Source organism: Oreochromis niloticus, linkage group LG15 (assembly GCF_001858045.2).
Source record: "Oreochromis niloticus isolate F11D_XX linkage group LG15, O_niloticus_UMD_NMBU, whole genome shotgun sequence".
NCBI lineage: Eukaryota > Metazoa > Chordata > Actinopteri > Cichliformes > Cichlidae > Oreochromis > Oreochromis niloticus.
Genome location: NC_031980.2, coordinates 37,306,209 through 37,378,297, shown reverse-complemented (window position 1 = coordinate 37,378,297; position 72,089 = coordinate 37,306,209). Strand labels below are relative to the sequence as shown.

At 41.4% G+C, this 72,089-nt stretch overlaps 1 protein-coding gene and 4 long non-coding RNA genes across 6 annotated transcripts in view; 3 read left to right on the top strand and 2 right to left on the bottom strand.

Annotated features, from left to right (window-relative positions):
* LOC112842488 (uncharacterized) overlaps positions 1-2,782 on the bottom strand; it is a 7,871-nt gene extending 5,089 nt beyond the window's left edge. Inside the window, exon 1 of the long non-coding RNA XR_003214271.1 lies at positions 1,020-2,782. This is a non-coding gene — a long non-coding RNA (uncharacterized LOC112842488). The remainder of the gene's footprint in view (positions 1-1,019) is intronic.
* A 166-nt stretch (positions 2,783-2,948) lies between these two features.
* On the top strand, positions 2,949-4,619 carry LOC100705173 (growth arrest and DNA damage-inducible protein GADD45 beta). The gene is made up of 4 exons (XM_003452557.5): positions 2,949-3,194; positions 3,413-3,514; positions 3,630-3,852; positions 3,974-4,619. Exons 1-4 carry the CDS (start codon positions 3,151-3,153, stop codon positions 4,085-4,087), a joined length of 483 nt encoding a protein of 160 aa, XP_003452605.1. The 5' UTR covers positions 2,949-3,150; the 3' UTR covers positions 4,088-4,619.
* Positions 4,620-38,000: 33,381 nt separating this feature from the next.
* On the top strand, positions 38,001-40,320 carry LOC112842346 (uncharacterized). Its single transcript, XR_003214075.1, has 2 exons — positions 38,001-38,926; positions 39,681-40,320. It is a non-coding gene; the product is annotated as an uncharacterized LOC112842346 (long non-coding RNA).
* A 77-nt stretch (positions 40,321-40,397) lies between these two features.
* LOC112842345 (uncharacterized) lies at positions 40,398-42,288 on the bottom strand. The gene is made up of 2 exons (XR_003214073.1): positions 41,126-42,288; positions 40,398-41,037 (listed from the first exon to the last, which is right to left on the bottom strand). It is a non-coding gene; the product is annotated as an uncharacterized LOC112842345 (long non-coding RNA).
* Positions 42,289-48,236: 5,948 nt separating this feature from the next.
* On the top strand, positions 48,237-57,201 carry LOC109194728 (uncharacterized). Of its 2 annotated transcripts, none has more exons than XR_002056490.2 (4): positions 48,237-48,387; positions 51,784-51,960; positions 52,802-52,933; positions 55,348-57,201. It is a non-coding gene; the product is annotated as an uncharacterized LOC109194728 (long non-coding RNA). The 2 variants fall into 2 exon arrangements; XR_003214074.1 differs by lacking the exon at positions 48,237-48,387 and adding an exon at positions 51,464-51,607.
* Positions 57,202-72,089: the final 14,888 nt, after the last annotated feature.

The following is a 72,089-nucleotide window of genomic DNA, read 5'->3' as shown; positions in this document are numbered from 1 at the left end:
TAAACAAATATGTAAGACTGCTTTCTTCCATTTGCGCAACATCTCTAAAATTAGAAATATCCTGTCTCAGAGTGACGCTGAAAAACTAGTTCATGCATTTATTACTTCCAGGCTGGACTACTGTAATTCATTATTATCAGGATGTGCTAAAAACTCCCTGAAAAGCCTTCAGCTGATCCAAAATGCTGCAGCAAGGGTACTGACAGGGACTAGAAAGAGAGAGCATATTTCTCCTGTTTTGGCTTCCCTTCATTGGCTTCCTGTTAAATCCAGAATTCAAAATCCTGCTCCTCACATACAAGGTCTTAAATAATCAGGCCCCATCTTATCTTAATGACCTTGTAGTACCATATCACCCTATTAGAGCACTTCGCTCTCACACTGCAGGCCTACTTGTTGTTCCTAGAGTATTTAAAAGTAGAATGGGAGGCAGAGCCTTCAGTTTTCAGGCCCCTCTTCTGTGGAACCAGCTTCCAGTTTGGATTCGGGAGACAGACACTATCTCTACTTTCAAGATTAGGCTTCAAACTTTCCTTTTTGCTAAAGCATATAGTTAGGGCTGGACCAGGTGACCCTGAATCCTCCCTTAGTTATGCTGCAATAAACGTAGGCTGCTGGGGATTCCCATGATGCATTGAGTTTTTCCTTTCCAGTCACCTTTCTCACTCACTATGTGTTAACAGACCTCTCTGCATCGAATCATATCTGTTATTAATCTCTGTCTCTCTTCCACAGCATGTCTTTATCCTGTCTTCCTTCTCTCACCCCAACCGGTCGCAGCAGATGGCCCCGCCCCTCCCTGAGCCTGGTTCTGCTGGAGGTTTCTTCCTGTTAAAAGGGAGTTTTTCCTTCCCACTGTCGCCAAAGTGCTTGCTCATAGGGGGTCATATGATTGTTGGGTTTTTCTCTGTATCTATTATTGTACGATCTACGGTACAATATAAAGCACCTTGAGACCACTGTTGTTGTGATTTGGTGCTATATAAATAAAATTGAATTGAATTGAATAAAGTGCATACCTGTTATAAGGTTATTGGTGAGCCCTCATACAAATCATATGTTATGGCCTTCACGGTCACTGGATCTCAACTGAAGCTCAGAAAAAATGAAACAGAAAAAGAGATTTTATATTAAACTCACATTCTATAATTTGTTAGTTACTGCTTGTAAATCTATTTTATTGCTTTCTTTCATTTTATACTGTTTTCTTCCATGAATATCTAAATATAGCAATAAATATAATACTTTAATGTATTTAAGTTGTATCTATTTCTGTAAAAAAAAAATACTGTAAGAAAACACTATAAAATATAACAAAACCATGACATAATTATTTATACACGTAAAGTGTGAATCCTTAGATCGGACCACTAGGTGGCGCAGTAACACCAGAAAAATCTGTTCATACAGCAACTCCAACAGATTTTCTGCTATTTCAGTGGACAAGTGCTAAATCAGTTAAGTGCTTACAATGTAACCGACAATACACAATATTTCATTGTTTATTAGATAACCCTATATATTTGTGGATGTTCCTAATAAATAGATTTCAAACTGTTTAGCCGTGGCTGCCAAATTTCCCTTCTACCTATGCACACAACGTCTTTTATGTTTGCACAGATTACAGGCCGATTTTGATATATTTCTAATAAATTGCTGCACATGGTAAAGTGAAGCCTGTAAATAGTTTCATTTTCAATTTTATTTTCGTGGAAATTCAGAATCAGGAAGTCCCCGAAAAACAAAACAAAACATCAAACCCCCTAAAAATGTTTTTCACTAAACCTCCCCTTTAGGAATTCCCAATATTTTCCAAAGACCGGGACTCGCTCTTGCTCTGCACGTGACCAAACGGTTGTTGCAGGGTGCTGTTCCAACAAGCCTTCTCTGGGGCTTTCGCCGCTGACAGCAGATGCATTAGGGAGCCGCTGGAGGGAGTCTGAGACCTGGTTTTAATGGGCAGACAGTTCATATCAGGCTCGGTGAGGTGGACCTGATCACACAGGGCCACCGATCAGACGTGTGACAGCTCTGCGTGTGATGTTAAAAATGCATGTGACAGAAAAAGGGAACCTGCATTCATGAATGTGAAATATGAAGGTTATAATAATAGTTTTGAATGTTGTTGTAACATACTTCTGTTCTGCACGCTGCTGTTGCAGGCTTCAGCAGATAAACAGCTCTGCTCCTATATATAGGGATTATTTTTATCCCTGTTGGAGGTAGTGGTGCTGAGCTGAAGCTTCCAGAACAAAACGTGCTCTGCAGCTGCAATAGCGCCTCAAATGGTTTGCAAGAAAACAAAAAGATAAATTTATGTGTGATATAAAAGAGAAACATCACTGTCATCTGAGATTCTCGTGAATTTCGCCTCGTGCTTATCAGACAGGGCCTTTTCCCATTTCTTATAACCTTGCTCTTGCACAACGCCGTTACACAATGTCCGCCCAGCGCGTGCTCGCACACGGGGCTGGTCAGCTGGTCCAGCTTCCTTTTTATAACATAATTTGAAATACATTTGAATTTCATGTACGTCTCCGCGGGTGTGCAGGTGTATTTGGGGGGTTTGTGCACGAACACGATGCGAGAGCATTGCCACGGTGAAGCTTTCTTTTATTCGGCCAGCTTCTACCAGTGGGGACGAGGGAGGGGGGGGGACAGAGATCTGGAAATTCCTCCACTCAGAAAGAAAAGCTGCCGGTAAACAAACCGAGAGAGAGGGAGAGAGCGGCGCAAGAAGCGTAGGAAGAAAAGGAGGGAGAGAGCGGGGGATTCTCCGAAACCACCAACGTGGGATCACCAGCGTCTTCTGGGGCTCAGCAAATGGGCGCAGAGAACGGGGGATGTATTCATAGCGGCAAACCAATGAACGAACGAGAGACTGGGCGTGGCCACGCCTACGGTCGGGAAGGAGTAATATAACAGAGAGTTTCGGCTGACAGAGGCAGAGTTTCTTTCTACTCACGGACTCGCAGTAATCGGACTTGTTACTCAGTTTGACCGTTAACGGACTCTGAAAGGACCTTTGTACGATCTGGAATACCACTGTGTTTGGACGTTGTATCAGGAATTTCATAGTACAGCCGCATCTCCGCGCTGTGGATATTTCTTCTTATCCTGGATCTTGTGGATTATTTTACTGACTTCAACATGACTTTGGAAGAGGTCGTTGGATCAAACAGCACCGAAAAAAAGTAAGTTTCGGCTGTGTGTGATGCACAATTACGCACCGACACATTTGATCTGACATTACAGATCGCGTTCTAGTTGAGTTTATAATGCCGGCTTGTACTTTAAAGGTTGCATCTGCATGCTTAGTGTGTCGCCGGAGTTTATATGTAGACTTTAGAGTTGTTTGCCACAGTTTAGTCGTGTCGTTCGCACATTTCTAACCGCCTCCGCTTCTCTGCAGGATGGAGACGGTGAGTCAAGCTCTGGAGGAGCTACTGGTCGCTGCTCAGCAGCAGGATTGTCTCACGGTTGGAGTCTACGAGTCCGCCAAACTCATGAATGTGTAAGTATAAGTTTGATTTTGCTCACCTTAATTAACCACGCCAAAGCTTTTGATATCAGAAATATGTAATGACGCTGACATTAACCGGGTCTTTCACCTTCTGTCCCACATGCAGAGACCCAGACAGCGTTGTACTGTGCATCCTCGCAACTGATGAGGAGGATGAAGACGACATAGCGCTGCAGATCCATTTCACGCTGTTGCAGGCTTTCTGCTGCGACAACGACATCAACATCCTGCGGGTGTCAGGCATGAGGCGGCTGGCTCAGCTGCTAAAGGAGGACACCGAGGACAGCAACAGCAACGAACCCCGGGATCTGCACTGCATTCTGGTCACTGTAAGTGTGAACTTCCTTTGAGCTACTCGAGAAATGATACAAGTTCATGATATTATACTGTTGTAAGTTTAAAAAAAGTGTTTCCGAGAGTCTAACCGTCCGTCTCCACCGTGTTTTGCAGAACCCTCCAGTGCAGCCTCTGCAGTGCCAAGCCCTGCAAGACGTCGGCAGCTTCTGTGAGGAGAGCCGATGCAGCAATCAGTGGGTGCCCTGCCTGGAGCTGCAGGACCGTTGACTGGAACCGGGCCAAGCCAAACCGAATCAGACCGCCGGGGAGCGGTGAGAAAGAGTGAAAACAATCAAACCTGCGCAGAAGTAACGCGGTTTGAGTTGTTGTGCTGTGCCGGACCGACCCAAACCGGGAGCCCGATGGGGGAGGTCGTTGTGACCTCGTGGAGCACGTGAAACGTCGGTACTGGTAGTGGCTGTGGAAGCTGGACCAGACTGAGCAGGAAGTCTCAGTCATGGAGCTGCAGAGGGGGAAGTGAAGATGAAATACCAGGACTTGAGTGACGCAAATGGATGTCACATGAACGAACTGAAGAGCTGCACGTAAAGCTCTAGACTACCTGCGCTGCAGGTGTGGCAGGTGTTCTGCTTACCTGTTTGCTGCACAGGAACTTTTGTCATGATGTGATTTTACACACTGATGTATCTAAATACATTAAATATGAGTCTGCTTGATGTAATAGAATAGCCACAAGTGAGAAGTGAAGCCACATTGTGTCTTATTCTGTTTGGTCAATAAAGTTTTGATGGAAATATAATCGATTTTTGTGTGGTTCATCTAAGAGAAATGTGTATGTATGTGTGTGGTTTTTTTTTTTACTATCTCTAAGGGGTCTTGTGTTATTTCTAACGCATAGGAGGACAATCTGTCACAGAATCTAGAATTAGCTTCTAGGAAAACTATAGTAGCATGCAGTGTTGGGCCCATCAACAAATTCTGGCCCCATGAGTTCCACAGGAAACTTACCAAGTTCTGTTCAAGGTCCTATATTTGTAGAAAGACAAATCGTTCTGGGTCCAGTTTGATTCATATAATTTTTGTACTTGGGCTGCTGCATGGACCTCAAATTATGAGCTATCCCTGGCCCTGTGAAGGGGACTCTTTAAAGGACATTCCACTAATTTTGCACAAAGTTCAGTTCTCTATTCTGAGCCCGTCCTACTGTTCTAAAAAACATGCAGAGGACATCTATGGTATCATGATCTTGTCATCAGAGAACTGATTCAGCTATATTAAATGAAACTCAGTTTCATTTATTATATTTATACAGCACATCTGTGAAATGCTGACAGTGTTCCAGTGCAAACAGTGCAATCAATTACAAATAATCTAATCTTTTAATCTTTTATATTTAGCTGATGCAGCTCAATGGGAAAATGCTTCCTTGAAAACCTTCTTAGAAAACTGTTGCATCCACTTTTCAAACAAAAAAATGCGTTTGATGTGGAAATGTGGTGTCGTTCTGTAGTTAATCCAATTTAAGCTGTTTGCATGATACATGTAGATGGTTTATCTTGGCTGTGACTCTGCAGGATAAAAATGGATGAAAACACGGAGGAGTGTGTCGGTGGACATCTTCACACCATCTCGGTTTCCATGGTGATGCCTGGACTATGTATAGATTATTCCTGTCCTGTGGGTTTGTGGCTGCCTTGTTTGAAAAAGAAGAAGATAATATATAGACAATAACAGGGTTTTTTGATTGTTTGTTTAAGCTTTACTAATGCTGTTCTTTTACAGAATTTACAAAAAATTGCAGCATTAACTTTCCAAATCTGACCAGGGGAACAATGAAAAACAAAAACAATAAAAAATAAGAAGTCAGTAGTATAAAGCACTGACAAGACATTATAAAATGTTATACAAACGCCAGTCTATATGAGTGGGTTTTGAAGGTTTATGAATGGAGAACTTATTGAGTTGATCTAATAGAAGAACCTTTTCCACAGCATGGGTCTGAAACCCTGAAAGTACTGACCCTCTTTGTTTTAAACCTACACCGTAGTACTATATCAAATATCAGAGGTCTGGAGCATGTTAGCTCATGGGCTAACCTGATGCTGTTTTGATAACATTTGTAGTTTATTTCTGACATTATTTATATTTCAGGGCATCAAACATTATTTAAAATAGATGTGAACAGCCTGTTATTGCTTCCCTGGAGTTTTCTTGACTTCTTTATGTGTACTGAACTTTTTCTGTGAGACATTGTGTGTATGAAAAAGAACACTGAGTTCTTCCAGTTGTGTGCCTGTGTGAAACCGGAGCAGTAAACTAAAGCCGGGCTTGCAGCCAGTTCTGCCCATGATGTCACATCCTGATGTCACATCCTGCTGTTACTCCTCCCGCTTATGGATTTGATGGGGACTCCACCACTTTGCTGACGCCACAGGTTTGATTGTTTTGGCAGCCGACCCATCCCTGCTGGGGCCTGAAGGCCAGACACAGCCAGCACTCCCAAATTCTTCAGGTGATTGACAGCTCAGCTCAGCCAGTGTGCTGCAAGGATTCAGTCCTGAAATGATCAGCTGGTTGCTAAAGGCAATACATAGCACTGTACGAAATGAATTGTATGAAATGTACTGACGCACACAGTGTAATAATACAAAATGTACGGTTATAGTACAGTTAGCCTCTCTGCTTGCAGACATTATAAGACGGGGGTACGGCATTCTAAGAATCATGAATTGAAAAACCTCTAATTATAGCTAAACATGCTGTATGAAAATAACTGCCAAGATAAGAGAGGCATTTCAATGGGGATGCAAAAAGGGAAAACCTGCTTCTAAAAAAGGCTTTGTAACCTTTGTGCTATGCTAGCTTAGTTATTGCCTCTGTCCTGCTAGTTTACAGTCAGCTTCTCTGACTGGAAGCCAAGTTGCATTAGGCAAAACACACGAGGCATATAAACGCTTTCAAACTTACACAGTGTTTTGCTCACACCGTCATGGAGTGGTTGTGACGAAGCTTTTTTCACACCTCCTCTCTGATGGTGTCATCCTTGTTTCAATCTGAGCCGTGCAATGTAAAAGTATCGCTTTTGAAAGTTTTAGTTTCTCTTGACGTTACGCATCTGCTCTGTGCTGTCCGCTGTCACCCACACTCATTTGCAGACCTTTAATTGAAACTATGCTTCCAATAAATGTTGACCCTCTAATCTAATCATCTAATCTGAGAGAGTCAAAATGAGTCAATGCTCATAGACTACCATTATAAAATCTCCAAATCAACATCAGAAATAAACATGGATAGTTTCCCCCTTCATAAAACTTCTGTACAGGAGTGATTTGATTCAGGTGAGGCTGATAGATAGGTGTCTTGACACATGCAGTTAAAGCACCTACCTGTCTGCTCTCTGCTGAGTCACTGATCTTAACAACTGTGTTGTGGTGATCCAAACATGAATCACCAAGAAGAATATCCAAGACGTTTAATCAGTCAATTTTATTTTCAGCATCTATAATAATTTTCTGCAAGTGCAGCTTAATCTAGGAACATTTGGAGCAAGACTTTTTTCATGTTAAAAGTTAAGATGTTTGTATAAAGATGTTATAATTTGTTTTATTCATAATTATCTTTAGAGGTGCCTGCCATGCAACAAAGGATTGTCATCCTTGGTTATGAAAGCAACACTATGTAAACATTAACATTAGGCAAGTGCATTTGCAGTGGGTTACATATGAGGAGCTCACGCCCTGAAGCAGACAAACTGATCTGATCCAGAGACGTCAGTGGTGGCAGCACAGAGGTCACTGCGTCCCTGATGTGAATAAGAAATGTATCCGCCTGCATTAATCATTTTACACACCCACAACGATATCTCTGTGCGTGTGTGCAGTAAGTAAAAGAAACTAGGAGTGTAAATACCTCACAGCAAGGACACAATGAAATACTTTCAGTGCAGTAATCCAGTTTGACTGCAGTATCAACATGTTGAGACTTCCAACTCCTCCACAACTGTGCTTATCTGATGACACTACATCAAATCCAAATCTTTTAATCCAAGGCTATGCATATATGCATGGAGGAAGTCAGACTGGCAGAATACCAGGCATAAAGGCAGAAACCTAAAAACAAGCAAAATGGCATATCCTGAAATAATCGATACGTGATTATTTCAGGACATTTTCCAGTAATAAACAAATTGAAATGGCTTTTAAAAAAAAACTGTACATAGTTTTGAAAAAGTATTTCATATTGTTTCATATTTTTGTACCGGTGTTGTAACAAATGTGAGGTTTTTGTAAATGTAATAAATGCTTGAGTCTCTTACAACTCCAAGTGTGACTCCACAGGGAGTCTCACACATCACAACATCAGGTCAAAGAGGACACAATGGAAACGGGCCAACGTCAGCAAGTAGAACAGAATGAAGTGAAACAAGTTGAAGGACTAAAGAATAAAACAGGAAATGGTTTTTTTTTGTTTTCCATTACACAATATTTCTGTCAGTCTGTTATGACGATCACAGATTAAGCAACTACTGATAAAATCTTGCCTTTTTGTGTCAGACATATACCAGATTATATATTACTCTCCATCCAATAATGCAGGTGTGCTATCATAAGCAAAAGAATGTAAACACAAAACTGAAGTTGTCCCTGGTTTTTTACCTCGAATCTAGAAAATTCTGTTGCTTCCTATGAAAGCTTGATGTTCTATTTGTGCCATTTACGTTCAGCATTCCCACGTCCCCCATGTGCAACGTTTGATATGTGTGCTCCCTGATGGCGTTGGTGGCGTTGACCTGCTAATCAGATCACCGAAGCTCAAGAATAGTGGTGTTATTTTTAGAAGACTTAAAAAGAAGCTCAGTGTGTCACTCTAGCAGCTATTTCTGTTCACAAACGGTGAGGAAGCTCCCTACTCTCTACATCACGTCACCCTGGAAACAGATGGAGTGCGCTGATTGGACGCCTGGGCAGGCGGCGGTCTTTATATTAGATAAGGTGCCGAAGCTGTGCTGAATGGCACGTTGGTGCGTTACGTAGGGAGATCCTGCCACCACGTCACTGACCATGTAAGGTTGGTTCAGGAGCAGAGGAGCGCATCAGAGAGATGAGTCAGAGAGAGGAGGAGAGGGATGATGAGTGTATGAGAGACAGAGATCGCTCCAGCATCACAAAACACACAAACATCTAAGTAGTGAGAGAAAGACAGCAACAAAGCTGCAATCACTGGCTTTCTGACATTGACTTAAACACAAAAAATACATCTTAACATTATTAATTCAACTTTTTACTATAGTAAAGGATGCAAATTTGACTGAAGTCCAGGTTTGGATGTCTGTCATAGCCATCCAGCATGCAGCAGGACACAAAAACCTTTAAAAAGCGCAGACAGTCTGTTATTAAATTGACTTCTTGATCTCTGCCTTGAAATTCATTATTTAATATAAAGACACCAGTTCTATGTTCTGCAGGCCTTTTCAATAATATGTTACAGCCTCTTCTTTTTGTCGAGGTGTCCAACACTGCCGGATGTCAGATGCACAAGATGTCCCGTGTCATCGGCCCGTAATGGACCAGGTTTAAACTCTTTTCCCAAGTATGACATAAACTGCAATCAGCTGGCTGACGATTTATTATGTAGTCCATTACTAATAACCAGCAGTTATCTGAGAGAACAGCAGTAACTGATGACCTGGGATGAGAACATTTCTTATCTGTTGCACAGTTATTGGCTAATCAACAAGGATTTATTCTGTAACTTTTTTCGTTTTGTTGCACCTACTTACCCCCGTCCACTGAATTTGCTTGCTTCAGCTCTTAAAATCACTCTTTCTTCTTTTGGAACATACTTGTGGGACTTACACCAGCTCAAATATACTAGGATCAGCAGCCACAACATCCCCACTGAGACCTGCTATGGGAGGAGGCATCTGTGGTTGATCGTTCCACTCAGCTCTCATCAGCAGCTGTTTGGCCGATGAAGCATGCTGTACTGTGACAGAGAGCTCTGCTTGTGTTTGAGTGGTGAATCAGTGATTTCACCCATTTGCTCCTCAACTTTGTTTTCCTCCACATGAAAAACACCTCAGGATGACGGCACAAAGAAAATTCTTTATCGCTCTGTGGTTTGGAAATGGGTCAGCATGTTTGTTGCCTTTTGGATCCTGAACACAGACTTTTGTTTCTGTGTCACAGCCTTTGTGCCTGTCAGAAGCCACCTGTCATGAAGACGGGATGCAAATCATTTCATCTGTTGTCCCTGAGGTATTTCGGCTTTTCTCATCATAAGTCCCCATTTCACAGACAGGAATTCACAGCACTCTAACCACAAATCGTTAAGGAATGTCAGGAATGTAGCTTCGCATGTTTTTGTTTGATGGTTTACTTTGATCTTTTTTTTTATTCCTGCTGTATGTATGTATGCTTTCTGTTTGCATTAAAATCAAAGTTTGCTTTATTACATTCGTGGTTTTTTTATTCTTTTAATTAAGTAATTTGTTGAAAAGAAGCTACACAATCCATTGAATGTTTCATGAGGGACACCTAACACAAAACAGGAACAAATGGCTCGTATGTGCCGTACGAAAGCAGGTTTTTAAAAACAACGTATTTCTCCCTCAGCTAACCTTCACTTCTCACCCTTGACTCTCACCCTCATATGATGTCATCACGCCGCACGTGTAGTCTGAAGTGGCAGGATGCTGCAGACTAGCAGAGAGAGACCTCTCACCTCAGCAGTGCTGCAGGTCCTGAACTCGAGGTGCTGTGATGCTACGCCCAAACACACAAGCAGAATCTGAACTCAGGAACCTTCAATGAATTTGACTCAAAGGGGATTAAAGGGGATTTGGGCTTTGTTTAAAACTTGGAAATGATATTTATGTTGCACTTTTAATTACAGGTGAAGTCAGTGTGCTTCACATTAAACAGAACTAAGATTTATGTTAGGCAGACTATACAGAAAGGCCCCACCTGACCACTGGGTGTAAGTCAGCCTTCAGACATGACAAATGAAGCTAACACTTATGTGCTGTTACTTGCAGTTCCTCTTATGGCCACTTGAGGCTATCTTAAACATTCTAACCAATTCCCACAGACTTTAATGGTAAAATTAAACATATTCAACTAAAATAAAAATACATAAGAGTTCACTACCATATCGAATGTGATACAATCATCATCTGCTGGGGAAACATGTCTAATCCCAACATGGCAGTAGTGCCTGAAGGTTCCTGGTTCTTACTGAGTGAAAGTGCTTGCAAGGAAGGTGCTGTACTAAATCTCTCCTAACAATATCTATGTTTGCTAGCATGTTGTCACAATTGCCTTTATGCCTCATGCACATATTGAAAAAGTATGACTGCAAACTGGAAATGGTAGTAGTAGGTAGTAGGTAGTGCCTCAGCACTATCACTGTTTAAAAAAGTGCAACTTTTGCTTTGAGGCGCATGGTCTCTGTTACAGTTTGGAGAGTAGCTGTTTGTCGACTGTCACCTGTATCCAAACTACGACCATGGCAATAGGCTGGTGACCAAAGCAATCCCAAGGAGGTTTTTAACAACCAGCTTTCCCTCGTCTTCAAAATTTTTACACAGATGAACATTATTCTGAAGTTTTTCCTCAATTTGCAGGTGAACCTCGGCCCATCTTCATGTCTGAGAAACGTTACCTCTCTAAGATGGTCTTCCGCCATATTATTGACCTGTTGCAAATTAACTTGATTAGTTGAAAAATGTTCAGCCTGTTTCTTTTTATTGACACGTAGGTTTCCAGCCTTTTGTTGCTCCCATCCCACCTTTTAAAAAAATGTGTTGCTGACATCAAATTCAAGAACATCTGTACTCGAGCTTTCCTGTGGAATACTGAGCCATTATGACTGCTGGGCTTCTAAGATTTGCAGGTCATTGCTTTCTGCTGTTCTCTCTGTTTTAAACAGCATCTGAACTCTGTTGCTGTTGGACATGTAGTTTTAAAAAAATTGCAGAAGATGTTGACCCCCCCGGCCCCCGCCTCCTTTGCAGGTTACAGACTCTTGTGTCATTTTGTTTCCTGGGTAGTTGTAAATAAAGTTCCGGCCTGATTGTGTGAGTTAATGATTATATGGATGTTTGTGACCTACTGAGTTCATCACTCTGTGTTCTCAACAACACAAACCAGAAATGACACCACTTCCTGCATGCATGTGTGTATGTGTTAACTGCTATCTGTATGAGGACCAGTGTGTGTTTTAGACCTTGTAGGTCGTCACCATAGGAGCTTTGTATAGCTGTTTAAGAGGTAAGATTCATCTTTAAGGTTCAGGTTAGAATCAGGATAACAGTTATGAGAATTTGCATTATGCAAAGGAGGGTTCTCCCAAGAACAGACATACATGCATGTGTTCAGGGGGCGTGTGTGTCTGTGGGGGGATTTACTGGCAGCAAAACCAGAAGTTGACTTTCTTTATCACCCCTTACTGAAATCTTTCCTGTTTGTAACTTTTTATCAGTTTCCAGTTGTACTTGCAACTTTATCTTTTGGCTCTTAATTCCATTCAACCCACTCATGACACAGATGAATGCAGCTGAAAAACAGATGACTTCCAGTGAAATATTTTCATTCTGTGGTATTTAAAGTCAGGGTCAGGTTGATCTTTCAGAAACCACTGAATATATTAATGTAGATCAGATATTCATTTCAACTGTGGATGAACTGTGAGAATATATATCTGCAGCTTTAGACAGCTACTAATGTTTCAGCGTTGCTTGAAACTGAAGTGACAGAAGCAGCTAATCAGAAAGTAACCTTTGCTGGACTTTGTTACTTTTTATAGTGATATTCAGACTTGCAGAGCTGCAGGTATGTCAGCTCAGTTGTAGGTAATAAAAACAGGATCCTGCACTAGGACCGAGTAGCAACAAAATTAAGCTAAGACACAAACTGCAGGTGCTCTATCAGCCACTCTGCAGGCTGCAAAAGTAAGCTTATCCCCGCAGTCTCCCATGTTAACTTGCTTAACCTTACAGCAGACATAAACATGTTTACAGTCTGCACAAATACAATTTTAGTCTCTGTGGCTAATTTCATACAACAGCTCAGATAACTTTAAAAAACAAAACAAACAAACAAACAAACAAACCCAAAATGTTACCGCTAACCTGTTCAAACTGAATTTTGCATTAAGCATGCCAAATCACGTAGCTGCACCTTTTAGCTGTCTGTTAGGCTTCACCTCACGTTATTCAGCTCACTGAACTGCATCTGTAGACTGAGTGTGTGATGTCATTGCCTTTTTGAACATTTCATTGCAATTATGTGACAAATAATATAACTTGCTTTGTACTGTACTATAAAGCGCCTTGAGGCGACTCTTGTTGTGATTTGGTGCTATATAAATAACATTGAATTGAATACTGTGAAATTCTAGTAGCAAGTTATAAGGTGTATGTGTCTATGTGATGCACCCATGCAGTTTATGAATGCAGCTTGCTAACCAACTATCCTCAGCATTTCATCCCGTGGTCCAAATTTAATCTCTTTGAGCTCCAAAAACCATCAAGATGCCAAAGGGTGTGAGATAACACTGCATATTTACAATAAGCAACTTCAAATAAAGTGAATTTTGATGGGACTCAAAGAGTAAAATGCATTTTATATGCATTTAATAGGGGGAAGAAGGGAAAACACATTCAGCAAGCTCATTTACATTTATTAATACATCAATTTTACATTCTTGGATTTGAGCTTAGACACTTTTAGATGTGTGCTTCTATTTGACCCATTTCTTTTTCAGAGCTCCCTTTCAGCCTCACTCAGACTCTGTGACCTCAGCTCTCTGGTTTGGCATTTGACCACAGTGGAGAATTGAGAAGGAAAGGAAAAGGGAGGGGTTGGGGGTTATTCTGTGGTGGGACGGGTGGGGCGACGCCCGGCTCGGTAAATTTAGCCTCAGTTGGGATAAAAATAACTGCCGGTGTCCAGAGAATCTATTTATAGTTGATACATTTTGAGCTGCAGAGAGGAAAACCCTCCCTGAAAGGAGCCAACCTCACTTTCCACACAGATGAAAACAAACATCTGCAAAGGAGAATAATGCAAAAGGCCACAGCTTGTTTTGATCAACTCATTTATGTGTTTATATTTAGTGTCACCTTACTGTTCCATCTACAGCCCTCATTTGTATAACATACAAATCACATTCAAAAAATAGACTTTATGCTTTACATGGAGAGTTTGGTTCAGCTTGCTTGAGTTAAATCTTTCATACTGTCCTCTCCTTGCATTTACTATGTTTCTTCACAATGCTCTGAAAAGTTCTTATTTTTTAAATAAAGTTTTAGCATTTAACAAAAAGAAACTTCTTAGTATTCAATTAAAGGGAAGCTCAAAGTTTTTTCTCTTTCTTTAACCAGAGCTCATCAGTGGCTTCATGCAAACACAGCCTCATTTCTCTGAATTCACCAGCCCACAATTACAGGCCATGTGCTGAGGTAACTTCCATTTGTCCACCGCCACTCTAACCCCACCCACCCAAACCACACTTTGATCTCAAACCAAATGTTCCCTCCCTCCTGTGGCAACGCGTTTCTCCTCCAGACCACAAAGCGGAGGGATTCCGAGTGGAAACCTGCACTAACCCTCTGAATGACTGGAACCACGCAGAGTCCAGACCAGGGTCTGGAAAAGTCTAATGAAGCTGCTGCATGCAATGAACATGCACCTCTGAGTTTGAAGGGATATTACACACCAGCAAGTAAAATAATAAAAATCAAGAACACTTGTTTGCGTTTGTCTCAGAGAACTTTCAGTGAACAAAGTTGCTTTAGTTGTTGCCTTAGTGGCAATAGTTGTAGTGTGTCGTTCCACGCTGTTGTAGGTAAAGTGTTTGGTGTAGTTGCAGCATTTAGTTGCAAGTTGTTAATTTACTTGTTGGTCCAGCTGCTGTAATTGGAGCAACTGGTTTAGTTGCTCTAGTTGCTGTGTTTAACTACAAATTGCTGAATATTGAGTATGCAGAAGTTTCTGTTTAGTTGCAGGTGTTTCTGTAGTTTCATTAGTTGGAGTTGCAGTTGTGACTGCAGCTAAATGGTTAAGTTCACTAGCTGATTGAGTTTAATTTCTAGTGTTCCTGTAGTTTGTAGTTTATTTGCTCATTAGTGTATATTTTTTGAAGGAATTTATAAAGCAATAGTATTTATTAAGAATCATTTATAAAAAAAAGATGACCAATATCAAAAAGACAGGACAGGTACTTTCTGCAGAAGGTTTCAGATGCAATGAAACCGTCTAATTTCTAAACTCTTTGAAATGGACAGCAGCCTGTAATGACTGTAAATGTGTGCATGAATGACTATTTCCCAAAGCAGGTTCTTTGTCCATCAAGAGCTCACATCAGTTTATACCAACAGCATAAACATTCGTAGTATCAGTTTCTGTTTCACTATGCAAAACTCAGCTGAAGGGACAAAACCCTGAGAGCAGAAACAGTTTCCCTCCACGTCCAGCTTGAACCCTCCAGCTCTTTGTGAACAATATGCAAATGAGACTGATTCATGCAATCAGCAGCCAAGCGCCCACTGAGAACAGACTTTGTTATCACAGCGCAGACAAACTCCAGCACCAAAATCCAGGCGACACTGTGGGATCAATATTTTTAAAGAGCATTTTTATTAGGAATGCTAGTTTGTGATTCTTTTTGTCTGTGTTAATGCACAGAATCAAACTACATCATCTCTGTAAAGAAAGTGTGACTCACTAGTTTCTGTCTGACTCTTGTAGAAAAATTAGCTGAAAAGCAGACATGCAGGCAGCTGCTGCAAATACACCCAACGCTTTATCTAAGTTGCTGTCACTGTAACTAAAAGGACAACTGTGTAAATAAAGACAGTTAATATTGTATGTGTTGGAATAAAAATAACTGTATTCACTGGATAAGGTTTCTTAAACAGCATGTCAGGGTTTTATTTATATCTGGTTTTGCACAACAGTCCACTCTTTCCATGAGCAAACAGACAATTTGAGTCACATCTCTATAATCATAAGGTCAAAATGAACAAAATTGGATCAGAGACACTGTAGACAAAAGTATAAAGACATTTTTACACATGCATTACAGCCCTGAGCCTTCAGTAAATGACACAAGTGCATCAGAAGACTCAAATACAAGAATAAGCAATGCAGGACAAAGCCTGCAAAATGTAGTTAATAATATATGCAAAAGTTGTTTGTGCATTCAGTACTGCTGTAATAGTATAAAGTAAGCCATTACTGTAAGTACCTAACATTTTTCTGCAACTGTACTAAAGTCAGTAATTACACAAGTTCTAATCAAAACACTGTGTTGTTACTTTATTATAGTTCTATGGTCATTTCAGAATCAGTTTTTATGGTCAGCTGAACTCTTTAATGGTTTGATAAATGGGTAAGATGATGGACTCTTTCTAATTTAAGTGGATTAATGTGGAGTCTGAGCTGGACTCCTGCTGCTCCACTGTGAATGAAGGAGGGTCAAAGAGAAGTTCAGGTGATCCTCGGAGTTCCCTGCTTCTCTCGGACCATTGTAACAATGATGTGAGTTGTTTCCTCCTTCCAAGTGAGAAATCACAGCAGAGAAACCATGTGAGGCAGGTGGTGGTGTCTGATGATTATTAATTAAGACAGAATTAATTATTCTGCAAGAATGAGTCATTTTTTCATGTTGACTTTCTTTCTAATTTTTACTCTGTTAGAGCCCATCACTAATATTACTGTATGCTGCTGCAAACAGCTAATACTGTTGTTTACATGTATACTCTTCTCCAGCTGTGTAAACTGCACCAGGTTAAATTTATTTATAAATACTGAAAATAATTTAAATATCAACACAGCAGCAGGCAAAATAATTCAATAAAAACAGATTCAAAGAATTAAAGAACTAAAGTGGAATAAAATAAAATACCATTTATTAATCTGTAATTACAATACAAAATACTGCTTTTACTTTAAAGCAGTAAAATATGCTCTCTGATTCATCCCAGAGGTCACACGAGTTATTACACTAAATGTTACTGGAAAGATTGATCAGTGACGGGGAGAGCTGAATAAGAATGAAGAAGCTGGGAACACAAACAAACAGAACTAAAGTGCAATTGTCATTTAATCAGATAGCAGTGGGACACTGATGCTAATGCTAATGCAACCCCAGCCACCTGCAGTGAGGCAAATGTATTTACAGCAAGAACACTGCATGCAATGTTTTTCTCCTAATAATCGTTTTCTCCTCCTTTTACCTGTGACCACTAAAGATAGAGATCTGTTTAGTGTGTCGGTGATAAACCTTTTATTCATCAGCGTCACCTGCTGAGTTCAGGTGATCCAGTCTTTTGCCCTCACCCTTTTCACCATTCACATGCTTGTGAAAATGGTGACGTGTGATGCCTTCCATGTGACAAATCATAGTGGCATGAGTCAGGTGAGCTCAGGTGAGGTTTTATTTAGTCATGTGATGAAGTTCTTGTTGATGAACAGAGAATGTTCTCTTCTATATTTTAGTATCCCCTGGTGAGAAGGACAGATGAAGAAAAGTTAGCGAAGCAGGAAGTGCAGAGGAGGAAGTGCTGAGGGCAGCTATAAAGAGGAAAAGTGGTTGGTCCAGATGACTTACCTGTGGAGGTGTCGTTCCATGTCAAGCCAAGACAAGGAGAGAGGTGATGATGAGCAAGCGACAGTATGGCTTCATACTGAGACAGAGCACTGCAGATGCAGTTTTTGCTTTGACAGTGTTGACTGAGAGCTATTGAGATTCATGGATGTAGTGAATGATGTGACAGACGGGACACCAGGAGACAGAAAGACCAGGGATGGGATGATCAGAAAACCATAACATAATTAAAAAAAAGAATAATAAAACAGAAGACAACTTCATTTAGAACAATTTCAATAAAATATGTTGGACTGTAATTGAATTAAAAGAAATATATTATCTTTTGATATATGTTGATCAGGTGGGTGATCACACTAAATGTTATGAGCTGGGAAACTGTGATCAATAAGCAGCAGATGTGAATATGAATGAAAAAAAAGGGAACAAACAGAACTGAAGTGCAAATGTCCTGCAGTCAGCTGACTGTGGGACACTGGTGTTAATGCTAATGCTACCTGAGGTACCTGCAGTGAGGCTAATGTCTCTGCATCCCCACCTCCCTCTCTGTGTTTTTACGCAAACAATGTAATGGTTGTGTTACCTGCTCCCTGATGTTAAAACAGGAAGAGTGGTGAGCTTTTAAGTTAGATGACAGGAAGGAAAAACAGGAAGGAAAAACAGGAAGGAAAAAATAAAACAGAAGGAAAAGAAGAAATCTAGAAAGAAGAAAGTCACATGTGAGGTGAAGATAGCAACAAATTTCTGACCTTTTAGCCAACATTGAATTGTCTCAACTGAAGATCAAATGTGAAGCATTTTTTAAAATGAATTTCTGTACAAGCAGAGAAACGAGAGCGACGTGGGAACCTTCCTCTAATCTCTTCCTGCTAATCCTTTTCTCCTGTTCCTCCTTTCTAACACTCACTTGTGAAAATGCAAATGTGTCTGTGTGTGCTTGTGTGTGTGTGTGTGTGTGTGTGTGTGTGTGAAGGGTTTAGAAGAAATAAACTCGGTTGTAAGAAAAGTGAAGCCAGATGTAGAAGCTGTAACACGTGTTTTTTCTGCTTCCTCTTTCTTTGAAGTGTAGCGTGTGTTACTTAGCTGTGCGTGTGTGTGTTTATATCACACTGACAGTCGACTTAATAACTCATGTTTGCTGGTGTTAGTGTTTTCCCCTCAGTGAGGTTCACTTTCTTTTTCTCACTTCAGCCTCTGATCTGAATAAAACAACCTACTTTTCAAGAGTCTGTAAATATTAACCTGCATTTTGTTTTCATTGACAGAAAAAAACTTTCCAAGATGATGCTGTTGCTGTGCAGTAAGGCTCACAGGTGTGAGACAACAGCACTGTGATATTGCTACTTTTTTAAGGTGGAAATTTAATCACAGAGTAGAAATACATAATAATAATAATAATAATGATGGATTGGATTTATATAGCACTTTTCAAGGCACCCAAAGTGCTTTACAATGCCACTATTCATTCACGCACACATTCATACACTGGTGGAGGCAAGCTACGGTTGTAGCCACAGCTGCCCTGGGGCAGACTGACAGATATCATCATACTCCGATGGATGCATCGGAGAGCAACTTGGGGTTAGTATCTTGCCCAAGGATACTTGACATGCAGACTGGAGGAGCCAAGGATCGAACCACCAACCTTCCGATCAGTAGGTGACCTGCTCTACCTCCTGAGCTACAGCCATCTTGTCATCTGGGCTCTCAGTGATCGGCGTTGAGGTGATTGATGTGTGTCCATCTGATCATAACTTCATTTTGTTTAATATTCCCATTCCTCACTCTTCCTCCAAACAAACCCAGGCCCCCTCTCTTATACGTCCTATAACACAGGACCACACAGGATCAGACCTGAGTGCAGCACTGTCGACCACACAATCCTATTAAACCGTCTAAAGACGTGTTGGCATCCAAGGCTCTGCTCTAAAATGGTTTGCCTCTTACCTGGAGAGCAGATCATACTCCGTGATGCTGGGTAACAAATACTCTTCCCCAGCTAGACTCACTTGTGGAATACCTCAGGGCTCTATTCTGGGCCCTGTCTTATTCTCCTTATACATGCTCCCTTTAGGCTCCATTTTTCAGAAACACCAGATCTCCTATCACTCTTATGCAGACGATACACAGTTCTCTCTCTCTCTAAAACCAGGTGCTGACACTACACTGCAGAAAGTGTCTTAGCGACATACATTGCTGGATGTCTCTGAACTTTCTCAAACTAAATCACGACAAAACCGACATTATAATTTTCGGTGAGCAGGACTCTGTTAGTCTTATGAGAAACAACTTGGGCCCATTATCAGCTAATGTACATCCCCATGCAAAAAATCTTGGTTTCATTTTTGATTCTACCCTCAAGCTGGACAAGCAAATAAGTTCAGTTGTTCATGGCAGTTTTTTCCAACTCAGGAGCATTTTTAAACTCAAAAATATCCTGTCATCTAAAGACCTGGAAACCCTTATCCATACCTTCATATCATCACGTCTTGACTATTGTAACTCTCTCTATTTAGCCATCTGACACTCAAGCCTGTTCCGCCTGCAACTTGTTCAAAATGCTGCAGCAAGGCTCCTGACGGGTACCAGAAATAGTGAGAGTATTACTCTGATACTCGCATCTCTACATTGGCTGCCAGTTAAATATAGAACAGATTTTAAGGTTTTATTGTTTGTTTTTAAAGCTCGCCATGGTTTGGCTCCAGGTTATATTTCAGATCTTCTTAGCAGCACTTACCCACTCGAACTCTGCGCTCCTCCAGTCAGATGCTCTTACTAGTTCCACGCTCCCAGTTCAAATCTAGAGGTGACAGGGCTTTCTCCATCGCCGCCCCAAGACTCTGGAACAGTCTTCCCTTTTTTATAAAATCCTCTTCATCCTTGGAAGTCTTCAAATTGAATCTGAAGACCTACCAGTTTTCCGAGGCTTTCGGATCTCTCTGACACCACTTTTATTCTGTTTTATCTACTCTGGTCTTTTTTCTCATTGGATGATGTTTGCATGTGTAGACAGGTATACATGTATTTTATGTTCACATATGTGTGCTTGTGTGTGAATGTGTACATTTTTGTATATGTATGTACATATTTGCATGTACACATATACTTTTTACAAACATATATGGATGTCTTACATGTTTCTATAATGTTTTCATTTTATCTATTTTAATTCTTTTTATCATATTATCCCTCTGTTCAGCACTTTGGCCGACACTTGATGTCTTTTAAATGTGCTATAGAAATAAAGATGACTTGACTCTTTTTCACAGTTTTGTGTTCTGCAACAAAGCAAGAATATTTCTTTGTTAAATGACTTTAAAACCTAACAGCTGTCACATGATGATGGTTAGTAACTTAGGAAGGTAAACCAGTAACACGGACGGTCCCAGCATAAAGAGCTCAGCTCCTGAGACTGGTGCATAGTTTATATGAAACAACTGAATTCTAAACAGAACTTCCATTACTGGTATATAGATAAGGATGGAGTGATAAGGAATGGTGGATCTATAAACTATGTTCTGCTGTTCTTTAACTCTATATCTAACTGATATTCATACTTTGTCTGAAGTAAAGGATCAGAGTATTTCTGTCACCACAGCATTAAAGAGCCCAGGTCCTTATATTCAGCTCTGATTGCTTTGTTAGTCTGTGTGTGTTATAGGTGTGGCTTGATTTCTGTGAGTTCAGTAGCTATGTGTGAGTGTCTCAGCCTTTACTTGAGAAGCACGTGGCAGGAATCACTCACTGTGGTTAACCTCGCCACAATAAAAGCATCCTCCCTGACTCCAGTCCTTGATGAGTCTCTAAGCTCTGTAACGGACTCTTATTGAGCCTTTCATCACTTCACTGCTGCAGATGACTCATCCGGCACTCGCCTGACTCCCCGCCGTCCTGCATCCTCCTGTTAAAATCCTGTGTGACTTCACTCACGCCGACCCTTCCTCAGCCAGCTGCAGGACAGGGGAGGGGCTGCTGGGAAGGAATGAGAGGCTGATGCATAAAGAGGCTGATAAGGAAAATGCTTCAGTTTCCTGTGATCTGAAAAACTGTTTGAACACACAACAAAGTTTGTGGTTTGGATGGAAATTAGCACAAAGTAAATCTGGAGCCCCACAAAGGAGCTGCAGGGGTCCAGTGGCTGCTGAGTAAAACCCTCATCAGGGGGTTTTATTTCAGTCCAAACTCTACACCTGGGGCCTCATTTATCAACCAAGAACACTCAGAGTTTTACCCTTAATTCACGTGTACACTCATACATAAATGTCAACTGCTGCCTGCACATTTTCAGTTTCTCAGTTTTTACATCTGATTCTGATTCTTAGTGAACTGTTTGAACTAATGTTAAGTAGGATTACTGTCAGAGATGAGACAGTACCTAATGTGAAGTGATTATGAGGTCCCAAAAGGTTGAATCTGTTCATCTGGACGTAGCGTTTTCACTCATCCGAGTGGCTTCTTCAGTCTCAGCTGACTGCAGGTTTCCCCAAACTTATAAACAGTACATTTGCACAATGACTGAAACCAGCCCACTGATGAACAAAGGGCTGGGAGGTCAGTTCCTTCATCACTAATATGCATGTCCAGGATGTGTACATCCTCATCATTGAAAGAGTGTCCACTGGCCTGTAGGTGTAAATAGACTGCAGAGTCCTGGCCTGATGAGGTTGCTCTTCTGTGTTGTGCCATCCGCTTCGCTAGAGGTTGTTTGGTTTCCCCGATGTATAAATCCTGGCAATCCTCCTGGCACTTAACAGCGTACACTATGTTACTCTGTTTGTGTTGGGGGACCCGATCCTTGGGGTGGACCAGCGTGAAACTGTGTGTTTAGAAAAAAATGCATCTCAACTGTTGTGATACTCCTGACACGTACGGGATCACTGCGGGTTTTGCTTAGGCAGCGGTTGTCCTTCTCTCCTGGATTGGCTGGAGCTTTCTTTTGGCGCTTTCCCAGCTTTGACAAATGTCCCGCTGGGATAACCACATTTACTCAGGGCCTTCTCAATTTGATTATGAGGTCAAATTGAGAATTTAGCTAATAAATTACAAATATTTTTGGCTCCTGCAGAAAACACTCGTGAGGAGATGTTTTTTTTAATTAATTGATTCTGCAGCTCCATTAAAAAGACTTAATTCATGGATGAGTTCATATGAACTCAATGTGCTCCTGTGAATGACGTGCTGGACAGTCACTGGAGACTAAGATTACCCAAATGCACCACTAAACGACAGAGGAAATGATTCCTGACATGCTGCACACGCTTACTATCGTCACATCGTCTACAGAGAAAATAAAGTACAGTATGATCAGAGGGGCATCTCAGTGTCCACCATTTATGCTTAATTTTGTGTAATATACCTAATTTATATTAGGGCTATTAGTATCTATTAGAGCTCTTTTGTTATGTTTTGTAACACAATGTGATGTGAAACTGATGTCCAAAGTTGTCTTGATTATATTAGAAATTCTCTGCCTTGGGTTAAAATTTCAGCAAGTTAATTCCTTATTTTCAGTCTCCACAAACCTTTCTGCAGTTTGCAGAGAAACTGGAAAGATTGTTTGTGCCAAAATTTCTGTCCGTGTCCACGTGCATAATCAGATGCTTATACATCTGTTTACAGAGATTAAAGCATCATAAAACCAAGGATTCTAGAAATTCATTCAAATTCTGCAGTCTTGTTTTCATTGTGAATTCGATGTTATTCATTAGAAACCTGCAGAACAGTAAATGCGTTTCCACAAGAATATCTTTATGTGTCAGAGGTTGAGCAAAATAGAAACTTTACATTAGAGTAAGTAGATCTCTCCTGTCCCTGCCACCACTGTTTATCTCTATTATTAAAAGTCACATGTTCAATTCCACCACCTACACAAGCTCACTGTCAACCTACTGCTGTAGTTTACGCAGTAGACACATGATATATGCAGCTTACAGTGAGTCATGTAGGTGAGCTGGAGCTGAGCAGACAGATTATATCACTTTCTCACCGATGATGACTAAGAGCGCCAACTGAGATAGATTTACACCTCTCTGCTTTCTCCTCTGACATGCTCAGTCTCACTCCAGTTATTAAACACACATAAAAGCATCCTGGGATTGCACTGTCACTACGAAATGTTCTGATTCAAATCCCTCGCTGGGGTTTGAGTCATTTCTGTGGTGAATGCCTTTGTGTTGTTATGTTCAGCTCCAGGAGGATTCTGGGAAGTGAACTGACAGTTTAAGAGCAGTAAATTCTCATTTCTGATAAATGTTTTGGCTCAGAAAGAGTCAAGCTGATGACACATCTGTGCACTTTCTGTTTTTTGGATGTGTCACTCTTGTAGTTAAAGCTAAATGCTCTTGTACTTCAAAGGTTGGATGATTAAAACGCAGCAAACCCATCAGGGTCCATTTGTATAAGCACAGTGCATAAAAACATGCACCTTTCTCTAAAAAGAATAATTTGGGTGTTGGTGCATAATTCAGTCAGTCAGTGTATACATGTGTGAGATGGGTGATGGAAAAAATGACAAAATTTAATATAAATCAAAGCGAGTGAGTCTCATATTATCACAAGACCTTTTCTTCTCTCAGATTCCAACACACCATCCTGTATTAACAGGCAGAATTTATCACTTGGACTAAATATTCTTGTGTCTTTTAATGTTACAATAACGTCGAGCTTTAGTGACTGTAATTGTGGCTGCTATAAATAGCTGTGTCTATGCGTATGACTCCTTGCTACTCTTCTTTTTCCCTCAGTGGTTCCTGCTGCTTGTAACTGAAAATATGACACACATTTCCTTTTTTCCACTTCCCCAGTGTCTCAGTTTTGAATTTTGCATTACAATGCTTTTGCTCCTGAGGACTTTACACTAGCATGTCTAACAACTTTGTGTATATTCACAATTCCACAGTCTTCCCAGGAGCGTATATCCCACCAGATTCACCATAAAACCAGACTTTGCACTGCGCAAAGAAACTGCAGAAAATCCAAGTGCTTAGACCACTTTAGTGACTCCAAACTGGGGTAAAGCCAGCAGCTTGTAGACACAGCATGCTGTGGGAGCATCCAACTCTCAGTCAAAGATGCATGCACTTGATAATGAAAATCAAAATAATAAAATTATAAAAGGTGAGTTATGTAAAAAAAATGCATTCTTGTAAAGGAACTTTCAGCATTGTCTTTATTTCCCACTCCAGCCGGTGCTGCTCAGTGAACAGTCCATAAGTATGTCCAGTCCTCACAATCTCTGACTTACAGTGTGTCCTCACAGTATCAGTTATACAAACACACACACAAACATGCATGTTTATCTCCTGCCTGGCTTCCTTTTTTTGGACCATCAGCAGGAAACTGCACAGAGCTGCTTCATCCAGAATCAGTGATGTTGTCTGGTGAAGGTTTGGACTGTTATGAAACAGTCTGACTGAAAACATCTGCTGTCTGTCCAGATGTTAGAAATCAGTTGTTTATATGCACTAAGGAGGGTCAGACTTGGATGTGAGTGAGTTGTATTGGTGTTGCTCAGACAGTAAAGGAAGCCAGTGTGTGTGATTAGTCTAGTTCCTGTCTGGGTCTCTGTTGTGTCTGTCCAATCTGGATTTCCCCTTTTGTGACTCAAACACAACTCTCCTGTGAAGCTTTAGCATAAAACTGAGTCATTGAAGAACTTTCTAACTGAATGTTATTCTTGTTTTCAGATATTTTAATGGGAAACCAAACTTATTTTAAATCACAAAGATGAGTGTGGCTACATGCGAACGCCCGCATGCCTTCAAACCTCTACTAATCTTAGTTGCTGTTTGTGCAACAGTCATGATATCCGTAGCTAATGAAGCCATTTGCATGCAGTTTCCTCCTTTGGTAACATCAAGGTTACTCATGCTTCAATACACAACAACATAACTGGAAAAAAGTACAGGGAAATTTTACCCAAATCAAATCAGTTCTAACTGCTGGAAATATTCTATTTTTATTCTATTCTGTGATATATTCACACAGCAGGGCACACAAACTGTGAATCAGTGCTGCAAGGAAACCAAAAAGAAGAAGAAGAGAACTGTTGGAAACTTGAAATGCAAGGAAAGGACATCAGACCAAAAGAGATGAGTCCAGCCTGATGAGTCAAACAGCAACTCCTGAGACTGAAAACTGAAAAAACAACAAAAAGTTTAAAACTAAAGAGAAATTCCCACTCCCACTCGCCACTTGAGGCGAGTGGGAGTGTAATTTTTTGTCAAGCAGCATGACTTTCTATGCAGTTCATGTCACAAACTATCCAAGACATCTGTGCCATGCTGAAATTCTGCTAATTTATTTGTATGTGTTTGTGTGATGCTCATATACAGCATTGATGCAACTTGCTAAACACGCTAGCAATTGTTAGCTGATAAGTCACCGTCGTATCCAAACGTGGTCACTTTTGGTTCCAAAAAAACAACGTGGCAGGGGCCAAAATTCTGAAGTTGAAGCATCAAAGTGGGCCTTCACAATCCTTCTGTACACATAGGACATGAGCCAGTTGTGAGATTTTTTTGGCGGTGGTAGTGTTGGACATTTGGGGAACACTTTAAAGAGATATACTGTGCTATCTGGTTGAAACTTAATGGGTCCGTCATTACTTCTTCAGCAGGCCGACTGCCATCGAGCACAAGATTTCAATATGTGTGAGAACTGAAGACGTTTGGAAAGGATCCAGGTAATGGCCTTGTAAGGCAGCTGGAGGAAAAAGAGTGTGCTTACATGTAAATGTGATGCAGCACAGATGGAGGTTCTCTGTTTTAAACAGTTAAAGGAAGGAGACAGAAAGTCTTTATGCAACTGAGATGCAAACTCTATGCAAATGAGTTTGTTAACAGCAGAGTGGTGAGACATCTTAAAACAGATTATCAGGGTGCAGAGAGGGAACTGTCTCCAGTTGCAGAGTTGAATATTTACTGGCTATTGACATTTCAAACACTCTTCTTGCAAGGCATTAAAACTCTAGAAAGTTAATGACTGAAAAAGATACTTTTTAGCAAACTCTTTATTTTATGTCTTGCCCTGCAGAGGTGCAAAGGTGCAAAGCCCTAAAATCTTAAATCAACCAGAATTGAAGGGGGTCAAAAGCCTGAAAGTCTAAAATAATACTGTTTGTTAAAGTCTGAATCTATCTCACTGAGTTGTGGTCGTTCAGCTCCACACTGACTCCGCCCGTCTCTGCCTAAATGAGGCTCCTCTGGCTCCAGACATGTGGTAAACCCGAAGTGTAGACTTTAATCCGTCTCTTCAGAAAACAGAGGGGGACCACACAAGACTGCAGACCGGATTCATACAGTCTGACTCCTACTCAGAATTTACAGACAGTGATTCAGGCGTCTGAGAGGTGTTTCCACCACGCTTCGCCCAGAAATCTGTTGCTTTTGCAGTATTTTCAGGTTCGGCCTGTGCAGAGTTTTCCCTCCTGCTTTCCCTCTGTCTGCACAGACTGTTCAGGATGTGTGGATTTATGTCTGCACGGATCCAGACTCAGCTTTCTGTCTGTCTGTTTCTCTGTCTCCCTACGAGCCTATTGAATTGTGTGTTTCCTCTCAGGCTGCTGCTGTCAGACATAGTGTCCACATTACATGCTGCAGGCCTCATCAAACATCAAACCTTTTCCATAAATGGATTCTCTGCTCCAGAGTCAGAGCCGCTGCAGTTGGACGGTTTTCTGGGTGTTGCCACTGCGCTGCATTCCTGAATCCTGAGCAGCCTGAGAGGAATGTGAGAAATGCAGGAGGCATGTGACAACACTTGACAGTTCAGGAGCGTCTGCATCCGCACAGATAATATCATGAGACTCACGGATACTGGCACACCTCTCTGTCTGTGCAGCAAGGACGACAATCTGTGAGTCACAAGTTGTGGTTCAGGGGTCACAGAAGCACATCAGTGGCTGTCATCAAATGATGTTAATAATAGTCATTTAAAAGTTGTAAAATAAACACAGCAAAGAGGAGCAGACAATAAAATCAAATGAGTGAAGTTTGGATTTTTTTTTTAACCATAGCCATGCCCAGCTTCACTGAGCTAATGAGGAGAACAGGAACTCGGAACTCAGTTCAACCGGAAATGCACCCCATAGTTTGTGTAACGTCAGGGGGATGCTGCTGCTGCAGCCAGGTTGAACAGACAGGTGTGCAACTGCCAGTTTTCACATTTTAATGATGTATCAGTACATAAATGGTACGGACTGTGGCGACATCGCTGTGGAACTCAATCAATGCACGGTTACTTTTGTAATGGCCGTATTTTAACTTAAACCACAATCTCCAAAACTAACCATGTGGTTAAACCTAACCAGCAAATGGGAAAATAAACCACAAAGGTACACGATGCCACGGTCTCCTAGCTGTTAAACACGGCTACTCACGTAACGCAGACAGGACACATCTTTTAGTGGCTGGCTATCATTGCCACAGTGGGTGTACCAATTCACCAAAAAGCAAATATAAGTGACCAGGCAGTATTTGACAAAGTGCTCTTTCTCTGATACTGAAGGGCCTTTCCTTACAAGATAAAGTGCCATGAGCTGAGTGTTATTGTGAAGCGGCTCTGTATTAAAAAGTTGAGTTTTTCTCCAGGAATACACCTGGAAGGAGCTTTTGGCCACAGTTGCCGTGTGTGTGTGTGTGTGTGTGTGTGTGTGTGTGTGTGTGTGAGCAGCAGAACGTAGACTCTGGCTGAAACAATGAGGAGAGCGCCCCTGCTGGTCGTGGATGATGTTCACGTGATTGAACACTGACTGGCCTTCATGGAGACCCTGATTCTCAGAAGCAGAGATGCACCTGAACATGACTAAAGTTTTTGGGAGGCGTGACAGGCAGCAGGGTGTCCCCGTTGGGAAGACATGTGTTGAGCTGTCTCGCTTTCCGAACCTTCTCCTCCCCACAGAAAGTCTGAGCAGCAGCTGTTAAAGTAACCCCCCTCACGGTCTGAGAGCTGCTGCAGGTTTTCTATCTTTGTCGTGTTTGTGCCACAGTCTGCAGATTCAGACTGGCTTTATTATGTTTAGTCTTATGTCCACACAGAGGCATCCAGAGGGTTGCTGTAATTATGGAGGCTTTCATTCAATTTGTTCCCATGACACGCTGCCGTCTGATGCCTTTATTCCCCCAGAAGCCTGCGGTTGCAGACGTTTTCACTCTGCATAGTAGGTCTGAGAGTTTTTGCTGTTTTCCATGTGCGGTTTGTTTTGTATTTTAATTTGTTTATGTGCACTCACTTCTCGACCCCTTTCTGACCCTGCTTCTGTGGGGTCAGCGACTGGGGTGAAAATTCACACCTTGAGTCCTCCAGAGAAACTGCGAGCATGAAGGTGTCGACTTGGAAACACACTTCACTTCTCAGACGGCCCAGAAATCAAATGATGATTCTTTTTATTTGTTGTATTTATACAGATTTGTAAAACACCACATATGCATTTGCTATAAATTTGTCGACAGATGTTTTAAGCACTTTGTAAATGTTTAACTTTGCAATAATTTATTTCATGTTATATATTGTCCAAAGGGTAATACTACTCCAGTAAAAACTACATTTCTGATGACATAACAGTTTCCAAATGCAGGTCGCCCAAAAAACAAAAAACATCCGATAAAAAAATACTGTCATTAGCTATGAAAGCCATTAATGCAGCGCTCTTCTTTGCCATGTTTAAACCTTTATTGTGAGTCTCTTCTCTACTTCACTGTAACATCATGTCTTGCTGACAAATTAAAGTGTTTCAGGCTATAAGTCAAACTTTACCACATATTCATATAACACTCCACTCTGTACACTTCGAGTACTTTCTACCTCACATCCATGGCCAGTTTGGAATCCCTAGTTAACCCAACAAGCATGTCTTTGGGCTGTGGAGGGTAGCTGAGGAAACCCACGCAGGAACAGAGAGAATATCCACAGAGAAAGGCTGGAAATGTATACCAGGAAACTGCTTGGTGTGACACAACAGTGCTAATCGAGTTTGCAAAAAGATCCTTTAAGTGTATTTATTTTCATGCACACGCATTGATGTGGTTAACATGGACATATAGTGCTTATTTCCATTTCCAAATTTTAATTCCTAGATTAATTCCAAGTATATTTGCATGATTCCCAGTTCGGAATAATCCCTGTTTGTCGTGTACTGCACGTGGGTTCATCCTGTCTGAAATGATTCATTTTAGCTTATCCCACTTTAAGACCTCCCTTACTTTACACCGACTGTTCCCTGATTTCAGTTCTTTCAGCTGTTCTTTGGACATTGGCTGCTTTGTCACTCATTTTCAGTTCAGTCTTTGTACCTGCTCATTGTCAGAGGAATCATTATTTTGTTAAACCACTTAACTCTGACCTATGAATCATTCAGGAATGAAAAAGCCTGTTAAACCACAGGTTAGTAGTGTCGTGTCTAAACATAATAGATAACTTAGAAAACAATCAATATTTAATTGTATCTTTAGGCACTTTTGGTACTAGCAACCTGTCACAATAACACATCATTTATTCAACTGATTCAGTTGATGCAACTACTGTTTGCAGAAACCTCATCAGAAATGTTATCAGTGAAAGGGTCAAGGAGCCATTCTTAAGGAAGGGATACGGCAACATAAGGCTGAGTTAAAGGTCTTAAAAATGAGAATTTGACACTTTTGGTTTAAATCATCACCAGTATGTAACCAAGAAAGAGGTTCAACCATTTACAGACACCTACAGTAGAGGTGCAGTCACAGTATTGAGCTGCATTTCAGCCACTGGTGTTGAGAATCTGCTTAGAATTATGAATGCATTAAAGTTCTGTCATATTTTGTTCCCCAACGCAATACCATGTGGAAAACGTCTGATTTGCAGTGTCATCGTTTTTCAGCGTTGCAGGGATCCCAAACACACTGTCAAAGCAGTAAAAGCAAACATGGGCAGAAAACACAGTGGAGCACTATCAGTTCTGGATTTGCCTTTCCAGATCCTGGACCCCAACACTAGTATAGTAGGATCATCTTAAAGAAGGGAACAAAAGGCCTCCAACATCCAAAGAAGAGCTTTGAATGTCCTTCCTTCATTGCTTTCAGGGTTTATTTAGAGTTTATGTGCCATTATGCAGAAGTCTGTTTTAAATAAATTACATTTTACATATAAAATGACATTTTATTAAGTAAGTTATTCTGTAATATGAGTTAAGAGGTTGATTGTTAAAGTTTAATATTTTGAGGAATTTGCTAGATATGAATAACTTTGTCCTTTTCATAATCGTTCTTCTCAGTACACTTTAAATGTGTCATATACTTTTGTGTCACTGGATCCAGTGAAACCTGCAGATTCATCCATCTAAGTTGGTATTTTTGGTTTTACATCACAGATGTGTTCAGTTACTTCCACCAATAAACCACATTAGGAGCTCAGTGTGGCTTAGCTACCGTGTGACCTGAGTGGTCCTTTATCAGTTCAATTTTATCAAATTACCACAAACTTTAACAGGGTCAGGGCGCAGGACTGGATAGGTGGTATGTCGGGGGTCAGTGGGGTCCCAAAACAAACATTTTCCCAGAGGATCCTGAGCAGGTCAGCCTGTCCATCTTTGAACTGTGACCTCTCAGTGGTCCGAAGTGCACCTGTGGTTGTTTACCTGAGGAGGTGCGAAATGCTCACCAAAGAGGTCACGACCTTCAGAAGCCCTAGCAAGCTGAGTAGACTTCAGGCACCTGTCACCGTTTAACACACCAGACAACCACACACACACACACACACACACACACACACACACACACACACACACACACACACACACACACACACACACACACACAGATGCATCAGCTACTTAATTAGTGAAGCGTGACGGGAAACTGCACATGTGCAATATTCTCAAACAGGCTGTAATATGCTTGACTAGAAAAAAGGATGTTATCGTCCATCTTCATTAGCAAAACACACGAGAAATAAGAGTAGCATGAATAATGCTATACAACAGAATGAATAAAACTAATACAAGTTGAATAAAATAAAATGAAATGAAATAATAATAAAAACCAATAATTGTTTTTTGAAAAGTTGTTTGATGAACACGGTTAAATAAAAATATGGACATCAAATCAATAATTAGAAATAAAAAAAAAATGGAACAGCATGAATACATTAATTCAGTGAAATAAATGAATGACTATAAAATGTTTAACTTTTCATCAGACTCCACTGCCAGAAGTTTTTTCATGATGGAAAAATTCTGCCTGCTCTTATTTCTAATTATCTGACACAGATAAAAATACAAACAATTTGCTAAGTTGTGGGACATAAGGACATAAGGACACTGAACCAAATGACTGTTTTGGAGTAAAATAGGCCTCTGGGGGCCTCTGAGGGGTGTTTAGCAGATGCACGAGTGTCTGGAAATCAACCCTCCTGGCAGTTCAGACATTTTGGGTGGGCCTGTGTGGGAAACAAAGCTCTGACTTAGTGCCAAACTCCAGCCAGGATTTATAATTCTTGTTTATGAAGATGACAGTAATTAGTGTAGCTTTACCTGCAGCTGAGCTCCTCCCACTGCTCTACATTTACCTAAACCCCAATATTAAGATACCACACACAAACAGTGTGTGGTAAATACATTTATACATATATATATATATGTAAAACCGGCTGATCGAGCTGAGCACGCTGCCCATACCTGAAACTGCCAAGTCGGAAACTGCCAAGCAGTGCCAAGATTGAAGAAGTATACCAGAGAGATGGAGAGTGACAGGAGAATAAACCAGATGTTTTCCACTGAACCATCCACGGTGTTCTTCCAACAATATGAGAACAGCAGTCCCACCACAGCAACCTCCCTGGACAGGGTCCAGTAATAATCATAGTGACAGACATCCAAAAAGGACGTCCTTCAGTATGAAGAGTTGGACAGCACCAGGCCATGACATGATTCACACCTGCTGGTTGAAGAAGCTGACTGCTCTCCATGAGCATCTGGCAGCACGACTGAACCAGCTCTAATTCATGAGAGACAACCAGAAATGCCGAACAGTCCTGATCCCCATGGATCCTCAGAAGGGTCCCATCTAAAGACTGACCAATAACCTGCCCCAGTACCACGTGGAAACTCCTCTCAGGTATCATAGCAGCTAAGACGAACAGGCACATGGCTCAAGAGTCGACTACGGATACCGACAAAAGAATGGAGCAATTGTCAGCCACCTCCTCTACATGGAAAAGTTCAAGCTGCATGTCAGGAGAAAACAAGACATGATTCACTGATCCACATCACTAGGATCTAAAGCAATGACATCAGAATGTCATTTGGACTGGAGAAGTGTGGTAACACTAATCGGATGGTAACAAAGAGAAGGAAGGTAGTCAGAACTGAAGGGAACTGCACTATCAGAAGGCACCATTGCAGACATCGAGGACAGGTACCAGCACCTGGGAATCCCACAGGCACACAACAGCAGCATGCAAGATGCTAGCAAGCAGGGCATACATGGAACACCATAACCAAGTGGCCAGAATAGTGTACAGGAACATCTGTGCCAAGTACGGCCTGGAAGTCCCGAGGTCAAAATGGGAGACGCCCCCTAGTGTGATTGAGAATGACTGAACTAAGATCCTGTGGGACTTCCAAACAAACTGGTGATGGCTAACCATGGTATTGGGAGACAAGCAGAGGAAGACAGCCACAGTGATAGATCTAGCGATACAGAGTGGTAGCAACATTAGGAAGGAGGAACACAAGAAGCTCAAGAAATACCAAAGGCTGCGAGAAGAATGTGAGAAGGGTGAAGGCTACAGTGGTCCCAGTGGTAATCCTGGCACTCGATGCAGTGACCACCAAGCTAGGAGAGTGGCTCCAGCAGATCCTGGAACAACATCTGAGATGTCCTAGGAACAACAAAGATACAGCAGTATATTCCCCTTTCACCGCTCTGGGCGGTCTTTATTCTCAAGCTTAGCTACCAGAGGCCTGCTTGAGGGTCCTGCACAGTATCTCTGCTGTTCCCAGAACTGCAGAAGGCACTTCAAACTTGGCTTTACTTTTTAGACCTTAGAGGTATGCCAACTGTTTATACAGTCTCGGGTGGAAACAAAGATTTTGTGCAGGACAGTCTCAATATTAATTAGGAAAAAAAAGAAGTGTGACTTTCAGTTGACAGAAAGTTTATCCAATTTAAATTTGATGCTTGGATGGTGTCGGAGAAAGCTAGTCAAAAACACAAACTGGAGGAAAAAGACAAAAGCACTAAAGATGATGTAAAATTGTCTTCTTTGTACAATCTCCGCTGAAAGCTTGGCCTGCCATCTCAGCTATAACAAACTGCACGTTTACAGTTTTCTTGCCTGCAGCCACGAAGGCGCACAGCAGCTGCAGCAGCATCCTCCGCTAGGGCTTGGTTGATCTGACGGTGCCTCTCCTCTGCGTCTGGCGTCAGACCGGTCTGACATTTGGATCCAGGCTATTTAAAGCAGGCCGACTCTGGTCTGAGTCAGGGCTCAGTGTCGACGTATTTGCTGCATGTGTGTGTGTTTGCGTGTTTGTTTGCGTCTGTCGGGCAGCAGGGCGAAGCCTGAAGTCTGCTGTGGGAGTTTTCTGACTTTACAGTAGAGTATGTGTGTGTGTGCTTGAGTGTGTCTTCACTCTGCAGATTGATGAAGCCACTATGAGTCACACCAACGCTGTCTGTGCGTATTTTGCACATCTATCTTTGTGAGGACTGATATAAGTTGTAAACCTAAGGTAGAGATTTTTGGAAAGTAAGGTTTGAGCTTTGAAGGACTGATTGAGGGTTTAGATCTGGCTTTAGAGTTCATGTTAGATTCATGTTCAGGTTTATTGGTCCTGCGTCTGCAGATGTCATACAGGGCTCTCACAAAGATAGAAGTACACGTGTGTGTGTGTTAAAAGGTGTGGGCTCAGATTCCTGCAGCTCTTGTTTGTTGTGGAACATAATTCTGGATGAGCTGCTCTGTGTTGCACACTATGTGCACATTTTCCTCTTCCCACTGTCGAGACACGCCTCATCATGCTTTCACAACATGCTGCCTGTGTGTGTGATGTTATGCATATGTGTCGGTTACGAGTAGTGAGACCTGAAGCTGACTCTGCAGCTCTTTAGCATGTTAAACAGTTTGAAATGAACATATTAGCGACATCTCCTCCCTGTGATGTCGCAGATCCAAGAATAAATCTGTCCTGTTACTCACCAGATGACAGTGATTCCCACACAGGTAAGAGCTGAGGTATGTTTAGGTGGGCGTATGTTTTCTTATTTTGCCTTTCAAGTAATGTTAAAGCTACATAACTGAGTTTTCTGAAAGCAAGGGAGTGGTGGGCACAGCCAAAGGAAAAACTGAATTGAGATTAAAATGTATAAATAGGGAGAGAAAATGTTGAGCAGCCAATGTTTTTTCTTCTTTCAAGATAAAAAGCAGAGAAATAATCTGGTAGAAAATCTATTTCAGGAACTGGGGTTTCATTCTGTGGAAGCAGGATCTGTGGTCTCCCTGTTGGGGTAGGGGGTCTGCTGCTGTGATGGGTCGTGGTTGGAGCCCCTCCCTCTGAAATGGGAGCAGTCAGCAAGGAAGGGTCTGCGGTAAGCATGGTTTGTTCTTTTTGGGGGGTGGGGGGCTTTCAGGATGCAGTTCAGAGAGCTTTTTTGGTTTTTTTGTGGGGTCAGGAAGGTGGAGCGTGTGCTGGGATGGGTGGAAACTCCTGTGGTGTTGGTGGTGGTCAGGATACCATTTTAGTCTATTTCTAAACTAAAATCCAACCAACAAAAAGAATAGAAACAGAGGAGATGAGTATGTGGTGCAGTGGAGGATGGGCATGGGGGCCTTCTGTCAACCAGAGATCTGCTGTTTGATGTAGGAGCAGGTCAGTGCTTAAAGCTCCTGACCCCAGAATCAAGCAGCATCTGCATCGTCTACCTGTGACTAAGTGCAAAGAACAGATATTCCAGATATTTGGGGGAAATTACACATTACACAGTAACATGTTATTGTAATCACATTACATTTTTCAGTAATGCAGGAATGTAACGTTACATCACGGTTACAGTTTTGTTGTACTAGCATTACAAAACCTCTTCAGTTATTCACACCGTGCAGATATTAAAAAAACACATCACATGTGTTTTGGTTTTCTTTCCTCTTCCTGTGCATTTGGGTTACAATCAGCTGATTTCAGCTCATGTGCCAGAGTGGGAAAAGCGCTACAGTGGTGCAGCTTTTCAGTAGCAGAGATGTGGACATTGCTTTTCTTTCATTGCACAAGTGGGCATATTGTGGGATGTTAAAGTGGAAACAGCAGCAGAACACTGCTAACACAACTTTGGCTCTTTGCAAACCTCTGCACAGACAGCATGCTAACGCTAACCTAGCCAAGAACCCAGAGTGAGTGGGTGAACCGTAGACATTCAACCTACTGAGTTCCTGTTTCTTTATTCTTTGCTGCTCAACTTCTCCCACAGTTTTTGTGCTGTTTTCACCATTTAAACTGTGTAAACTGTTCTGCTATTTCTGCTAATGCCAGCTGTATCTGTTGGTGCTCAAAACGTTTATACTTATATTAAAATACTTAAAATTAAGCTCTTTAACATTTCAACTCGTCATATCTCCTAAACCGTGGACTCCAGAGACACGAGCCTTGTACCAATATATCTTCAGACACTCCTGACGCTCACGGTGAAAGAATTTTTTTATACTGTTTACCGTTTCCCCATGAATTACGTTTGTTTCACGATAGGAAATTTGTCCTTCTCTCAGATTTCAAACTCTGGAATTGAAGCCGTTTTTTCACTCGTCATATCTCTGGGATGAGTGCCGGTTTGCCTCACTGAGATGAACAGGCGCCCCTAGAGTGGGCCACGCAGGTTCGATTCCTACTCGTGGCTGTTGCTGCATGTCGCCCCTGCTCTGGCTCCCTCTGCCTTCTTGACACTCTTCAGTGTACCCTTTCTAATAAAGACATCTTCAGCAGACAGTTCAGCTTGTTCAGCTGTTGTAGTGGAAGTGTATGCTAACCACAGCCCAGCAACTAGAATCTAATCTTCAACAGGTAATAATGCAGTGATGAGCAGTGAGATTTGAAGCCTCTGTTTCTACCTGTTCATATTTCTACAATAGCATCACTGTAGTAACCATTCTGAAGTCTCTGTGCTGGTTTGTCAACTTTGTGTTCACACCTAACAACTAAAAGATCATGACAGGGATTTGTGTTGGTGTTTGGGACTGTAGCCTATAGGTTTATACTGTTAACTGCAAATTATGAGACAATGCGTTTCATGTCATTTTACAGGTCATTTGGGCGGCAGCGTGATGGTTGGGACAGTTTCCTCACAGGAAGAAGGTCCTGAGTTCAGCTCCAGCATGTGGACAGGGCCTTTCTGTGTGAAGTTTTCATGTTTTTCACATGTTGGTGTGGGATCCCTGTGGGGACTCTGGCTTCCTCCCATAGTCCAAAGACATTAGCGGGGTTAGTGGGGTTAGGCTAATTTGTGATTCTAAACTGGTGAAAAATGATCGTCTGTCTCTCTGTGACAGACTGGCGACCTGTCCAGGGTGCATTCTGCCTGTTGCGCTGTGGTAGCTGGGATTGGCTCCAGCCCCCCTGCAGCCCTGATAAGGATGAGCAGAAGAGAATAGATGGTTGAGAAAGTAAAGTAAGGATGCAAGTAATTTAATGAGTTATTTTAACAGTATGAACAAACAGAGCAGTTCACTCACAGCATGATTAATACAGGTATGCACACAAACACACACACTCTCTCTGACTCTCTCTCTCTCACACACACACACACACACACACACACACTGAAATGTCATCAGTGAAGCGTGAAGAGCCGGCAAAGAAAGGTGTTTATCTTTCTGACCTTTGACCTGTCTGGACTTCCTGCTAACCCCCACATAACAGGAAGGGGCTGACGTCAAATAATGGTGCTAGTAAGGAGGAGGTGAAGGGGTTAGTTGGTTAGTTAAGTTAGAGAATGTCAGATTGTGTGTAGAGATCAGTGATCAGGCTGTACACGTATGACGATTTCTTTGTGTGTGTGTGTGTGTGTGGTGGGGGGAGGGGGGTCTACCGATTGGGACTGTGTGAACACATTTATAATTTCTAATTGACTTCAAATTCACTCCCTCATTAACATGTTAGGTCAGCGCTGCCTATTCTCACGACTGGTAAATATTTGCAGACGTATTTTTAGCTGACAAACAGAACATGTGTGTGTGTCTATTTTTAACTTGTCAGCTGGCCTGAAGCCTGTTATTATCTGCAGCAGCTGTTCAAAGTACAAGGATTTGTGTACTCGCTGGACTGAGTACTGATAGAGTACATAATAACAGCACGATATTTAAACCATGGAAATAAAAAAGACAATTTCCATGACGTTCAGGTGCTTTGGTGTCTCAGCCTCACACTGCTCTGCTTATAGTTCAGCTCAGTGGAGAAGAACATCCACCTCAGTCCATGACTGTAGAAAAGCTTTCTTGACTTTATTGTAGTTTTCCTTATTTGTATAGTAAATTTTATTGTTTATTTTAAAAAATATTACTATCAAGTAACAAGTAACACAGAAGTGCCAAAAACTCTCTAGTGGCTGTTTAAGGCAAGCTCCTAAAGTCACATATTAACCTCATTTTGCTCTCTAGTTTCATGATCAATGTATTTTTATTACAACCCACCTTTTTATAATTGCATTGAAGCTTTAAGTTAGCATTTCTAGGTGTGTCGCCTCTTTTACTGACAGGTAAAGGAGGCCACACAGTGCTCACACATTCACAGCAGGTGTAGCTTTCTGCTAGACCCTGAACTCAACCTCTTGACTGTGTTTGTGGTGCTGGTTGCAAAGCATTCATTGCAATTATTTGATAAATAAGATAAACTGTGCAGGTTAATTGTACTAAAAGACCATCCAATAAGTCAACTTTCCACTTTTGTTGAGTGAAATTATAGTAAATTATTCGTCTGTTCCTTGGCACTAATAAGAAGGTCTGTGTGTCTTTGTGATGCACCCATACAGTGTTAGCTGCTGCACTCTCCTCTCTGGCCTATAGATGGTAAGTTTGGCGCTAGCAAATATACAAGTAGTCCCTGTGCTTTTTTAACTCTATTCAAGATAAAAACCCTTTCATGTCACGCTGTGCCTCACCTGCAGCCAGTCTCAATGTAAACACACGCTCATGTCATGACATTAACAGGGATGGAGGCGTGACATCAGTAAAATGTCGCCCAGAGGCAGGTGACGATCAAGTTTGTTTGTGCATGTAAAGACCTTTGTAACTTTTAGGTCTTGATCCTATTAAACTTCATAATTTAACCTCAAGTACCCTGCAGCAGCTTTATGCTTGTACAGAGACGCCGTGTATGCTGACACAGACGGAAGTCAGCCAGTTGTAAACAGAAACTGATTCAGATCCAGATCCTGGGAGCCTGTTGCATGCCAGCAGGGTTCATTTCCCAGAAGTTTGCAAGACTGAGCGGCTGCAGATGGAACAGCGTGTCCACATGAAAGGGAACAGCCATACATGGTCAGTGTGTCTGTCTCTCTGTCTGTGTGTCTGTGTGCGTGTGCATGCACTATTTCAAATATGCAAGAAAGTCCAAACATTAACAGAAGCAAAGGTTATGAAACCTGTTTGGAACCTGCACAGACAGAAGAGATCAGAAGTCTGCAGGACCCCTGCAGTTCTGTCAGGACCACTGCAGTCAAAATTAGACAGTTATTCCATCTGCAGTAATTTATATTTGGTAGTATAGCTCCCTTCTGAGACCTTTCTGACCTGCCTTGTACACGTGTTTAAAGCCAGAAGGTAGGGAGAGGAGATGCATGACCCCCTCGCTGATAAAAGCAAGCTTTGTACACAACGGACATGACACTAATTAAGCGGGATGTGACACAGCTTGCAGAGATGGCAGCAAGAAACTGTATGAAAGCTGAAGCACTAGACTGTAATAGAATTACCCATCGTAACAATACCTAGTGTTATTTTGGAGCCTGAAGTGATCACATCTTGACTAAAGCATGCACTGCAAAGTTAACACTGATAATCTTGGTTAATACATATTTCGCACTATTGTAAACTACTGTATTTATAAGTGTACAGGTACAAAAGACAAACACATTTGCTTTTTAATGCTAACTGACAGTTTAATAAGTCAAAGTGGTGAATTTCAGCATTCAAAGACATGCTTTAAAAAGGTTGCAACACGCAGTTAAACTTGAGTTTATGTGACGATTATGTGAAGAAAGGTTATGGTACATTTGTTGGCTTTGTGTTCCAGTCCAGGAGATTGCTGCTTCAGTACACCTCAAAGCAAGATCATGAGCTCCACTGACAGGTATCGCCTGAGCTAATAGCTGATGTATGTTGATGCATTTAGATAAGATGATCTGGCAGGATTGCTAGTTACCAAAACTAACGCCATATTCAGTGTTACTCCAGTACCCCTGAGGCAGTGTTTTCCATGCTTACATTGGTACCAACTATGCAAATGTCAACAGAGTAAACTTCCAGTAGACTAACAATTACTCTTGCCGTCACACAGACTCTAACATTACTGTCCTGGACAGCAGCTGGCAACAGTAGGCTTTTCTCTGCTCTGGAGGTTTGCTGAAGGGTCACTATAACCAGGCCAAGGCAGAACTGGCTCTGCACCTGTAGACCAGCTGTCGACATACCAAAAAGAAGAGTAATTGTTTTATTGTGTTTGTTTGAATCTGTAAGGCTGCCAAACATTGGTGAACCTATTGCACAAGCCCTGCACGTAGACAGTTCCAACAATTTTAAGGTGGCAAAAATCTTTCAGTCGGTTTTTGGGTCAAAATGGAGGAGCTGATATCAGGTCAGTCATCATTTTTAAACAACTTGTCATAGAAAAAATCTGCAGAAAACATCTTCTATAACGGGTGGGCAACTCTCGAGAGCCGGTGTCCTGCAGGTTTTAGATGCGTCCTTGATCCAACACAGCTGATTCAAATGGCTAAATGACCTCAACATGTCCTGAAGGTCTCCAGAGGCCTGGTAGTGAACTAATCATCTGATTCAGGTGTGTTGACCCAGGGTGAGATCTAAAACCTGCAGGACACTCGAGGCCTGGAGTTGCCCACCCCTACTCTATAACCTTTTGAAGGTACATGGACAGCCCACTTTAGTGCAACTGTCAGGGACCTGGGTGTGATGACCCAGGGTCCATGAGCAGCTTTGGACTTGTTTATATGTTGCAACCCCATGGTCTGCCAGTGCAGCCGGGACAGTTTTAGTCAATTAAATGTTATTTTTGTGAGATAATTCAGACTTTTCTGTGACCGTAGGGTGGAAGACAATCAAGTAATCCAAAATGTGTGAGAACAGAGTCAAACAATGCTGTGAATGTGTAATGTGTACATGATCCAGCCTCTATTCATTCTTCTAAAGAAAAATTAAAAGTGATAAGACGATTAAATAATGCCATATTTCAAACTCCAGATCATTGTCTGCGTGCTGACTTTTGACTTTTGTCCCACTTTGTCCTGTACAATTTTTCCTTGGGCTCATTTGTGCTGCAGCGTCTGGATGATAAAGACGTGGAGGAGGAGAGGAAATGTCCACTGTTCTCTGGACAAAACACTATTGTATCAGCGGAGTCGACCTGAGAAAGGCTGTGACAAGAGCCAGTCAGTATTCATGAAGGCAACAATAAAGGCATGAACAGAGCGAGGACAGATCAGAGTCAGAGTCAGTTCTCACCAAGACAAAGACAGGAAGGCATTAAGACGCTGCTGGGAGAGTTTTGTCTCTCACCAGCTTCCAAGACACACCTGGATTTCACTCAGACGTCAGAAAGTCCCAAACTGTGACATGAACATTAGTCAGCTCAACACTCGCACATCTTGTAATAACAATAACGACAGACTAAAAGAGCTCAAGCTTTAAATGTCTGTTGGAAACAGCAGCTTTAACTTAGGTTTGGCAAAGACAAAACCAGAATCACATGTATCAAACTGATAAGCCATAAAATCCATACTGTGTGTACATTTTTATTACATGGCTTTAAAATTCTACTGACAACTGCAAATACTCTCTTTGTATTCTTTAAGTGATACATGCACTTGAAATGGATGTTTATAAAGGAGCACACAGTGAGGCTCTGTGACACAGAGGAAGAAGATCAGTCAGGCTCGTAGTCCTCATTCTGAGTTTAAAGTCACAAGTCTTGCTTGATCAGGACTGTCTGATGTCTCTTCCTGTGGAACCTGATCTGTGTCTGTTTACTCAGCAGGAGAGAACAGGAAGCTGTCAGCAGCCAAAACATTAAAACACTGGATGTCACGACATGCAAGGAGGGGGAGGAGGTAACGGCGGATTCCCTCCCAACCGGCGCATGTATCAAGAAGATAATGTAGTTGAAAACATTTTCATGCCTAATTGTTTTAACACTTTGTGCTCATTGAGAATCTTTAATTAATATTGACTTGACTTGGACTGAAGTTTGTTTGGATCCTGTGTTGGCAGCAGATGGTAGAAAGAGAGAAAAGCTGAATTTTTGTTGCATGTTTACCCCTCTTAGAGACGGGGAGGGGAACGGCCATGTGCAGGGATGCTGAGAAATGCAGTCTTAATGTGAGCATAAACAATATATAGCTCCGCTTGCAGCCCTGCAAGCTGACCCTGCACACTGATGCAGGCTGGTTCATTAAAAACAGATGATTGGTTGCTAATTGAGCGTCTTCAGCCACCCTTACCCCCGCCTCTCCTCGGCTACTGGGCTTCGCTGAACCAGCTGCTGCCTGTCTGAGACTCCCAGAGCCTGCAGACAGACCAAGCGTAAACAGCAGCGACGCTTCCCAAGAGAACAAAACCAGCATTAATACTATCACACTATCATCACTGACTATTTATCCCATTTATCAACATAGTATTTAACACTGTGTAAAGTAGTACTTAAAAAACTTTTAAGTTAAGATGTAACTTAAAAAATCCTGCACACATTCTTATGGCCTTGTTTATAATTGTTTTTCAACACTTTGGCTACAATATAAAAAAATAGCGTAGCTCGTATATCATTAATATTAAACTACAATAACTGTTATGTTAAGCATATTGCTGAGGGTTAAAATATATTAGTCAAGCAGCTGAGTGGTCATCCAGAGGTCAGGGGTGCAACTCACTAATGTCACTGACTTACCATTGTGAAAATAGTTATTTCAGAGGCAACAAATTAACACATGTTCACATGTCCCAGTAATTTTGGTCATGCACCACTGTGCTCCCACCCAGTGTGACTGTAGCATAAGCTAATCGTTCAGTTAGCAAAGCAGTTGTGGGGTCAGCTTAGCAAATATTCCCCTTAAGTCACTAAAACACTGATGACCCTAGTTTAAGATCAAGAATTAGGTTTAGTTGGTTAATTAATGTCCAAAACAAAATTTGGTTAACCAGGTTTGTCTAACTTTAAACAATTTTGATAACAGTTAAAACATTTCAGTTGTTTAACATTAGCTGTTTAATAATTTAACATGTTTTAAGGTTACCTAATGCTTTCTTGACATAAAACTTTGATTTCATAGTCTAGATAAAAACTTAAACACACGAGTGTTCTGCAAAAACTGAAAAACAAACAATAAAAACAACTGACTGAGCTTAGCCAACATTAATTTAACAGCCAGAATGATTTGAATCATCTTACCTCTGAGGTAAGCTGACGTACGCACATTTTGTTTTTCGCCTCGTTTTGTTTGCTTTTTACTGAGCTCGCCTTTTGCTCTTTAAAAATGTTAAGCCAATTTTATAGCTTTGTGCAGAGACATGGTGTTCCTGCGTGTGATCAAAGTTCACATCTAAATTAGATGTAACTTAACAACGGTTTATCTGCTCAGAACAGCCAGTGCCTTCACTAAAATACCCGACGTGCCAGGACAAGTCCTGCAAAATTGAATAATTAAATTATGGAACAACAGAGCAAGAGAAAAAAGGACAGAGGCTGGGAAAATATGTGAAGAGCAGACAAATGTTAACGTCTTATCAAGATGTTTTAGAGTGAGACTTCCTAACAGGTGATTAATGATAAATGCATGCATGCATCTTAATGCATGCATGTCAGGTTCATTTTAGATCTGAGCCTTGTTTACACAATATACAACATGAAAGCTGTAATTTGCATTTTTCTATCACTTCTTCTGCTCAATCTGACATCGTTATTATTCCAAATGAATAGCAATCTGTAAAATCTGACCACGGCAAGATGTTTATGATCAGAGGATGTAAAAAAAGAAAACTTCCTAAACAAAAGTAAATAGAATAATATCACTGGACAAATGAATATATTAGTGGAGAAACACAATATTGAACCATTGCAACATCATAAATCACATTTTGACAGCACCATGTCACATTATGCAAACCTAGCAACAGCGCAGAAGGAAAAAACAAACAAAACAAAACAGATGGATGAACCAGTGGAGTGAATCCAAGCCTATAAGAAGAAATATGTTTCTGACTAATGTGCCACAGGTCACTCAAAGATTTGTCAATTTATTGGAAAAGAAAATGTCAAAGAAAAAGGGCGTGTGTGTGTGTGTGTTTGTAAAATATATAAAAGAGCAGAAGTACAAGTAATTAAACATCAGATATTCACATGTAGCTTTAAAGGCTCCCAGGACAGCTCTCCTGAAAGCAGCTGCTGCCTTAGATTTGGGCTAAGGGGCTTAAAGGGGGCTGTGTTCATCGTTAATGTTCCCAGGGTCAAACGTTGCTCCCAGAGCTCACTGATTGAGGTACCCGCTTCATCAGAGTTCAGAATGAAAAAGGAGAATCCATATTTTGTCTCCACACACTTTTTTTAATCCAGAGTTATTTCACTGCATTAAGGTTTTAATTTAACAATAACAGCATTTTAACTCATTACAATACTTTGCATTGTGCATTCGTAGAACATTTATTCAAAGTCACTTTGAGACACTAATCTGTGGAGTCACCTGCAGCTTAGCAGGTTGTTGCATCAGTGTAGGAATGTTTTGGTGCAATAGCCTGAAACTTTTCCATCGCTCCCTCTGTTTGCTTCCTCCCCCTGCTTCTCCCCTCTTCTCTGTATTTCCAACCATTAGCAAGAAGCACTCGCCCCTTGTTCTCTCTTTCGTCCCACCTCTCTCTGCTATCTGCTCTAAACAAACTACAACTGCTGCCCTTTCTGCACCTCCAGCAGCTCTGAAACTAACAGAGTTCAGACCTATTTTGTCCCTTTTGGAACAATTTTCCATTGAGCAGAATTTCCATTGCATCATCAGAGCAGGTGGGAGCCGTCCTGACCTCTGACATGACATCCATGTCACAGCCAGCGTGTGTCCTGCAGTTCTTTCTGCATTCACAACCCGTTTGCTCTCATTGTTAAGCTGAAATAAGAACCAAATCGATAAGAAACGTTCAAAATAGGAATGAATATTTATTAATATCTACAGAGGATCATTTTCAGCATCCATCACTGCTGCGTTCCAGTGGAACACTGTGTTACTTCAAGCAAGCTGAAAGCCTTATTGAGCTGTACAAAAATCTTTTTCCAGTTATGTTAGCACACAGGAAAAAATGTCGCAATTAAGAAACAATATATGTGCACAAACTAACTTCCCTCAGTTCATGTACAGTAACACATCTTTACATTTGTAAATTAAATGTTACTGTAAATTAACCCGCTTCCAAACACGGCAGCTTGTTCAAACTTTAAGACAAGAGTTTACTGATAAAAAGGAAACAAGATTTAGTATTGCTGATGCTACAAAGGAGCAAGAAAAGCCAGAGTTTTACAGTTAAAGAGCAAAGTAAAATAAACTGAGCCTTTAAAACTGGATTCAAATGCACAACAAAGATGTCTCAGTTTCTGTTGATTACTTAAAATCCCAGATGTCTTTAGATGCTACAGGGAAACATTGTTTTTGCAGGCCAACCAGGAAGTTAGCGTCATCCTGCTTCCTTTGAGAAAAAAGCAGAGAGGATTTTATTATAGGCCTTTAGTTTATCACAAAAAACTGATTTTTGTAAGTGTAAATGCAACTGGCAAATTCTTCTGTACTTTTCTATAAAATGTGATCAAGGTGAGAGTGTTGTGCTGTTATTCTAACCTGATGTTCTGGGTTAAAACGTAAATACAAAGAATGGGGTAGCGCTGTTGTTCTAGAAGAGTGAGTCACGAAGCCAAATGGACATCTCTCATGCTGGTGTTACACCTCTGTTGATACTGCACATCACCCTATCTAAAATGGTACACTAAGGTATTATCATGTATGCGTGATTCAGTAAACAAACAAATCAGGCATAATAAGGGTTCTTCCTAATGGTAGCATAGCAGGATCTCTGTTTGGGTCACAGCAGACTGGAACAGACTGTCTTACTTCACCCGCTGAAGCATTATTTGGACAATATTGCACTGCAGGTAGCTGTAAAGGGAGACAGACCATTATCTTTGACATTGTAATATTTTAGAAGGAAAAACCCACAAAGAAGGTTAAGTGGTCAGAAATTTTCCTACAATGGAAAGTGGAGGCTTCACAGTGGTTGATGCATCAGCTGCCCCAGATAGCAAATAAATATAGAACTAATCTATGGCACTTTGGACTCAGTGTGGTACTGACAAATGTTGTGCATGCCCAAAAATCATGAGCTTGATTTGGGCGAAATGTCACAATACACCTGACATTTGGCCGAGATTAGGTGAACCTGTACTGAAGTTAAAGTGTCCAGACTCACGCTGAGTCAGTGCCATTAGTCAGTCTAACATGACTCAAGTAAAACTGCAAATATGGACCACATTCGTGCCAAACAAGTACTGCTACCAGGAAAGCACCAACACTGCTCTACAGAAGAACTGATGTTGAAAATCTGACTGTAACAAGCAGGATTTATTGCATCTTTTCCCAGATGCAGCATTGAGGATTAGACCAACACAATCTATGGCCATGGCATAACATGAGTCCTGCCTGGTGTCAGCTTGGGCGGCCATTCATTTTACAGAAAGATAGCGAGCCATAAGATATTTCCAGCTTTTTCTAAACTGACACAGAAGAAAAGAAGATCGCAGAAACCACAGAAACAGCCTGCAAGCTTCAGTCAAGCTCGTGTAGGGTAAAATGGGAAGAAGTTTGCAAAAAACAAAAAAAAACATCATAGGTTTCATAAAGACCATTATGTTGGTGTTATAAAGAGCTTTGAGTGCTCAAAGAGTAAGAAAGCACCAAAAATGAAATGGGCTTTTTAGCACATATCTGCAAAAAGTGGGATTTTTAAAAGTGTAAAGCATGGATGTTTTAAATGAAAGGGGCAGTACTGTGAGCCATTAAATTATGTCAATTAAAACATGGAAAAAAGAATGATCAGATTGTATTTATTGATGCATCAGTGTTTGATTCATGCTGCAGGTAGCTTTGAGGTACTGCTCAGGCTGCTCAGTCTAAAATAATTAGACTGTACTGAGGCAGTAAGTCTGCAGATAGAGAGTGTGGTGGGTGTGGTGAAGTCTGGTGTGTTCTGAGCTCTTCCTGCAGAACTCTGTAATTGCACTTTAGAGTCTTGCTGGCTGCTTTCAGATCAGTTAAGAGTGCAAGATTCCTGCATGATGACATGTGACTATTTCCCGGGACAAACAGTCCTCAGGTTTGTGTTTCGTTAGAACACAGAGAGGCAGAGGGCGAGAGCCGAGCGAAAGGGAGGGAGGAGGGGTGGACTAGAGGAAAGTTCATGAAGGGAGGAAAGGAGGGAGGGAGAGTTTTTTTCACTAGCACATTTTTGTTTTTGATTTTGTTTGATCTGAATCCAGGTAACGTCCTGTCCGTGTCCCTGTCTGCAGCGTTATTGCTGGTACATGCGCGTGCACGTGCACATGCACTCACATTGCTCATGCATGTGTGGGTGCGTGCATGTGCACATGCACTCACATTGCTCATGCATGTGTGGGTGCGTGCACATGCACATGCACTCACTTTGCTCATATTGTGGAGACTAATCTGTTTGCATGGACAGATTGCTCTTTTGGGGATAACAACACAAGGTCTAATCGGGTAAATCATTAGGTTTTAGTATGAAATGTGGAAAATGGATGCTAGTCAATATGATGTCCTTACAAACACCAGAATAACCCTCTATGTGTGCACTTACAGCATTTACCTATTTACATATTCATACAGTATATTGTGATTTGCGGTGATACTCTGCATTTAAAGATTCTGTGTAGATTTATTAGTGTGTTTTATGACTCAGGAAGAAGAGAGCAAGGTCAACCTGAAATAGAAACTAAGGGAAAGAGTAAGGGGGAGTCCTGATTCCAGGGAATCTCGCTCATCATTCTTCACATTCCTAAAAAGTTTAACCTTGTCTACAGCTTCCTTTGTTTCTCTGCATGAATCTTTCCAGTAAAACGTTGTATTTCCAGAAGAGGAACATAGTCTGGCCAGCAGCCTGTTTCCTTATATGGTCCCTCTGAGGATGAATAGGAATTGATACAACACACACACACACACACACACACACACACACACACACACACACACACACACACACAAAACTGTGGAAAACTGGAAAATCCCCCTTAGTTACAGTCAGTTACACCGTAAATTTGTTATTGCTTTGTTTCTACTTTGATAACTTTTAAAACAAAAACAAAAAAAGCTGATAAGGCGACTCATTCCACAAAGTTTCTCTAAAATTAATAGTAAACACTCAGTTAAGTGGAAATGACCCTCCTGTTATTTTAATCTCTACTGAGACAAGTTTCTCTTTACTGAGACAGGGCTAGCAACAGTAACTAGGGGGCAGGTCTTAGTGGTCAGTTAGCTGCAGTAATAAGCTGTGTGCATTATCTTATGAGCGGCCTCTAGCTCTTACTAGAGGAGAAACACAATGCACAGGGCTGCATGTGTGAGAGGCTATGAGTGACTCAAGTTACCACAGCAACAGCACTGATGCGTCTCCCATAGCAGCAGAGCGTTGTTTGGGAATCCCTGTTAGACTGGGACGCCAGAAAAAAGGTATTAATGGCTGGAGAGAGAGTGCTGTCTCACTCTCTCTCTGTCTCTCTTCCTCACACACACACAGTAGATAAATAGATAGTTGTGCTATTATTCCTGTTGGCAGTTTCCAGAGTCTCAATTATGGTTTTCTCGCTGCACCTCTTTGCAGGACCGGTCTCTTGTGACGCCCTTTTGCACCTCAGTTAACCAACTGACATCTTTCTGAGCTTCACTGATTTTGGTTGCCAGCCTTCCTCTCGACTGGGGGCTTCCTCTGTCTGCAGCATCAATCTTATGCCCAACTGCTTTTAGGATTACTATGGCAGTGGCCTATATGAGTTTGCTGGTTTCAGTGATACTTTCAGTGAGGAATATGCATAGAGCAGTGTTCACATCTCTCCGAGCACTTTGGCTTCCTCTCACAGTCCAAAAACCTAATGCTCAGTTGATGGATAAAGATTGATTGGTGATTCTAAATTGTCCATACTGCAGGTGTGAATGTGAATGTGAATGGTTGTCTGTGTTTGCTCTGGCAACCTGTCTAGTGTGTACCCTGCCTCTCACCCTGTGGCTCCAGCCCCCCCAGAAAATGGATGGATGAATTGACAAAAAAGCTCATCAGGAAAAGCCCCAGTTAGCATCAATGGGTTTGAAATAGAAAGCAGTTTTTAAACAATAAAAACAGCTGAGAGACTTCATGACTTAATGTTTAATCCTCTGAAAACCAAACTGAGAAAGAAGCCAAACTGTCTGAACACAGTGCTGTCAGAGCGACACACTCGCCAGCTGTCTGAGTGGATTAACACCAACACAGACACACACGCTCAGTGAATTCATTCATGCACATAATGAATATTATTTAATTAAATGCTTGTCAGAAACCATGTAGAGAGACACAAACTTTCTGTTTAACACATCATGAGGTGGCTGACAGTGCTCCACCTTCAAATTACACTCAGTTATTAAAATGTATCCAGTATGAGGAGTCAGCAAAACATGAGCCAAGACTGCAAACCGGAAGAAAGGAATATGCAGATTTTCTGGAAATCCAACTGTGCTGTTTTTTGTTAGTTTTTGTGGTGTGTTTGTTTTTCAAAATAATTAGAAATATCATCTATAATCAGCATGAGTTTTACGCTACATAATCTGCAAATCACAACACATGTGGAACATAACATGTTGACCTGTTTACCAACAGTCGAGTTGATCTTCGTCACTTTAACATGAAACTCAGAGTCAGTCAACAGCTGTGCTTCTGAACTTAGATGCAGAGCTTCATTGTTTTTCTGTATTTCTCCCATGATGCATTGCCTGCTATTCAGCATATTTACAGCAGTCTGTGGGTTAGTTTGTGTGCCTGTTAACTGTTTGTGTCCAGCCTGTTTCTATTTTTAACCCTAAATAAATTCAGAATCTTTAACTGCTGAAAAACAGCTGCAGGGGACAAACTAACAGCTGATTGACTCTGACAGCCATTTGTCTGTTTAGATACTCTCACAATGACCAGCACTGATCAGACTGCATGTGACACTGTGACTAACATAGTCACATGCATAACATAATTACAGTTTCTTGTCTTATTTTGAAGGTCCAGCTGCTGATCTCTGACTTGCAGTGTGACCCTCAAAGTTTAGCAACAAGACTTTAAAGACTTTAATTTTCTCAAAATAGAAACATTGTTAAGTAAATGATCATCTTTCAGAGCAGAGTTTGTGAGCTGTAACATATGTGAATGTGATTTGTCTACAGTGGGTTTCTGCAAACTGTGATAAAACTATTATTCTTAATGCAGGGCCAATCAACAACATGCAAACTTAAAACATTAAAATATTCTCAGTGAAGATTAATTGGATGCTATAAATGTTAAATGTGAGCAAGTATAAGATAAGATGAGAAAAACATGACAGCTGCAAACAGCATCTCTGTTCGCTCATGGTCAGTGAGTAACTGATGTTTTGTGACCTGTGACCTGCAGGTCGACAGGGAAGCCAAGTCCTTTGAGTATGTTGGACTCATGAGATCATGTGGTTCATTTTGATGTACAGTGGTCCCACACACATTGCGTTCTCCGTCCTGTAGACCACAGTCAGTCAGTCTCCTCCGTGCCGTGTCTCCTGTACAGTACAGAACGTGTAAATCTTCAATCGCTAGCAGTGTGACTCTGCTGTGCTGTATGTTTGTAAGTTTTCTCCCCAACAAACACAACAACCTCGATGAAACGGTAGCACCCAAAAGGCCGAGGAAGATGCTAACCATCGCACAAAAAGTTGGACTTCTTTACTCAACTCATTCTGCTTGCTTTCTCTGCTTCCGTACCATTGATTCATTAATGATTCATTAATGTTGAATTCTCTGGCAGCTGCTCTATTCCCATGTTTGATCTTTGGTTTCAGTCTATAATACTGGACTTATTTTTCTACGAAGGTTTGAACTTTGAGAGTTTAAACAAGAGAGAAAAGTGTGAAAATATTCATGCCTGTCTGAGAAAAGTGTATAAAGTGTGTAGTGACGGGTTTTACAGCCTTAAAACATCGATAATAATTGTAAAAAATAAAGTTGGCTACTTCACAGATTTCACCTATCGCGGGTTATTTTTAGAACGTAACTCCCGTGATAAACGAGGGAACACTGTATTTATTTTTATACCATATTTTTTGTAATTTGAAACATATTTCATGTGCTTTTTATTACCAAAATATATTTTTTATCATTTCATTTTCTAGCTTGCATTATTTAAAATAGTTTATGACTTGTAATATTGTATCAATTTTAAAAACCCTGCTGTTATTTCTGAATCTGGACATCATAAAAAGTCTGTTTAAGCTGCTGTGTGAGCTCTTTTTGTTCTTTGTTCTCATTGTTTTGATCTGAAAGCTGTCGGCTATTTCTGACTGAAAATCAAAGTCATCAGAGTGTGTCAGAATCATGAGGCCATGGGACTCAGCACCCATTAACCTCATTACTGTAACACACAGTGGCTCTGTGTTCACACAGTGAGGGGTTAACATGCATGTGTATGTTTTCAGATCACATGACTCCTCTGTTATGTTGCTGTCACCAACAGTCGCTCACTGTTTCAGCACTGAATGAAGCACTTCAGTCTGACAGCAGAGCGACACCCCCACAGAGGCGCCTTTATTCCCCTGAAGTTGCCTCTGAGAGCTGTTCTCAGGTCTTCTGTAATGTTACCCCGCTCAGAGGTGTTTCCCCTTCAAAACAAACACGCGGTGACCATAAGGTACTGAGGAGGGAGTCCTGTTACTAAGCAACACTGACTGTAACAGAGCAGACCACTGAAAAATTCAGAAGAACTATGAGAGAAACAATGAACTGTGAGCAGGGAGGTGATTGGCTGCTGTTTCTGTATATATATTTGTATTTTTTCTAAAGCTCTGTCTGTGTCTGTTTGTGCAGGAAACCTCTCAGAAAATGTGTTCAGAATATCCAACACAAAGTTTTTATTTGCTGATTCTGGACAAGCTGACGCTGACTCAGCTGATATCAGAGTTTCCAGGAGGAGGAAAGCTCATGTACGACTCCCACTGTTACAGCTGCTCCCTCTGTAACCTCACAATAAAAACTACTTCAAAAGTAAGTGTATGAAAGATCTGCCTGCAAATACAGAATTACAAGACTAACAGCTTATTTCATGATGATAAGTTCCAGTCTAACTGCTGGATTGAAGGATGACTGTCTTTTTCTTAGACTAATGGCATGTCAGGGGAAGTTTGCCAAGTTTCCTGACCTCTAAAGGTCTTTTCTCAAAAGTAATTTAGAAAGGGAGGGATGGTCTTATATTCAGGCAAGTAATTAGGCTCCTGTGGATCCACAGGCAAAAACTGGTGGGAGGATTTCAGTTCCTGTTTCAGCAGTTTAGCTTCGTTTCCTAGAAGTGTGCAGACAGAGAGCTGGGTGGGTGACTGACAGAGGGACAAAACTCAGAGACTGAGCTGTGTGTGTGTGTGTGTGTGTGTGTGTGTGTGTGTGTGTGTGTGCACGCGCACTTGTGTGAGTACATGTGTATATTTGTGTACCTGCAGGCTCAGCTGAAGGGCTTCTAGGAAATCCGAATGGGAAGGGCTACAGTGTGTCTCTCTTCTGTTGATGTGTCTGAAGCAGCAGAGAGAGTCTCTCTCTAAACAAAAATGGGGAAGAAAAAGAGATTTACAGCTCAATTACAAAACACCCAAGGACAAAATACTTTTAAATTGCTTCATAAATGTTGCATTTGGTTGAGGTTAGGTGACTGTAGGAAAGTTCAGACTCTTCTTTAGTCTACTAGTATGTTGCCAAAGCTCTTCCTTTGTTCACATTACACAATTTCAGTTTTAAACAGTTTGAGGATTTTTAGTGAGAAAAAATGTAAAATCATGAAAACATTTTTCCTGTAGTATAAAATTGCAGTTGCATTTGCAAAATAGCAGACAGACAGCTTCCAGATGTTGCTGGTGATGTCATTTTCTCAGGGCTTTCTCCAGAATGAATCATCATCCACAGACACACAGGACGTAAAAAAGCCCATAAAAGGAGCATGGAGTAAGGTGTAAGCAGTAAACTGTCTCAGGTAAAGCACATAAACCTCAGGCTGAACCTTTAATTACCTTCATGTGCAGCTAATTTTCTGTAATTTGTTCTTTTATTGTTTTACTGCACAGGTGTAGAAAAAAAAAACTGGAAAGAAGACTGAATAAGTTGGTCAGACCTCAGATTCAGGATGAATAACTACCAGGTTGTTTTTATGCTAGTAGTGGAGTACTAGTGACTCCTAGCTGAGTGACTCATCGAGTATACTGAAAGGTGTTGGGACTTTGTCCAACCACAGATTGTAGACTTGGACCGGGCCTCAGACATACTGTTATAGATTATTCAGAGCTTGAAGGGCTCGAGGTCTGGTTAGACTGCTGACATGTATAAGAAGTAGAGGATGGATGGATGGATGGATGGATGGATGGATGGATGGATGGATGGATGGATGGATGCATGGATGGATGGATGGATGGATGGATGCATGGATGCATGGATGGATGCATGGATGGATGGATGGGATGGATGGATGGATGGATGGATGGATGGATGGATGCATGGATGGATGGATGGATGGATGGATGCATGGATGGATGGATGGATGGATGGATGGATGGATGGATGGATGGATGGATGCATGGATGGATGGATGGATGGATGCATGGATGGATGGATGGATGCATGGATGGATGGATGGATAGATGGATGGATGCATGGATGGATGGATGGATGCATGGATGGATGGATGCATGGATGGATGCATGGATGGATGGATGGATGGATGCATGGATGGATGGATGGATGGATGGATGGATGGATGGATGCATGGATGGATGCATGGATGGATGGATGGATGGATGGATGCATGGATGGATGGATGGATGCATGGATGGATGCATGGATAGATGGATGGATGGATGGATGGATGGATGCATGGATGGATGCATGGATGGATGGATGGATGGATGGATGGATGCATGGATGGATGGATGGATGGATGGATGGATGGATGCATGGATGGATGCATGGATGGATGGATGGATGGATGGATGGATGACTGTCTGGGTTTTAAAAGTTTGGAAAAGATGTTAGCACATCTGCAGTTGTTTCAGGTGTTTGATTAATTCGATTAATGTTTCTCTAAAACTCATGGTCTAAATCTCAGGTCGGACCATGCATTTACATTCTTTTTCTTTGTGCCTACTTATGGGCTCCTTGGGTTCTTCAAAATGACCACAAACTGTTTAGAAGATAAGCAAATACTGTCGAAGCAAGTGGAAATTCTTGTATGACAAAGTCAGTCGTCTGATTTAAATCCAGCTGGACATGTCTTCAACAGGCTGAGAAAAAACAACAACAACTAAGTTAAACTGAATCCCTGTAATAAAGTGAAAACCCTGCAATAAAGGACTGGTGTAGGCTCCACAGGAGACTGAAAGCTACAGGAAGCTTGCACATTTTCCGCTGATATGCACAAAGCATTTTTGCATATTAAAGTCCTGCAGTCTAAAATACACCAGAACTATTCTTTACTGAATACAGAGGGTGTTGTCTTCATTTTGTGATAAAATGTGTGTGTATTATACAACATACTTTTGTTGCTGGCTGTAAGGAAGCTCGGATGCTACTTCCTACTTGGAAATGTTTAGGCATGGGCTCTATTCGCTGTTTTGTTCCTGAAAGGTTTTTTCCCGTAAGTTGTCTGTGAGAGCTTTTGTCCTTATTTGGGAAGTGGAGAAGAAACGGCGCTGTAAAGTATCTGGATTAAATAACCTGTAGCCTACAGACACACCCACACACACACAAATACTCAGTACGGTCAGTGGGTGTGTGTCCTCCCTTATCAGCTGAAAGGGGAAATGATGCTCACAAACACGTGCACGTTCGCTCGCGCGCGCACACACACACACACGCACGCACACAAAGCTTTTTGTCTGCTTCATGTATTTACTTATTGCAGGAAAAACACATGAATACAAATGAAATCCAGTAATTACTCCACTGTCATTGTTGCACTTCTGCTTTCTTCCAGTGTACAGTGAATCCAGGAAGTTGTGCACAAACATATAAAGTATTTTAGTTGCACTCACTGCCAAACTGTCAGATGACCAAACCCTAACAGCACAAGGCACCATTTAAAATTGTGCCAGTTTTAACCTCTAGATAATATATGGTTATTGTTGATTGAGGTATGAGACAAATGACCACTGGTCCAAGTGAGTCAAAACAATGATTTTATTAAACACACGTGTGGGAAGATACACATCACTACATTGTCAACACAGATCTCCACTCAAAGCATACTTTCAAAATAGTTTTAATATGTCAGGGTTTACGCCCCTTCTCGCGTCAGCAAAGAATATAACATTATTTAACCCTGTGATGTTCAAATATGAGTTAGATATAACCCAGTTCCTGTTACTGACCATGCTCATTTCTTTTTGTCCACCACAGAGTGTTTCAGCAGGATGATGCACCGTGTCCTTGCAGAACAGGAAACTGGCTGCACATTTGTTCTCAAAGGGAAGTATTCAGCCACTTATCATGAACTGATAATGAATAAACATGTGGAGCAGAAACCTCACGGCAAAACCTGAGCCCTTATCTAAGCAACATAGAGTCAGCCTTGGATCATGTTAAATGTGCAAAACTGCAGTTCCTCTGATGCCCACTTGAAGTTGACTGCACAAAGACATCCTCTCTGCTTTTAACTTTCCTTTTTGATGAAGCTTTTAGTTAGGATTGGATCGAGTGACCCTAAAGCTTGCTTTAGCACCCTTACAGCAGTCTGAACAAAGATTAACAGCAGTTAACTGTCAGGCTGTTGCTGCATTTCAGTTTGCAAATAAGGAGTCAGGGAACGAAGAGGAAAATGTTGGCGTCACAATTACCAGGATGGCTGAACTTTTTCCTCGAAGGTAATTTGGAGGTTTATCTCCCCCACAGCAGGAACACACACACACACACACACACACACACACACACAGTCATGTGTCCATGACTTCAGAGGAATTTACAGTGGCTTGCATTCCTTTCCTGGGGTGTTATTCTGAAGGTCAGGAAGAGTGTGCTGTTTGGTTGGGCAAGTAGTTATTTTTAAGGTTAAACATGTCTTAGAACATGCAGTGTTAGGGGAGCATGTTTTTGCTCCTCTATGGTATAATGTAAGTGTGTAAATGGAGATGTAAGTCGCTACAGTGATACCTGGGCCACATGCACACAGAGTTAGATATGCATCACTTTAAGGAACATGACAATGAGTTGCATTCAAACCTTGAATCCTTATGAGAGTGTTAAACTCCCCCCAATGTGACTGTAAACACATGTCCTCCTGCACACACACAGACACACACATGTGCACCTAGTAACTGTGAAGAGAAAAATCTGCATGACAACCATGTGAGCGAAAAAGCAAGAGTTGTCGCCTCGGTAGAATCAGCTGACCCTGTGTGTATGTGTGTGTGTGTGTGTGTGTGTCAGCTGACTCACAGAAACAGGAAACACATGCCGATTGGCTAATTAAAGCTAAAAAAACCCTGCATTCACAATCATGAAACAGCAAATTTAAAATGTTATCGTGTTAAGAGCTCAACACCACCAACTCTGCTGCCCCTGCAGACTGCAGTCTACATCACAAACAGAACAAATCACAGCATGATAATTTCTCTATTCTTCTTTACATCCATCATTTAGGGGCAAAGGATGGTCTGTAAAGCAAAGTAATTTTGTAGAAAGGCCTGTGCTCTGAGGTAGGACATGGAATCTTGGCCCTGGTAACGTATCCTGCAGCTCCAACGTGCTCCAGAGCAGGTTATGTTTGACATAAGAGAAAGACACGCACAGAAAGATATTGGCAGAGTCATTTATCCTCCAGCCTACAATAGTTTACTCCCACAGTCCAAAGGTATGCATGATAGGTTAGTTGGTGATTTTGAATTATGAGTGGTTGTTTGTCTTTGTGTTTTCCCTGTGATGGCCAGGTGACCAGGATGTACAGTCAGATAGGGCCTCTCCTATCTGAGGCCCTAGCCCCCCCCCTCCATTTGGTCATGGACTGGATAAGTGGATGAGGAGAAGCACGAATAGATGGCAAAAGCACTTATTCTGCAGAAAAATGTCACCTGTCAGTGTTTTTCTCTTATATGTAAAATGATTAATATTAATGTGCATGCTGCATTTTCTACTTTAGATATTCAAGGTTAAGTTAATTTGAAATATTTTATATTCTGCTGGGCAAGTTGTTCTGCAGTGATGCACATATTCTTTAAAATCATCTTATACTGTCCATATGTATATAGCGCTGCAGAACTGTACCCCCCCCCCCCCAGCATGTTTGCACTGACTAGGAGATGCTCTGTATCTCATTGTACAACTGTATAGTGACAATAAAGGCATTGTATTCTATTCTATTCTATTCTATTCTATTCTACTTATGCTGTTGCTGTTCTGTGGCATTCACATAGCTGGTAATTTAGCCGTTCATGAGCTCAATAACAAATGCCTATACCTTGTTTTTGAGCTAACTGTCAGTATCTACAGGATTGCATTAAGGTGGTATAATTACCAAACCTGGTTAAACTGAACACCCCTTATCATCTAGACTTCAGCAGCTGTGCAGCTGTGTTGTGTTTGGTTAACTTTGGTCTGTAGAAACATGCCTGAGCCTCATTGGAATTGAAGTAATTCAACTGTGGTTGAAAAACCTTTGGAAAAAAAGAAAGAGAAGATTTCTCATTTATCAGGTCATAAAATCATAGAGCAGGGCCCCATGTTAGGAAAGTTTATTTTAACATAACAAAAGAAGTTCCTAACAGTTCCCAAGTATGGCTCGGTGTTTTCTTGTTGCTGAGCTGAGGAGAGTCTACACCCTCAGCACCAAAAAGGCCAGCTATTTACCCTGTGAACTCTGAGCTAGGTGGCATTTCCTGGCAGGAAAAATGTTGAATCTCCCATGTGTTTCCCCGTCCTGGACATGAATACACCACAGGCCTCCTCTCACAGTTTCCAGAACTATAACACTGACTTGCAGGAGTTTGAGATTAATGGTCACCCCACAGCACCACTACCAGGCTACCCCTGTTAACAGGAACCCCTCCCTCCACTCTTTTAGGGAGGACTTGTTTTCCATCTCTGGCTGCTTTCTGACTCACTGCTGACATCATTACTCAGCTTCAGCACAAAGCAATAGCTTCTATTGTTTTCCAGGGAACCCCTCCACCCCTAACGGAGACACACACACATACACGCTCGTCAGCATCGTCACTGCTGCCCAAGACCTTCCGTCCATATAAGGACAAAATAGCTTTTGATGCTGGTGATTAGTTTACAGGCAAGCATCTTCACACACAGCCTTTCACAGCTCAATCTTGCAGGAACCAACTCAGGATGCCTCCTTTGACTCAGTCTGCCATGGCTGCGTCTGCTGCCTGGTCCCAGTGTGTTTCTTCAGGCCTCAGCATCCTACTGTAGAAGCTGGTATACAGCACACGTGCCAGTCAACACCATTTGGCACTGCTCCCTGAACTACTCAGGCTGACCTCTCCTCTCTTGTAGCTGAGCTAATACTCACCGCCACAGGCCCAAACTGGGGAAACTTCATGTTGTTAAAATGCAGTCCTAGAGTGGACAGCAGGTTTTTATTGTGTTTAAACATTATTTTTAACACAAATCTGAGCCTTGATTTACATACAGTTCATAAAATCACACAGCAATAGTAGCAAGCTTATTAATTTCAAGATTTGGTTTATTCTTTAATAGCATCATTGGGAAGCGCTACAGGTGGCTAGAAACAAAAAAATATGAATACCAGGTGTGTGAGGAGGTTGTTTGGTTGTAATAAATGCAACAACACTTCATCACCAGGTAAAAGTTGACTGTCTGCATTTTGAAAGAGTTCCAGTAAATGCAAAAGTGTAAGTGTTGAGAATGGGACTGTCAGGGTACAGGAAGTGGTTTAGAGGTGCAAAAGAGGACGACCCTGAAGAAAATAATGTGCGGTGCTTGATTTGTTTTGCAAGTTGCTGAAAGCTGTGATCATATCTGTGTGACGTATATTGAAAGGCTTTATTAAAGAAAAATATATTTTGACCTTAGAAAAACGTTAAAGTTTGAGGATTACAAATAGGAAACAATGCTGAAATTAAAACAGCAGGTTCTCCTGGATGCATCTAAAGATAAATGGTAAAAATATAAAATAGGAAAAAATAACAGTTCCAGATAAAATAAGACTCATGAAGCACAGAGGAATTTCCAAGTCTGCTGTGCATTGGAAGGATTTCTATGGGGGGTTGTTTTGTTTTTTGGTTCTAGAATGAGATCACTGCTAAAAATGTAGTCTGATATCATCCAAGATGAACTACATGATGTCACACACACACACACACACACACACACACACACACACACACACACACAAGGTCGGTGTCTCTGTCAGCTGATGTGTTTTCGGGAAGTGTTAGACTATGGGAAATGCAGACCTGGAGAGAGAAATGGAGAGAGGGAGGGAGTGAGAGACTGATCTCATGTGACCGGTGAGTCAGCTGCTGGTGATGACATCATCTCCTCCCCTCACACTGCCACAGGATTGGATGAGTCAAACAGTGAGCCGGGCTCAGCTGACCAATCAGAGGAGGCAGTTGTGGATGGAGTGAGAAGGCGGGTGATCAAAGCAGAGAGAGCGAGATGAGGCTCACATGATGTCAGTATGAGCTCGCTCTCTGTTAGAAAACACAAAAATGGATTACTCATCAATATTTACGCATTTGAGCCTGACAAACAACCGTTACCCGCTTAGTTTGCTCCTTTATTTCTGATGTCTTTGCTTAAAGGATTCTTTCAAATTTACAGGCATGAAATTGACTGTTTTGCTAAAACTGCGTAATCTGCACTAAAATAACAAGATATAAGACATATATGAGAAAAAAAGAAAGGAACCTCTGCAGTCATATGAAAAGGAAAACCCCTGCTGCTATCATATTAATTAAGAGGGCAAGCACTTGCACAATTCATGAACAAGTGTGAGCCCCTCTAGAAAAGAAGAAGTGCCTTGTGGTGACTGTTGTTGTGATTTGGCACTATATGAATAAAACTGAATTAAAGTGAATTAAAACTTCAGGTGTGTGCTAACAATCTTCCCAGGAGTGAACATTACACCAAATTCACCAATTTACCAACAATTCATTAAGTGCAATTATAAAAGACTAAACAAGTATGGCTTGTTTGAAAAGGAGAAAGCCTCGCCTCTATAAATGAACCACGGTAGGACAACAAAGTTTGCAAAGCCGCACCTGAACAAACCACAAGACTTCTGAAACAATGTCCCCTGCACAGTTTAGATCAAAATTGAAAATGTCTGGCCATGATGCACCGTGCCATGTTTGACAACCACAGCATAGTGACATAAGCACTTTGTACCAGCTGATAAGCTTGGTGGCAGAGGTTTGAGACACAGGCCATTGGAGTCTTGCAGTCATTGAGTAAATGGACTCGTTGCTTTATAGCACTTTTCTACTCTGAGCACTCAAAATGCTTCACCTGAGCTACACCCGCTGAGTCACTCAAGAACTGCTCTGTAAGTATTCTAGAGTCAAATGTGAGGTTATCTGTCCAACAGTACTGAAGCAAATTTATAATTGAGTTTCTGAAAAAGAAAACAAACAATGTGTCCAGGACCTAACAGAGCTGTGTATAAATGAATGACTGTAAACCTCTAGGAACATTTTAAAGAAGACTAGCCAAAATTCATCCACAATGACACAAAAGACTGATTGTCATACAGAACATTCACCTTATAACACTTAATAACTTCAACTTATTGTTACTGAAGTTGATTTTAGTACTGTGAAAGCTTTTTCCACATAACTGAAGGATGCATTAGAAGGACTGTTCTTCCTGTCAGGTGGCAACAAGAAGTCATAAAATAGTCTAAATTGTATGTTATGAATAATTTTGATGTAAATCAATCAAGAGGGCACAGCCAGCTCACCTGTACCTGTATGACAGTGTAAAATGCTGCTGTTACGTGAGTAAAGGATTTGCAAACTTTTTGGGAAACTGTTACATGATGTGGGAAAGCTGAAGCTCCTGAGTTCAACAAAGCTCCAACTGAAAATAAACAGATTTCAATGTTTACAGGAAAATACAAAAAGTATATAAGCTGAATGCTGAGTAGTGTCAGACCTCAGCTGGTTCTCAAGGAGAGAAAATACAGAAAGCTGCCGGTGTCCTAGACTGTGAGCTCAACGTGTATTGATCTCTGTTAGCGTCCATTAACAGCAACATCCCTCAGTGTATGCAGCATGATCCTGATGTGGGTGTTTTTGACAAAGAAGACAATAATATAATATTGAACTGTCAGAAAAATCTAGACAGAACCTATGTCACCCCACGTCATTACAAAATACAAGATTACAAAAACAACAAACAGATGTGCAAACCTAACATAATGTGTATGTCTTTAGACTGTAGGAGGAAGCCAGAGTACTCGGAGAGGACTCGTGCATCCAAATGTGGATTCAGATTCTGGACCTTCTCGCTGTGAGATGACATTGTTAACCACTGCACCACTAGTATCAATTTTATACACTGCACTTGTAAGAAATATGGATACATAAAAGATCACTCACACATGTTAGTTCATTAATTTATGGAGTTATTATGAAATGATCAAGTTCACAACATGTCTTAAACAGATTAAAACCATCCATAGGCAAGCCAAGGAAGAGTCCATGAATGCTCTGAAACCATCCCAAAGCACCCATAAAGTAAACTAAAACAAGCCCTAAAAATACAGACATAACACAGTTAAACCTAATGATGGATCCAAGCATCATAGTGTTTACCTAGCATTGCATAAAAAGACAATGAGATGACCAAGTGGGAAATTTTTTAGCTGTAAAAGCGAAGCCAACACACAAATGCAGTTCTTCTAATGGTCACTTGAGGCTTGTCCCAGAAGTACTTAGTCCCACTTCCTGATAAAAAAAAAAAACAGTCACACTGCTTGGTACAATCAAAGATTTTGTTTTCTATTCTTCCTCTATGGTAGCAGCTGTACTGGGGTTGATTATGTTTTGTTATGAAGGTTTTAGGCTTGCACTGGTGGCACTGGTTTCTTTGACTGTCCGCAAGGCTATCCTGTTAAATTAGCACTCAATCATCTCCATTGTGTATTCTAGTAAAATACAAACCAAACATGGTGGTCAGAAAATCAGTACCTAGGGTTCAAAATGCATTCAAAACCAATTATTGATGCCAATTTTGTATGTAGTCTGTTGTGGTGGTCGTGTTATTGTGTCAGCATCTGTCCTGGTTTGGTTCAATACGACATTATTGCTAACTTGAACCACTATGATCATTGACATATTTCTGATTGTCTAAACAAAACGTGGAGCTGTGAAGATTTTCAGTGGTGTTTGAGTGCATTAGCCTGTAGCAGCATACAAGAGTGTGCTGAGAAAATCCCACACTGTAAGATTAAAATCACTCTAGAATATTTTCTGTCTGAGCTGAAGGAGAAAGTTGAACTGCTGTCTGCCACTTTGGATTTCTGGCCAACAGCAAAGGCAAAGACACACACACACACACACACACACACACACACACACACGCAGACAAACATATACACGTGTGACCTTGGTTTCTCCTGGTTTTCTGCGGTAAACTGAAGTCGAGACGTCTCAGCACACAGGACTGAGGAGGTGGAGGAAACTGTCTGGAGTTCTGACCCACTGACAGTCTGAACCAGAGGGACCTGGACATGTGTGTGTGTTTCACTCAGGCCAACAACTCTTGATTTTCTGATGGAAACGTGGTTCAGATGTTCCAACTCTCCAACTCTAACTCATTTGCATGGTTGGACAGTACTGCACATTAAAATTGGAGATCTTTAGATTACTCCTACAATGTAACAATAGGTTACAACTACAGCTGCTAGGAGTAAAGCATGTTTAAAGTGGTCTGCATAAAGTTTCTGTTGTGAGAAAACAATCTAGAGAACAGTTCGTCCTGGAGCCCAGGCAGGCCGAAGAAGGGACATGGGCTCACCTTTGGTCAGGTGCAGTGTTTGCTGGGTGGCGATCAGAGGCTGAGACCCTGGCGGACCACCAGCTACTGAGATTAGTGATTGTGGCATGGTATGTGACCTCTCTGGTGGGGAAGGAGGCTGAGCTAGTGCGTGAGGTTGACAAGTACCGGCTAGATATAGTCGGGCTCACCTCAAGACACAGCTTGGGATCTGGAACCAGTCTGTTGGAGAGGGGCTGGACTCTGTCTCAGTCTGGAGCAGAGAGAGAGCGGTATCTTAGTATCCCCTCGATCGCAGATACAAGAGGCGGAAATGAGCTTCCTCCAAAGGGTGGCTGGCCTCTCCCTTAGAGATAGGGTGAGGAGTTTGGCCGACCAGGAGGGGCTCAGAGTAGAGACGCTACTCCTCCACATCGAAAGGAGCCAGTTGACAGGGATGCTTCGTGGGCACCTCCTGGGTGAGGTGTTCCGGGCATGTCCCGGGATTTAATAAAAACATTGACGATCTGAGAAAAGTTCAAATCCTAGAAAAAGAACTTTCTTAATTTTTAATGTCAAATCCACTGATATGTATCACCTAGTGTGGGAAACAGCAGACAAATGGATTATTTTCATTACAAATAATACACCAATTATTCACCTTCCAGATTTTGCCATAAAAACTGTTTTCTGTTTTATCAACATCCTACAAAGAACACTATGTTCACATCATCGTTTTATTTTGTGAAATTTGTGAGTGAAACATCATATAGTGTTGAAATTCATGACTTAAGCTCAAAAACACATGATCAATACCACTGATCAAAATCTAATCAGCAGTAGTGCTGGTACCAGCTGCTACCACTTAGTGGGAAACCCTAAAAACCAAATCAAGTCAAGCCGAGCTGATCCAAGTAAGTACTGGTGAAAAGGGCTGTTAGTCATCAGCCCAGCAACACCTCTGCAAACCCCGGAGCTTCTAATTTAAATCAGTCATTTAAATTCAAACTTTTGGCCTATTCCTTGTCTCACTCTGTTTATTTGACTATCCTAAAAATCACACTTTAGGACAGAGATGTCATCATCACCACTGAACCTGGATCTTTTGAAGGGCTATTTCTAAAAAGGGGAGTTTTTCCTTCCCACGGTTGCCAAGCACTTGCTCATAGGGGACTGATGACATGTTAAAAAGGAAACTTATTTCTGATTCTCTCTCAAATATTATCTTTACCTTACAAAATAAAGAGCTTTGAGGCAACTGTTTTGTGGAAATAAAAACTAAACCGAAGAGGACTAAACAGTGTCGTGAAGGACAGACGTTATTTTATGCTTTGCAGATAATACTTGCATCCTTTTTTCAAAGTGGGTGCTTGTGTTTGTGATGTTTTCTCAGTTTGTGGTTTTAAGAGATTCAGTTTTGTGTTATTTATGATGGAGAGGCACTCCCTACTGCCTGTTCCCAGGCCCCCACCCCTTTCTCTCCTCATTCTCTGTCAGGCTCTCTCACCCTCACTGTGGCTCCCTCTATCCAGAGTTTCCCACTCTCTGCATTCGTTCTCACAGCCCTCCTCTCTCCTTCTGTCATGTGATACTGTGCACCCTACAGACTCCCTCCCACACACACACACACACACACACACACACACACACAGAGCCTGTGTTACGTTTCCTCTGTAGCTTTATGTATGTTTGTGTGAATGTCATCTGCAGCTTTGTGTTTGTGTGAACATCAGTCGTAGTTTCTGCTGCTGGGAAACTGGCAGCAGTACAAACATTTGCAGTATTATTTGAGGTACTGCAGCAGTAATGGTGCAAAGTAGCTGCAGGTATTCTGCAAGTCCAGAATTTTCTGACGCAAACACCATGACAGATATCTCGGTCATGAAGCCCATACTTTGGTCATGTGTATGTGTTGGTCATTAGACTTGATGCCGTCTTCTTTCTTCTACCTGCTCACACAAACCACCATGCCTCTGCAACATTTAGATAAACCATCAGTACACATTTTTCTCATATTCATGTTGAACAAATTTGTGATTATATATTCCAGCATCAAGTGTATTTATGAGACAACTTTTAAAACTCTTTAGAATACTTTTATGGTGTGATGTCCGCCTAAAGGGACAGATGGGGGTGGGAGAGGAGCTGCAGGAGGTGTTAGTTTTCCCACATTTCCTCCTGCTGGATGAGATGTGAGTTTTTAAGAAATAAAACCTGTAGGACGAGACTGAGATCAGGGAGAACCAGAGAGACGAGCTGGATCGAGAGGACACACAGAGATGGAGCAACAGGAGACACAATGGGGCAGAATGTGAGAGAGCCTGAGGGGATGAGTTTCAACCTGCTGCTGTTGCACAACAGAGAGGGAAACTCTGAGCTAGAGGACATACAAAACATGTGGTGCAGTTGTGTTTATACATGAAAGTCGGCAAGATCATTTTAAGGGTGAATTATTCATTTTGTTCAGTATGTTGTCTCCTAAATTCTAGATATCTTATCCATGTTTCTAAGCCTAAAGTAATGACCTTCTTTTACTCTTTTTCTCACAGTTTTGTTTACCTATGATTAAATCTGATCATGTCAAAAGGTGTCATTGTTTGCAGCTCCTTCTTATTACTTCTGCGACCAGGAGTCCCTGGAAATTGTTGCTGCTAAAGCGAGTACAAACCTGCAATGTTATAGATTGGTGCGCTTCAGTGTCAACGAAAATAAAAGCTGAAAATATTGTTTACTGTGTGTGTGTGTGTGTGTGTGTGTGTGTGTGTGTGTGTGTGTGTGTGTGTGTGTCAGCTTCTAATGATTCAGTTTTTTTCTCAGGCTGTAAAATCGTAGTTTACACACTTCAGCGACTTCAAGCCGTAACGAGTTTTGTCCTCTTTTGGTCAGACTCACATGAACCAACTCGCAGTTACAAACTTGAGTGATTTCTAAACAGATAAAGTTGCACGTGTCAGCAGCTTCGGTTTCTGTAGGACAGGTGAGTCATTCATAGGTGAATCGCAGGATGTGAAAGTTGAAGAGTCTGAGTTTTTCAGTGAAGTTTCCTGTAGGTAATCCTGCATTACTTCTTCTGTAGCCAACATGCAAATCACAGCGTGCTTTTGACAACTCCAGGAAGTTGTCTGTCGGACTCAGAATGAGCGGGTGGAGGAGGTGTATGATTTACATACAGGTACAATTCAGAAGCCAAATCAGCTGGTTTGGCTTGTGAAGGAGACGGAAAGACGTGATGTGAGCATGCTCAGAGGCTTCTGTTCTGTTTCCATCTGGCCTGTAAAATAACTGCTTGCCTTTTACATAAATTCTGCTGTACGACTATTCTGCTTGTGATTAATATTATAAGATGATCAGCAGTAAAATGTATTTTGAAGATTTGGAGATAATTAGTGGCATAAAGAAATCCAGAATTCTCCATAAGGATCCACTTTAAACTTTGTCTTTATAAACTAACAGATGAGGCTTCAAGGGAATCTTGTTTCACCATCAGCCCAATTCACCACAGCCTGACCTCCATGTCTTTTCCACACACAAACACACTCACACACTGGGAGCACTGGGAACCTCTCAGTCTGTCTACGTTCCCAGGACGCAGTGTGTGTGGCATGCTGAGGGCCTGGGAAACAGACTCGCCAACACAGTTCACAGGGATCAGAAAGGTTCAGCACAAGAACCGACTGGTTCAGCGCTGACGTTGCAGTGATGCAGTCATTGTGCTGATAATTACCCAGAGAACATAATTAAACAGCCATTTGGGTTTTGTTTTTGCAAGCAGCTACTGTGTGTCTCACCTATTAATGATTAAATCTCACATGTGGGTGGTGGTTATGCACATTTCGAGCTTAATATTTTATACTGGGTGTAGATTTGCAAGACTTTAAGAGCACCCTTTGCCCACTCTCAGTTTACCCCATAGATGGTGTGAAAGACAGAGGCTATGGTGAGGTCGCCCGCTGGTCTCTGATGCCCCTTTTTGAGCTTTTCGCCTCTGTCGCCTTGGTGTTTTGAAAGAGGATATGATGAGTGAGCGTCAGCTGCAAAACTGCCTGCCCATTGACTAATGATTATCTAGAATGTGTATTTTCTGTATGATACGGCATTCTGGCTCTTAGAATGAGCAGAATTCACAAATTGGACACTGTTTTGTTCTGTTTGACCTGAAATGAGTGACTAAGCCCATAAACTGATAAGGAGGAGTTTAGGGAAAATGATGATCCATTAGTTGCTATTAAAAAGAAAGCAGGGTTATGGTACTTCCATGCTGGCTTCCCTTTTCAGGTGGGTGTAGCTTCTGTTTGAAACAATTTCCCGTTTGCTGGCGCTGAAAGCCAACATTTTTTTGTAGGGCTGGAGTTTCTTTGGAATTTCAAAGTAACTCCTCAGAGTGGATGCCAGAAAAATCAGCAGCAACAAAGATTACAGCATTCCCTCTCTGTTTCCCAAAGACTGACTAATCTCATTATTTAAATAAGAGAAAGAAATCACACCAGTCAACTACTGTAAAAGTAAAAGAAAACACTCTAAAATTGAGCTCAATGAAAAGATTAAACATTTTTCAAATATTTTGAATTAAACAAAATATTTAAAACCATTAACTCAACCCCTAAATGATCAGTTTTTAATTGTTGCTGACGTGTGGGCCCTGTGCACAGCATTGCACCCCGGATCACTTTTCACAGCATGTCTAGCAGTAGCAGTCTCCTTTCCTTTCCTTCTTTCCTTCCTTCCTTCACCTCAAGCTAATATTTGTTTTCTTTTTGTTACTTTCTTTAGCGTAACATTATTTTTATCTTAACAATTATTTAATCATTTCTAAGTTCATATTTAAGGTTTTTCTTCAATGACATTAACATGAAATAACAAAAGGCTTTTAATATTAATGTTTGCAGAGGACACTGCGATTTTTAGTGAGATCACAGTGGAGGTAAGCACGGGAGAGGACAGGAATAAAAATACACAAAGTAAAACACAACACCTGTGTGAATGAGAGGGAGGCAGATGGAACAAATGCACGAAGTAGGTGCAGTGAAAGCATAAATACCATCCAAAGCAATGGACAGTGCACAAGAAGAAGAAAGTGTAGGCAGGGTCGAGTGTGTGGAAATGGTAATGGTGCTGGCAGCAAGATGAAGAGGGAATTTGTGAATTCCCAGTCAGAATTTTAAAGTGAAACAGCCACTCGAGTTGGATTTCAAAGATTGGAGCAACCCCACCAACCCCAAGTTAACAATCCAAGAAGGTGGCGAGATGCATCAGTAAGCATATCTGGAGAAGTTTTAGACCGTACTCTCTATTTGGGGTCATGCTACAGTGTTATTTTCCCACTGTTGCTGGTATCGTGGTGTTGCTGTTGTACACAGGATAATGGTAGCACCCTATCCAGTAAACTCTTTCTAGGAAGCCTGTATAACAAGAAAGATGCTGGACTGAATGTCATATTTTGTAATGAGCAAGGCTGAAATTAGCATGGACCCGATGTTTGGCAAACACCAGTAATTTTTTGGATAAAGAGCATGTCAAAATGTTCTGTGGGACATGCAGGCACACTTTGCTCTGCCCTCTCTTCGCTGCTCTGTTTACTTGTGTGGTCATGGGACTCAGCGGCAGTGAGTAAGCACCATGTACAGGTAGGTAAGGGCTGCAAATGAAAAAACTACAAACAATGATGCATATTCGGGAGGAAATTGTCTATTGTGGCAACACAAAAAAACACATGAAGGACCACCAAAAAGGAAAGAAACAAACAAACTTTTTCCTGGAATGAGCAGAAAAAGAAACGACGAGAGGAGGAAAGAAATCCCTCAGACAGACCCCGACCCTAGCACAGAGGCCACTGGCCTTCCAGAAAGTCAAAGAATATTCACGTAGCTCACACAGTGGTGAAGTAATCAAACCTTTGATATTTATTATTGAAATGAAAAAAAAGACTACTCTGGTCAGTCTGGGCAAGCCATCAGACCAGAACACCAGAAAAGGTATGTGGGGGGGGTGGGGGGGGTGGTGCTGGGAGACAATGGACCATGATTCAGCTACTCCATGAAAAAGAGGATTTTACCACACAAACAAACATTGTTTCCCACAGACCTGCTGCAGCAGCACCTTGAGAACAAACCTCTTGAGCAGCCTGCAGGATAATAACTCCCACCTCGAAATGTAAAACTTCCAATTTGTGTCATGAAATTTCAAAAGGGTTATGGGCCAATCGTGCAGAGCTTTCTGCACAGAAAAAGTTTCACAAAAGTGGAATACACTGGTTGATGCATACAAAAATCATCTTAAAAAGAAACCGTTCATTTGCAGGTTTTCAGTGAAACAGACAACCTGCGTGAGGCTCGCACAACATTGGGGTCAATATTCCTGGGAACTTCCAGCAGTACAGAGGTCTGCAGAGGCTCTGAGACTCAGTGGTAGTGCAACATGTAGACAGGCGCTGTCTGGGAAACTGAAGCGTCCAATCAGTGTCACCACCATCACTCACAGCACATGATTACAGTCACACAGTGGCAGGCAGTAAAGTAGTAAATCTGTAGTTTTTATTTTTGTCAGTATTGCCAAATTTATCAAAACAAATGTGTTTTTGGAGAATGCAGAGTTCTACATAGGTGCATTCAGCTGCTTTAACATTGCACATGACAAACATCTTTGCTATTGTAAGAAGACGACAGGTGAACAGACTTAAAAGCTGCAGGGAACTCATAACTTTCGATTTCCTTAATCGCTGTGTGTGAGAAGCGTGCACAGACAAAACTCCATTATCTATTAATGACAAGCTTCGGCTGATAGAAGACATCCATGCTTGTTTTTTACTGCACTTATATAAATGGAATAATATAGCAGTCATTAGCTACAAGATAGTGTGCACATGGTTTGATGTGAGAGTGAGTGTGCTGCTTTCCAGCCTCGATGCCCAAATAGGGATATTGTGGATCACACACTCAAGCATTCAGCTGATTACAATAGCGCTGCAGAGAAACACTGGTGTGACATTAAGAGATCAAAACAGCTGAAATGAGATGATGGAGATGTGAAGAGGGAATGAAAATGTCAAGGAGGTGTGTGGGTGGGTGACACACACATACACACAAATACACAGAGAGAGAGAAAGCACGAGAATAAAAATCAGAGCAAGAAAACAGAAGCTCCTGGAAGTTCCTGCCGAGGATTATTATTACTCACCTCCACAGAAAGGAGAGGACATGAATGGATGAGGAGGTGGAGGCGGTGAACAACAGGGTGGAGGAAGAGAGGGAGGAGGAAGAGGAGGTGTTTCAAGAGTCGTGCGGTGTCTTTGAGGTTCGCAAAAAAACCAAACAGGTTTCAGGCACAAATTACATGAAGAAAAATCAGGAATGTCCCATCTTTACTCCAGTTTCTACATCTGTACATCTTTAAGAAAAAACAATGTGTGCAACTTTACACAACATCTTATTCATGAACTCTGTGATACTGACTTTGTAAAGTAAAATTTAAAAAATCCTTCTGTGACTGACTTTTTTAGAGGCTCGGGTGTAGTGCTGCTGGAGTGTGTGTGTGTGTGTGTGTGTGTGTGTGTGTGGTTGTCTTTTTACCTCCGAGCAAAGAAACTGAATTTCAACCAGGTGATGCTAAAAGTGAAAGTTCTGTCATTATTTTGTGCCACACAGGTAGAATGGTCACACGTGTCATATTTGTGTTGATTGATTAACGACATCGACTGCACTGGGCAACATATAAAACCACCTTAAACGTTGCTTGTAGCCACTTGCAAACACCACTCTTCTGTTTTTGTTCCTTCTCAGCTCTTCTATACACGACCTTTCATTTAATCATTGTTACCATTGAACTCTGTTTCTCTTCAGAGGAGTGCATTTTATCCTGTCCCCACCCCCTCCCTCACCCCCAACTGGTCACAGCTCCCTGAGCCTGGCTCTGCCAGAGGGTTCTTCCCATTAAAAGGAAGTTTTTTCTTCCCATTATTGCCAAGTGCTTGCTCATAGGGGGCGTTTGATTGTTGGGGTTTTCTCTGGGATCTTTACAGGACAATATAAAGTTCTTCGAGATGATTGTTTTGTGATTTTTTGGAACATCAACCAGTCTACATGCCACTGTCAGACGTTGGTCCGAATAACTAACCATAAGTCACAGTAAAAAAATTAGTGACAAATTAACAGCATTAAATCACAAGGATTCTTGGTGGGTATTGGACTTTTCCAGGACTGCTCTTTGTTATATATTCTGTTCATAATTCTTGAATTTTTATAGAATTTTAGGTGCAGCCAAGAGTCGGGGGGGGGGGGTCTGGTTTGGTGGCCTAAGGGCATCTCTTCTTTTTGATGAGGATGTGGTTTTTGTTGGTTTCACTGAGAAATGACCTCCAGTTGGCACTGGGGTGGTTTGTGGTTGAGAATGACCTCAAAGTTGGAGGACACGGTTCTCAGTCAGAAAAGGTGTCCATGCCAGATCAGGTATAAGTTACTGCCATGGGTGGAGGAGTTTAAGCACCTCAGGGCTTGTTCACAAGTTTGGGGAAAGTGGAGTAGGAGATCAACATGGTGTAGTGTCAGCAGTGATGCAGACCCTGTAATGCTCTGTTGTGGTGAAGAGAGCTGAGTGTGAAAGTGTGGTATTTGATTTACTGGTCAGTACATGTTTGTACCCTTATCTGTGGTCACAAACTCTGGGCAGTGACTGAAACAATCAGATAAAATAGAAGCAGCTGAGATTCATCCAGAGGTGGAGGAATCCATTCAATACAATTTCTGTTGATTTTTATTCATATAGCACCAACAGCAGTTGTCTCAAGGTGCTTTATATTGTAAGGTAAAGCCCCAACAACAATGCAGAGAAACCAGTCAAAAGCAATCAAAGACCAAATAAGCAAGAACTTGGTGACAGTGGAAAAGAAACCTGTAACAGAATCAGAGAGGAAGGTCGAGGCATCTTTGGTGAGCCACTTCTCCTTCGCATTTAATAGAGCCTATTAAGGTGGTTTGGGCATCCGATGCCTCTTGGGTGCCAAAGGTGTTCCTGTCATGTCCAAGGACACACGCAGGTCATGAGAAACATGGAGTTGCTGAAAAAGACGGTTAGTCAAGCAGAGATGAAGACGAGGCTGAAAGGTGAGTTTATGAAGGCTTTAAAGTTAGTCTTTTTGGTCACATGCCCAGCTATATCTGATAAAATGTAATTAAACAGTTCACTGTTTTGTTCACTTTTAT

Bases quoted from the DNA above. Each gene is read 5' to 3' on its own strand.
- LOC100705173 (XM_003452557.5), top strand. From the start codon at position 3,151: ATGACTTTGGAAGAGGTCGTTGGATCAAACAGCACCGAAAAAAA. The intron at 3,195-3,412 runs GTAAGTTTCGGC...GCTTCTCTGCAG, and splicing joins TCAAACAGCACCGAAAAAAA to GATGGAGACGGTGAGTCAAG. The intron at 3,515-3,629 runs GTAAGTATAAGT...TCCCACATGCAG, and splicing joins TCCGCCAAACTCATGAATGT to AGACCCAGACAGCGTTGTAC.